We start from the raw sequence: 72,089 nt of genomic DNA, 5'->3' as shown, positions 1-72,089 counted from the left end.
GGCTCATGGGAGCCTATGACAGCAAATAGCTCTCTCTGGATGCTTAAAACAGGAAAGGGGGATTCTGTTAATCTTACCAACAATGGTCAAGATTGGCTCAGAAACTAAGTGAGACAGACAACTATAAGGTATGTGAGAAGATTCCAGGGCTAACTGGAACACCAGCTTTCTACTGGGAAGTAGGATGGATGAGGCCATTTACGAAGAGTTTGGTCTGTGATGCTGAAGAGATGGGGTTGCAAGTCAAGAGGAAGGGAAGCTCCAATGGACTTAACTACCCACATGATGACGCTACCTCTCATCTGACAGAGAGTCACTGCTGCTCAGGAGCTCCTGGTGTCACACGGCTCTCAGTGAGACCATCCACAATTAAGCCCAAGCTTACAAGGGCACTGTGACCACCATGGTTTGTATGGTTACTGCCAGTTCTTTGTTCCCATACAGACCTTGGGTATGGTCATCCCTGTATCACTAGGCCAGGCTTCTTCTGGTTTCCTCCCCTTCCTTAGAAATCCCCCCTGCTAAGACTTCAACAGGCTTCAGTCAGAAAGCTGTCATCTCTTTCCTGGGATCATTTCTCAGGAAATAATCATTCTGGGGTATGATGAAATGAAACTTATGAGGAAGATAATTTGTAACCAAGTCAGAGAATGGAGTGTGGGGCCAACGGTAATGGCAGTCTATGCTGGGATGAGGCAGTAGGAATGGGAATGAGCATGAAGAAATGAATCCAAGAGGCACTATGGAAGATCAAACAGATGCCAGTGACTACACAGGAATAGCAGTACATGGGTGAGAACAAGAGATGTCACCCATGTGTTTGGATTAGCATCCCCAATCCATGAGACCATCCCATGGCAAGCCTTGGCCCAGGCGCAACATCTTTCTAGACATGCGGAGATGTCTCCAGGGACATCTGGCCTGGAACCCAGTGTGACTGTCCAGTTCCGTTCCACTTTTGACATATGATGACTTATGTGATGATGGATCAGTTCAGTGGAGGTGTCTTGATGACTTTGCATACCTAAAGTCTGAGGAGAAGTCAGGAGTGGGAGAAGTTGAGAGACTTGAACATAAAAGTAACACAAGTCACAGATAGGACAATTTCTCTGAGGGGCAAAGTAAGATAGATAGATAGATAGATAGATAGATAGATAGATAGAAACAGAGGCCCTTGGGGAACACCTATAATTAGTACAGTTAGGAAGAGAAAAAAGAACCTGAGGTGACAAAAAATTGGGGAATCTCTCACTATAAGACAGATGGTGAGTTCCATGAACCACCTTGGGGTGTCTGGAGATGCCACCTTTGATTCTCCCATTCTCTTTCCCCTCACCCATTTCCAAGCCAAAAGTACCCATTTTACCATGGGGCATCCAACAAATGTCCAATGCTCCCCTAAATCAACTTGACTTCTCTAGCTCCTTGACAGACAGGTGGGACCAGCCTCATCTGGGGTCAGGTGGAGGATACAGGACTCTTGTCAAGGACCGTGCCCCCAGTTTGGTCCTGCTTCTTGTTAACAATATCACTAACTCAAATGTGTCTAGATGGGATCTAGACAAGCTACCCAGAGATTAATATCACAAGACTTGACATTAAGCTGGAAACTCTAAAATGTATTTGAGCTCAGGGAAGATGTTTGGCTAATGTTTGTTTTTTATTTTTCCGGGAGCTGGTACACATCAGTGAGGCCTGGATATAATGAATAAAAGTACATATGATAAATTTTAGAACAAACAAAATAAGAGCTCCGAGAATTCTAATGCAGAACTCTAATGCAGCCCTTGAATGTGTTTTTAAGACAGCGATGATTACTCCTTGGTGAACGGATTCTACTCCATTACCTGTTCTAAGAAGCTTTGAGGAGATGGCTCCCTCTTGATTGTGTCGGTGTCACAGATTATAAAATTCTCAGTACTTTACATTGCAAGGAAAAGGTAAGGGAATTAGGAGGAAGAGGAGTGGGGTCCATGGCAGGGCAGTTTGCTCTCCACCTTTTTCTATTCTCTGATTCTTCCCGGATGAGAGGGGGCTGTATTTCCCCAGCCCCTCCTGCAGTTAAAGGTGGCCACAAGACTGAATTTCAGCCGCTGGCGTGTGAGGAGCCTTTGAGACAGCAGCATGCCTCTTTCATTTTCTTGTTCCCCTACCACTGGCTTGGGAGATGATGGTGCCATTGCCAGAAGGACCTGGGTCACTGAATCACCATCCCTGTGAAACCACCAGCTGACCTGGAACATCCATCCCGAGATATTATGTGATCTGGAAATACACTTCTGTAAGTCAATGCATCTCGGGGTCTCTTTGATAGCAGTTCAGTTTATTGTAACCCAAGCAGAGCCAGCTCGGCATGTCCACCACAGGAATTCTGGAAGGGGAGAGAGGAGTGCAGAAGCCTTGCCTCTCTTGAGAGCTCACTCTTGGGACCCTGGGAGGAAAGAGGATGCTGGAACTCAGTGGTCAACATTCAGAACACCAGAATTAGGACCCCTGAACAAAGCAGGGAGGGATGGGAGGCTTGTCCCTCACCCAAGGTGAGTAGGAGGTCTTCCTGAGTAGGGTTCTTCTCAGGCCACACTTGAGTGACAGGAGAGATGTGGAGTGTGATGTATCATTCAAAATGCTGTCTGGAAACTTGGGTCTGTTTCTTCAGTGGAGAATTGAGAGGTTAATCAAACCAACCCGCCTACCACAACAGGCTTCCTGTGGGGAGCTGGGTGAGAATGGAAACTCCAGAGAGAGGCCGATAGCACCCAGAGCAGTGGGGGCCAGCACCCAAGATACCAGGAGCTCCCAGGGAAATGGTGAGACGGGTTGGGGCAGGGCTGAGGTGACTTAGTACTAGTGGGTGTGAATGTAGAGTCCCTCGGTGTGTAGGAAGTAGTGAGGCCCCAAGAGACAGGGTGTAAAGGACCTTGGTGACTGTGACAGGTTTAACTCAGAGCTCATGAGAAAGACCCAGAATCCCAGGGACCAAAACTCATGCCCTTTATTGTCTCCTCCAGGACTCTGTGACCTGGGGGAGAAACGACTATTTTTAAATACATGTGAAATCAGTATGTTAATGGAATTCCAATGATGCTCATGGGTTCACACCTGCAAAGATTAAGATCTGTGGAAAGACATTGTCAAGCTAAAGGGAAAAAGCTGGGTGTGGTGGCACACACCTGTGGTCTCAGTTACTTAGGAGGCTGAGGAGGGAGGATCACGGGAGACCAGCGTGGGCAACAGTGAGGCTCTTCTCACAACAAACAAACAAAAACCACAAGATACTTTTCTATAAAGCATACACAAGACAAATAAGGCTTGTTCCCCTGTGAATAAAACATGAATATGATTTTCCAAATTCGAGGTATGGATGTTGAGAAGAGGAGAAAGCAACTTGGTTAAAAAAAAAAAAAAGCAGCATATGGGGAAGATAAAGAAATGAAACATATTAAAATTCAAGAATCTAATAATGTATGTACAATGTGTTTGATTGTATTCCAGAATTATTCCCAAATTTTACTTTCAAATTTTATTGACATTCTAAAGTATTTAGCTTGATATAAATGAGATCTTTGTGTACGCTCAGCAGGAATGGAATTTTAACTGGTAATAAAATGCCACGCAAGCACTCCCCTGTCTTGGAGAAGATGTGAACCAGGTGGTTTGTGTACACTCCCAGCCTGGTGGGTCTTCTGAGAGCAGATGCTGCTGCAGCCAGGAGTAGGGAAGGACAGGGAGGCCGAGAGGAAGGGACAGGAAGGGATGCTGAACTGGTAGACCACTGCCCTTAGGAAGTCACAGTACAACACCAACCATCCTGAGTAAAATTAAGTTTAAAATTCTATTTGCAAAGTTAAACACTGTCGTCATACAACCCAGCAATTGTCCTCTTGGTATTTATCCCAATAAACTGGCACATTGAGAAATCTGAACTTCCACACAAAAGCCTGCACACAAGGCTTCTGTCACCTTTATTCGTAACTGCCAAACCTTGAAGCAATCAAGATGTTCTGTAGGTAAATGGATAAACGAATTGAGGCACATCCAGACAATGGAAATTATTCTATAATAAAAAGAAATGAACTATCAAACCACAAAAAGATCTTACCCACATATCTTCTGGTGGTGGAAGCAGGCTACGTACATACACAACTCTATGACGTTCTGGAAAAGGCAAAACTATACAGGCAGTGAAAAGATTGGTTGGCGATTGTTGAGGTCAGGAAGGAGGAAGGATGAACAGGTGGCGTACAAAAGATTTTTAGGGTTGTGAAACTATTCTGTGCAAAATCATGATAGATAAATGTCATTACATATTTATCAAAACCCTTAGAATGTGCCAACCCAAGAGTCAAACTCAAGGTAAGCCATGGACTGTGGTCCACAGTGATGCATCACTGTTGGTTCATCAATTGTAACAATCGTGCCACATTAAGACACACTAAGTCATTCCCATTATTTCATTTGGGCTAAGGGGAGCATGATCATGAATCTGCACTGGCTGGCAGAGGCCCAGGGGCAAGACGGTGGGAAGCCAGACCCAGATTTCTCACCTGCCAGGAAGCCAGGCAGGTTTGCATTCTGGAGCTTGGCCAGTTTAGCTGCCTGAGTTCAGAAGAGGATCCTCAGTCCCCAGGTCCAGGCAGGAGACAAGTGACAAGATGCAGAATTAGTGCAGGACATAGGAAAGAGCAATAGTGTAGCTCACAGGCTGTGGGAGTGGCAGGTCCAGGTTCAAGGCCCAGGTCACCCTTATTCATCTGTGAAACAGGCAATACTAGTACTTACTTCCCAGGAGGTTCTTGGAGGAAACAAATGAGATGTTAGTTACAAAACTCTGAGTTTAATGCCTGGCACATTGAGAAAGTTTAATAAATGTTACCAAATTATTCTTACCATAATCCCTTCCTAATTAATTTTGGAGAGGGCACTGGGGATTGAACTGAATGGTGCTTAACCCCTCAACCACATCAGCAGCCATTATTATTATTATTATTATATTATTATTTTGAGACAGGGTCTTGAAAAGTTGCTTAGGGCCCCACTAAGTTGCTGAAGCTGGTACCAAACTTGTGATCCTCCTGCCTCAGCCTCCTGAGTTGCTGGTGTTACAGGCATGTACCAACACCCTCAGCCTAATAGATTCTTTTTTCTTTTTTTTTAAACATTTTTAGATGTAAATGGACACAATACCTTTATTTATTTATTTTTATGTGATGCTGAGAATCAAACTCAGTGCTTCACATGTGCTAAGAAAGAGATCTACCACTGAGCCACAATCCCAGCCCTAATAGATTCTTGATAAGGAATAAATCAAAGGGGAGAAAATATATAAAAATACTTGATAGAGATAGGGCATAGTTTACAGGTAAGGAATGGTAGCTTTATGATCTCAGTGCTGTGTTACACTGTGCATAGTCACGACACAGCAAGGGAAAGGTATAGATGCCTAAATAACCAAGGACGGATTTCTGTTGGGTTCTATTCACAAAGGGTGCTGTTCTAAAATAAATAAATATACTCGTGGATAAAACGGTTCCCAGCAAATCCCATTTGGGTTTGGATTCTGTCATGTGGCTTTGATGGGGCAGCAATCACTTAAGTGACATGTCTGGAGTCAGAGTTCTGCAGCAGTCATCCCCACCCCCCACCCCCCACCACCCGCCAAGGAGCATCTTTCTGTGATGACATAGCTGTGTAGTTGGGTACTGCTGGTACCTCAGTGGCCGCAGGAGAGAGATGGCTGCCTTTAATACTCACAACAGGGGCCCAGCAGGCTGTCACAGCACAAGCAGGGGATTGCAGGCCTCCCTGGGTGACCAGCTGTCCTGGCCTTAGCAGATCTGGACTCCAGCAGGCTCTCCCTGGAGGCAGAGATGACCTGGGCTCTCTGGGCAGCTTAGCCTGATGTCCTTGATATCTCAAGGCTTTGCATTGTGGGAAGCAGAACTAGGGGTGCCTGAGTTTCAACTCTTCCCATAAGGAGGGCTACTTCCGAGTGCTCTGGGAAGAACCTTTTGTAAAAAACTGGTCCAAGGAGTGATAAGAGATGGGAAATCACATCAGGTCCCTGATTCAGAACTTGTCCAGGGCTATGTGCACAACGAATGTCACTGGACTATTCCTTCCAGAAGTTCAAGGGACCCCACGGAATGTGTTAGTAGCTACATATTCCTGTGGCCTGTTTTGTAAACAGGTGCTCAGTGACTGGGCCAGTAGGCATTTGTCTCTAATGTTGCTGCGCTGAAGATTTGCAGTGTTCATGGAGAAAACAGCTTCTGCCCCTAGGTCACATAGGAATGTACTATGATTCATGTTGGGCAGGTGAGACCAAGGTCCCATCCCATCCCCAGCACTTTTGTGACTTTCTAGTGAGAAAGGGAGGCAAGAAATGGAGATGACCCATTGCAAAGGTTAGGGAGAACAAGACCCAGGTCTGTTTTGACCCATTGTCTCCTCGGAATGTCCTTCCCTGGAGCCAGGCTAGGAGGAACTGTATAAGAGAGGCTCCACTTGACAGGTTGGTGGTGTTTACAAATTGCCAGGTGCCCCACACCTCTGCAGGAGAGATTCAGCAGGGATGGTCTGGTACTGGCTGGCATCCTTTTGATAGGTCAGTGCTGTGGCTGGTAATTAATTACTTTCAATATCATCTCTGGGTGTGAGCACTGGTCCCTGATTGATGGATTAAAGGGTAACAGACTTGCCTGAGATTACACAGCCTTGCTTGTGGCAGAGCCTTGAATTCAAAGCCAGACCTTTCATGCAGTCTGAACCCCCTGGCATCTGGAACTCATCTTGGCAGGACCAACCAGTGAGCACAACTCTGGCATAGGTGACCTGAGGAGGAGTCAGTACCTGGGTGAGTGGGCCACTTCCTTGCACAGAAATGGGTCTCTTGTGCCCCCACACTCCTACTAGGGTGGGGCAGTGAGCTTGGTTGGGGGATGGGAGCTTCCTGTCCTCTGCAGGCGTCCACAGGGGTAGGGACACCACTCTTCAACAAGAAAAGACCACGTGGCAGAGCTAAGGAGGGAAAGAGATCCTACTGGGAAGGAGGAAATCAAGAGAAATGAGGCAAGAGGGACATTGGCTCCAAAGCTTATTCCCTGGGAAGAAAAAGTCAACTCTGTGAATCATCTTCTTCCGTGGTCCTGAGGTTGGGATTACCTGCCACATTCCTCCATGCACTTATTTAAGCACAGAGTGCTCTGATGTCCACTTTACAGATGAGGAACTGAGCCCGAGAGAAGCAAAGGGTACACTGCCCGTGAGTGGCAAGACTGGAACACAAACCAGCTCTGACGGCATCAAGTCCTGATGTGTGTAACCAGTTGTCCCTACTGGCCCACTTTTAGGAATTTCAAAAACAGAAAAAGGGCTCTGCCTCTTTCATAAAAACTTAACATTCATGTAGATACATTTCCTTGCTACAAACAAGGAAGAACAGGGAACATTTGTGCATTTATTCCACAGATTTATTAAGCCTCTCTATGGTCCAAGCAGGTGCTTGGCACACAATGGTCAAAGAACTCAGCAGAGGTCTTTGGGTGGGGTGGGGGCAGCAGGAGTCAATGGGAGAGTGATTCACAATCGTGGGAATTTCTTGTGACCCAGACACTGTGCTCAGTGCTAAATGATTGTATCATTTAACTCTCCCGTAAGTCCTCAGGGTACATAGTCCTATCATCTCCATGTTACAGGTGGAGAAATGAAGATTGGAGAAGTAGATATTTTCCCCAGAGCCTCACAGCCAGGACCCAGTGGAGCTGGGATTTGAGCTTAGTTGCCTTCTGCTTTTATTTTTCTGCCTTCCCTTTCACTGTCATATTAACCCCCAAGGCTGCAAAGTAATATTATCAGCTCCATTAACTGACAAGGGAGCCGAGGCTGAGAAGGCACAGTGGCTTGCCTATGTCTCTCTGGGCTAGAATGGGGATCGATCCCAGGCATGCCCATGCCAAGTCTAGGGTGGGCCTGTTACTCTACAGCACCTCTCTGTAACACAAGCTTCAGCCAGGAACTGGTGGGTAGGCTCATTCCCGCACTAATGTCATCCAATTTGAGTGGCTGAAGACTTGGGCTAATATGTGGAGAACTGGGATCCGAACATTTCCTGAAGCACTCCAGGAAGCCAGGTGCAGAGCATAGCCTAGAGGAAGTAGGCAGGGCTGGGGCAGACAGGGTCGTCCTGGACCTGGGAGGCCACCCTTGGAGGCAGCTGCTGTTCACCTGTATGCCACAGCAATGCACCGTGCGACTATTACTGCTTCTCTGTGAGAAGGAAGCGGCTGCTGATTCACAGTGAAAGGAAACAGCCTCTGTTTTGAAACTTCCTGTTTGTCTGTATCTGCAAAGATATCTGTGTTATGCAAATACCTCTGCTCCCCCAAGATGTACACACACACTGCATGGCCCTGTGCAGTGGGGCTTCTGTGTAAATGGAAATAGGATCCCACTCACACCAGTGGCTGGGGCACTGGGGAACTTGGTCATAGGAACTTCTTTCATTGAAATAGCAAAGTTTGCATTTGGCTCAAACAGCTTAGCTGATGTCCCTTCCAGGTGAGTCCTTGCTTCCTGGCTACTGACCCAGGGCAGGTTTGGTTTCCACCCAGCAAATTCCAGATGTATGAGGGGGGTCTCTTCCAGGATCCAATCTACTCGAAACCTGGAACTCCATTTCCTCCTGGCTCAGTCCTTTCCCTGGCTGCTGCCCACAGCTCCCAGGCCAAAAGACAGTAGAGGCAATGACAGACATAGACCATTTCCTGTTGCTCGCTTATGACCTTTTTGTAGGGCTTTCTTTCTTTCTTTCAAATTAAGTTCAAGTCTGAGATCAAGACGGCCACTTGCTGAGCTGGTCTGAGCTACCACAGGGTGGTGACCCCTGGCACAGGACTGAGAGCCAGCTCACGCCTCTGACGGTGACTGACTGTGCTGGGAAGCTTTCTAAAAAGCTGAATACAAGCTTCGATTTTAATAGGTGAAAGTGAAAACAACATGTGACTTCTAAAAAATTCTCATCAGTTCAAAAGACTTGTTCTCTGTGATGAGTTAAGTGGCACCCTTGCAATAGCTGAATGCTTTTCTCACAATCAGAGTTGCCTGAATTAGGGGAAATTGACATAAGTTGCTTCAAGAGACAATTCTGTTAGCCAGGTTTTTTTTTTTTTTTTTTTTTTTTTACCAGAATGGAGCCTAGGACTGGGACCATACATGGGAGGTGTCAAGATGACCATATCTGATTGAGACCCTCACTACCCTTTCTGATAGAGCCTCCCTCACAACAGGGCAGGTGGCACCTGAAGGATCTTTGGGGTATTCCTAGAATCTGTTCTTGTAGAAAGGTCTGTGGGGGAGAGGGGGGAGAAATAGAGAAGATTTCCCCAAACAAGGTTCTCTCCATTCCTGTTTTTAGCAACTGAAGCTGTCTCAGTTTTAGTTTCTCTGTCCACCCATGAACTTGACCCATGGCCTCCTGGCCAGTTAGGCTCTGTGGATATAAGGCATAAGCCTTGCACTTCTGCTGTGTGAAGACCTGAAACAACCCCACAGAAAAACACAACCAAATGAACCAATGCATACCCCCCACCCCTGTGAAGATGGAGGTTCAGTCCACGTGGCCACTGACCACTTCATGTGCCCTGTTGAGTTGGTGCCATGCCAGTATGGTAGAGACTGTCACACCAACAGCTGACGTTTGTGGAGGACCTACTTTGTACCAGGCACCCACGGGGTGCTTTGCAAAGGGGGCTTCATGTAATCCTCCCAGAAGCCTCTCAGCAGGCATGGTACCCTCCTTTATCCACAGGTACAGAGAAGCTCAGGCCTGTGGCTGAGGCACACAGTGGCAGGGGGATCTGAGTGCACAGTGCACCTTCTGCTTGCTTCCAGGCCTGTGCTTGTGACCACCATTCTGTAGGAATGTAACACGTGCCTTCTGCCCAGTAGGAACTGAAAGGCCAGAAGGTGAAACACGCAGCCCCAAGTGCTGACATAAGGACACAGAGGTTGAAGAGCCCAAGGGAAGAATTAGACATGAAAGGAGACAAGCTGGGTGCAGTGGCACACTCTGTAATCCCAGTTATTTGGAAAGCTAAGGGGAGAGAATGGCAAGTTCAAGGTCAGCCTTGGCAACTTAGTGAGACCCCATTTCAAAATAAAAAATAAAAAGGGCTGGGAATGTAACTCAGTGGCAGAATGCCCCTGGACTCTACCCCTAGAACTGCAAAAAGACTGAAAAAAAAATAAAGGAGACAGAGCCAGGGAGACTTTCTGGAGGAGGCGGAAGTGGGAGGACAGGCAGGACGGATTGGAATATAACTGGAGAACCAGGAAAACAAAGTAAGTAGGAAAAGCAAGAATATGGCAGACCTTGAGGAGGTTGAACTCAGTTTTGTGGCCTGTGGTGTTTGGTAGAGGGCCTCTTTGGGGCCCTGGGATTGGGAACAGAGCTTTGGAGTATCTATTTCCTGGTTTCAGGGTTCCTGGGAAGGCCTGGTGCTCTGGGAAGTTCTCCCTGCTCCTTCTGGCCTTCCAGCTCTTTGGGGGACAGCTGGTGTTTGGTGACTGGTTGCCTGGGTGGGGACAATAGTTACTTGGACAGCTTCCAACCTCAGGGACAGGTGTCCATGCTGATTGTCAGTGCCCTTGCCGTACTGGTTGTTAACCACTTGCATGTCACCCTGGGGCCACTGACATGTACCCCAGGTCTCTACGTAGCTGAACTGACTGGGTTGAGTGGAATAGGGGGTGCTGCAGATGAGAAAGGGAGCAGCCATGCAGGGGCCACAGGCACCTGCTCCTCTCTGAGCCCCGTGGAATGGTGGGGAGGCCCTGGCAGTAGAGGGTGAGCACCAAAGAGGTTTGGACAAAATATGGTCCAGAGGTGGGGTGGCACGTTCCTCCCCTTTGCAGGGGTCTCCCTGCAAAGGCTCCTCCGAGCTTCTCAGGGTCTAACCTTGTACAACAATAGGCCTTCCCCCATGGTGGCTGTCCACAGGGAGAATTCACTATAGGGGAGAGAGATTGAGCTCCCCTCAAAACACAGCATGTGCTGGGCTGTGAATTGTAGTTCAGTGATAGAAAGCTTGTCTAGCCTGTGTGAGGGCCTGGGTTTGATCGCCAGTACCAAAAAGAAAAAACAAAAAATTTTTTAAAAAGGAAGATCAGAGAAGTCTTCTATGGTCTACTTCAAGGAGAAGGGTAGGAGGTTCAGAGGGAACTTCTGCTTCTGCTCTTTTATTATGTGCTGAGGTGCTGTATCTTGGGATAGTGGGTCCTGAACCCAAAATGGAAAATTATTAAGAAGAACCTTTAGGGGTAAGGGGAACTCTGACTAAACCCACCAGACAGGGTTCTTGCTGAAGGCAGGCCAGAGATCAGACATCACCTGGAGGATATGGGGCGGACTGAGGGTGGGGGTTCTTGTTAAACTGAGGTGTTAAGATTCTTGCTAAAATTGGATGAGGCAGACAGACAGCACCACAGCCTGAACCTCAGGCCTCACTGGAAAATAATCCAGGGACACCGAGCAGAATTTGGTCAATGAGAAAGTTTTGTCATGAGCACAGGACCTAGTATCTTGGAAGTGGTCAGCAAATTTATGTGAAATGAGACCATGAGCCTGGGAGGTGGCACATGACCATGGAGGCACGTGGGAGATGTCCCTTTGGAGCCTCCTGGAAAATGACAGGGACACTCTGAAGGGAGCGAGGGCCTTTCTTGCCATAAAATCTCTCTGATGTGTGGACTGACATCTCTCCTGCTCTCCTAGCAGGATATGGAACATCTGAGAAGCAAGAATACCTTACAAAAAGTTCTTGCAGACCCTGGAGTTGCTTCTATTTTTTTTTTTTTTTTTTTAATTGCAAACATGCTGGCCATCTCTGGGTACAGGAATGTTAAGTGCTGATAAGGAAAATAAAGATAAAAGTCTTGCCACCCTCCAGGACCAGGAATTTCCTCATTCTGGAGGTCTGGCTTCCCTGTCTTAGAGATTGCCAGTTGCCTACCTTATGCTCAATTTTCCTTTCTGCTTCACCAAAAGAACCTGATTTTTGGAGAGTCGGGGTGGCAAATACAACTCATTGAAGGACTGTTTCCCAATTCTATTAAAAACAAGGACACCAATGAGGTATAAGTGCAAGTTGGTGGCGAGGAGAGTCCTAAAAGCTTTTTAAAGGAATCTGGGAAATTGGTCTTCACCATCCCCACCCCCTTTGTACCCCTGGAACACTAATGTAATGGTTGGAGCTCTAACAATCATATTGGACCACAAGGCAACCTTGAAAAAAGAAGCCACAAACTAAAACATTGATTCTCAACCTTTAATGTTGAGGGGAAAAAAAGCAGCCCCTGATATCTAGGAACTGACCTGACCCTTTCAGTTAGGGTTTAGTCTTCTTAGAAGCTGGCCTAGCTGTTCTGTAGAACATAAACAACCTCACAGAACACCAACATCAGACAAGGTGACTGCAACTCTGATGAAGGAAGCCAAAGCAGACAACTTTATAACGTTGTCTAGACAAAACTCACAAGACACTAAGCATCCCCCTTTCTGGTTAATATGAATGACTGCTGATGTTTTATCAACTGTAGCCGTAATCCGATCTGTCCTCAGTGTAGATAAGATATAGTAAGATACACAGTCTTGGGATTGTCCTGACAGCAGCCCACCCAAGCAAACCCTTGCTTCCCTGGACCCTCCCCAAACTGATCTAAGCAAAGCCCAATCTTTCAAATCCTTCCAAACACCCTTTCATGGAAAGGGTCATGGCTTGCCGTGCTGTGCAATCTCCCTCACCCCAGTGAGTAAGAGAGCAACTGTTCAACTACAGAGTGTGAATAAGTGACCAGGGATCTGTTAACGGCAGAGCAGGTTCTGCAGGTTTGGAGTCCAAGACCCATGCCCTGCCACTGGGCCTCCGCTTCACTCTGAGGAGCAAGGCAGTCTGGGATGGTGCATTAGCTAGTGCCTGACCTTGGCCCCGGGTCACTGCATGAACCTTGTACTGCTTCATTTAAGCTGCTGCTTTGGGGGCAGATTCATGGTCCCAGCCACAGTTGCTGATGATGGGGCCCATGGTGGCCAGGTGTTTATTCGCTGGCCTAAACCAGGTTTGGAGTCATTGACCGAATCTGGAATATTTGAGATGAGACTGTGAGGAGTCAGACACCACGTCATTTCACCTCAGAGACTGAAAACCCTCCAATGATCCATGTTGGGCCCACGTGGGGCTCGAGGACCAGTGACCTCAGAGGCTCCGTTTCCTTCCATTCACAGGTTGTGGCGCCTCCTCACCCTTGCCTCTGCTGATCCTTTTGCAGGGAGGCCCTCTCACCTGGCCTCATCTGACTCTGCTGTGCAGGGCCTCCCCAGTCCCACAGGCGGTCAGTGCCTCTCCTCTGCCCTCCCAGGGTGCCCTGTGCCTCCCTCTGCCTGGCACTTTGCAGGCTGGGTGGCATTTATTTATGTATTTTGTGTTCATAGTCCCACTGGTCCTAGAAGACAGGCACCGTGGTTTATTTTATTCATCATTATGTCCCATGGCAGAGACCCTAATACTCCATACACATGAAATGGAACTGAAGACCCCACCTCACTCCAAGCCTGCTCCTCTATCTCTAACAGGTAAAGGAAGGGTCACCTCCCTTCCACATACAGGTGACTTAGGTGGGGACACCGAGGGCTCAGCGTGAGCTGTGGCTCATAGCCCCTTTGGAAACTTGGCCCCCAAGAAATATCTAGGCTTCCGGAAAACCACAGGGGCACTTATTCAATGGAAAGTGACACCTCACCTGGTCTTCTCAAACTTGAAGGACTCCCTGAAGAGCAAATGCATTCCCTCCCTCGGGGCTGGCCAGGTGGCTGTGCTGGGATCTTCTCAGAAGGACAACTTGTTGGAACCTCAGACTCCGGATCTCTGGTGGTAGGGCCCAGGCATCTGTATGAAAGCTGACCGTCACAAAACCCAGGTTTCTGGAAACCGTGTCAGAGTGGGTGAGCGTGCCCACCTAAGTGTGTTTACATCATTTGGGGTGATTTACTCAGTTTACTTAGTTTCCATCTCATAACAGCTCTACTGCCCCTAAGGGAAGCCACTGAGAACAGAGACTTTGAAAAACCACAGAAAGAGAGAAGTACCAATGACAATACCATATGGTGATGACCAGGGTGGTGAGGATGGTAATAGCAGTCTGTGTTGGAGGACTGGGGGCTGTGATCATGTAAGAGCATGCGGGGGAACATTTGTAGGAAAATAAATGAAAATGCCCACAAGAACTGGGTATAAGTGACTTATCCCTCTTCTCTAATTTAAAAATAAATATTTGTGTGACTTGTTTAATAGAAAAATGTATGTAGTCAATTTCTTAAAAATGCATTTTTATTTTATAATAAAATTAGGGGACAAAGAGGTTGTGGGTTTGGAGGGCTCAGTAGCCGCATGGGCACCCCAAAGGTGGAGAGCATTAGCTTTTCTCAAACAATGTTGGGGGGACAGGCTGGCATGTGAGGTGGCAATGCCATCAGGGTGTTTGTTGGAACAATTCTAGTACAAGAGACAAAAACCAAATTCAAACTGGAGAGAGAGACAGGAAGAAGAAGGTGTGGAGGGAGAAAAGGGATTGCCAGAAGCCAAAATTACAACAAAGTTGGTCAAATAATCGAATTGGTTTTTATTTGTGATTCATGAATTGGGGCAGCATTTCCACCAAAAATTTGGAAAACATGCTCTGATGAAATGAGCAGAGGAAGATTGGCTTCCTAGGCAGGAGAGGGTTGAAGAAGCAGAAACGGAACAAAAAGTAAATTGGTTGCGTGAGGTTACTTCAGAGTACCTTCCTTATAAGGGTTAAAGCAGAGGGGACTTCCTTATCGCGTCAGCTAAAACTGGCCTGACTGCTGATTTGGATTATTATCTCTCTTTCCTGATTTCTCAGAAGGTTAGATAAACAATGTAGTTTCAGTTTGGTGATGTGGGACATTAGCCTGAGGGACTCCATTTTGGTTTGGTCTATTGGGACTGGGGCAGGGGCTCAGGTCAAATCAGTGTCCTCCTATAAATGTTGTTTAAAAGATGAAAGAAGGATGGAAGGAAGGGAGGGAGGGAGGGAGGGAGGGAGAGGAATTTCCTTGCAATCGAAAAAGCCAGCTGGGCCCAGGAGCTTTCAAGACTGCATCTCTTCACTTCCTCAGAATCATCTCAAGCTCAGACAGGCCCTGCCCTACACTCCATCTAACTGTGCCTGCTGAAGGCCAGGCCTGGGTCATGTGACCCGGCTCTACTGGAAGGATGTGAGCCAGAAGGTCAGAAGAGCTGCTTCCCCAAAGGAAAACTGGAGTGCTGTTGTTGGTGACAGGGGATACTGGACAGAAAAAACAAAAACAAAAGTAAAAACAAAAAAACTGCTCTAATTAATCAGGTATTGGTGTTTGGCAGATTCATTCCTAGAACATTTTTCAGATTTGGTCCCAGAGTTTGGAAGAGACCTGGAGTCTTCAGCTCCCAAGAGAAAAGCCACCTGGGAAGCCTGTGGGGAGGGGGAATCCTTCCTCACCGAGGTCAACACTGTGTGCACTGTTCTCTGGAGGAAGTGGGAATTTCCACATGGTAAGTTCCTTTCCCTGCACAATGAATTACTATCTTAATGAGAAACCCGTGGGCAGATGGTTGAGAAGAGAGAGGTCTTCTCTGAATGAAGGGGGATTCACCATCTTCCTTTCAGTGGTGACGGTTTCTCAGGTGTCAAGGGAGGCTGTGGATCGATTCACATACAAACACACACTTTTTGCATAGACACCATACTGCTAGCCTCTGCAAAATATAAGCTGGAGATCATTTCTGCCATGCAAGATATGTCTCCTTTGTTACAACCACTCTCTCCACCACCCCCACACCTTGTGTGTGGGGGTGCCAGGAGTTCCCCAGTTGGAGGCCAGATAAGGGGTTTCTGTGGTAGGGCTTGGGGAGGGTGTGTGGAGCAGGAGTGGTAAGCCCACTGTACAGGTCCAAGTCCCAGCTAACCTCCGTCCCGGATCTCTCTCTTGAGCTCTCGGACACCAGACTTTCTAACCTGGGCATATAAAATGTACTCCCCCTGCCCTGGGTGCTCAGGTTTCTCTTTCTCTCCCTTGGACCACAAGTCAGGACTAGGATCTTGGCCATGGTCCTCAGAGTTCCTGGTCTCCCCACAAAGGATGGAAGAAACACTGGGTTTGCTCTTCTGGATTCTGAGTTGGAGTCAAGTAACTTCATCTGCTACTTTCTTCCTTTGAAACCTTCCCTCAAGGACCATCATCCCCCCTTCCAGTCCCTGTTAGAGGGTCCCACCTGCCCCTGATCCCCATGATGGATATCCAGCCCTTTCCTACCCAAAGGGAAACATGGGCTGTTCTTGAGCCCTGGAATTCCCCATTCTGTACCCGCTCCCGTGGCTGAGGGGCTGAGAGGTGTGATGTGAGGGCTGGGAGAGGGGAGTCCCCTGCCACCAAGTACCAAGGGCTTCTGCCAGACAACTGGACCTAAGCCCTGGTTCCATGGGGACCTCTATGAAACCTCTGCCCCTGACCCCCACAGACTTCTGACTTCCTGTAAGGCCTAAGGAAACTGAGCCATGGGGAAAGGGAATTTTACAAAAACAGGAGGAAAGGTCTGTGAAAAAAATTCAACACTAGGTGAAGAAACAAACTCCATGAGTTACTCTCAGATCATTTCTATCAATACATAATGCATATGTAATGTTATATAATACATACGTAAATACATATACATTTACATATGTATATAACATACAAATCTGCTGTTTTCTCTTACTTTTTAAAGCTTTCTCTACAAATTATTTAATAAATTAATAAAAAAGAAGGGAGAAATTTCCCCGACAGAAGAATTCTAAATGATGTCTGTGTGCACTCTACCCTCCAGGGTAGCGTCCTGTCCTCAAGGGTAGTCTGGACTTAGTGACTCACTGCTGAAGAGTAGAGTATAGAAAGGCAAAAAATGGTAACTTAGTAAGGAAGAAAGCAGGTAGGTAGCATCTTCACCAAAGGATGAAGGCTGATAGCACCAGGGACAAATCACGAAGCTCTCACGGACCCTTAATATCATCTGATAGGAGGGCCCTTCCCCTCCGTGGTATTCTTCCTCCAAGCCCATAATCCGAGTCAAATGCTAAAGAAACATTAGATAAACCTGAATTGAAGAACATTCTACAAAATACCTGGCAATTTTCAAGGTCATGAAAACCAAGGAAAGGCTGAGGAAATAATTCAGAGTAAGAAGATGGAGACGTGAAGACAAAATGTATGGTGTCCTGGAAGAGGAAGAGAACATTAGTGAAGAAATTGACCAACTCCAATTAGATATTATAGTTATGCATTAACATGGGCCAGTGTTAAATTCTTAGTTTTGACCAATGTACTATGGCAAGATGGTAACATCAGGGAAAACTGGGTGAAGGGTGTACTGAAATCCTTGGCACTGTCTTTTCAACTTTTTTATGAATCTAAAGCTGTTCCAAAATTTTTAAAAAAATAAACAACAAAACTTCCTCTAGAATTTAAAGATTGATGACATCTGGTACTGCTAAGGCTGTAGGGCAACTGGAACACATACATTACTGGTAAAAATGTAAAAATTAGTCATTTGGGGAAAGAGGTTGGTTGTTTCTCATAAAATTAAACATAGATTGCTGTATTACCCAACAATTCCACTCCTAGATAACTACTCAAATGAAATGAAATTTATGTCCACACAAAGACCTGTATATCCCAGCTGGGTTATTGTTCCCATCATATCAAGGAAACTGATCTCAGGATGGCAATGACCTAGGCATTGCTAAACCCAGTGGTGAAATCTCATTATCAATCACATGTCATTTAGCCTATTGTGAACATTCCATTCAGTTCACTCATTATCCTTGAAGCACTTTCTTTGACTTCTAGAACCCAATAGTCTCTTGTTTTTTCTTAAACTTCTGATTACTCTTCCTCAGTCTCCCCGGTTCATTCCTGTTATCTCTTTAACCCTTTAGTGGAGCACCATGGGATCCTCTATATTCACTCAGGTGATCTTACCCAGTCCCAGGGCTCTAAATTCCATTGATACATATGCTAGGAACTTCCAATATAACAGAGAATTTCTATCTCCAGCCCAAATCTCACCCCCAAACCAAGACTCATAATTCCAACAATCTAGTTGCCATTTCTTTTTGGATGTTGAACAGATATTGCAAACTCAATATGTTCAAAACCAAACTCCTGATCTACCACATATTAGTTATCATTTCATTGCTATGACAAAACACCTGAGAAAATCAGCTAAAGAGGAAAGATGTCTCACAGTCCATGGTTGCCCTTGCATCTGTGGCAAGACATAACATTATTTATGATGGAAGTTCATGGTGGAGCAAAGTTCCTCACCTCATGGTAGCAGGGAATGAGAGAGAGAGATCCCAATATTCCCTTCAAGGTCATGTCCCCAATGAACTAACTTTTTTCTATTAGACCTTATCTCCTAAAGGTTCCACCACCATCCAAAGGTGCCACAAGCTGGGAACAAAGCCTTTGAAACATGGCCTTTGGGAGACATTTAAGATCCAGACCATAATATCCCATAAACTGAGCCACCTGCAGTCTTTCCTATCTCTGTAGATGACCTTAACATCTTAGCAGGGGCTCAAACAAACAAACAAAAAAACTGAGTCATTTTTTATTATTTTTTTCTCACATCCCACTGGCTTCACCTTTAAAATAGATCCATAATCTGACCCATTCTTTATAATCTTCACTACACTGTCCTGGTCCAAGCACCACCATCTTTCAACGGGGTTGTTGGGATAGCCTCCTGGCTGCTCCCTCTGTTTCTAATCTTGACTCCCATACTCTATTCTCAACACAGCCATGAGGGATCCTGTTAAAAATTAAGTCAGTCACGTCAGTCAATTTTCTGTAGTGATTCTTCATTTTCCTCAAAGTTAAAGTCAATACCCTTGCAATGACCTTTCTAGTCCTAAATGATCCCGCCGCCTTACCCCCACATAACCTCTGGGAGTGTATCTTCTGGTCTTCTCTCCATCAGTCTTTCCAGTGTTTCCCAAATGTGTCAGGCACATTCCTGCTCCCCACCCTCCCCAGGGCTCTAACTGTTCTGTCTGGAAGGTTCTTTTGGTCAACTTTCTCACCTCCTTCAACTCTTTGTTCAAATCTCACCTTCTCAGTGAGGCCAGCCTGACCTTCGCATTTAATGGAAGCTGTTCCATTCCCAGAACTTCTTATTTCCTTACCTTATCCTGTTTTCCCCTTAGTTTCCAGAGCATGCACCACTTTGTAGTATACTAGTCAACCTGCTTATCTATTTTGTTTACTTTTTGTTGTCCATCTGCTCAAGCCATCCGCTATATCCCAAGTCCAAGAGCAGCACCTGGCTCTGTGGCTGCCCAGGAGTATTTGTTGAATGAATTAGTGAAGTTACACCAGTGGGAGCAAACTTCCCACCTGCAGCCTCTCAGCTGAGTCTGATCAGACTGATCCAAGAGACAGCTGAGAAAAGGTGGATCTGGAGGGCTCCCTCCCATCATCTCAGCATTGAGAAAATGGGGACAGGTTCTTGACTCCTCAGTTTTCAGTTGTGCCCTGTGATCCTGATAGACTGGGTCTCTGGCTTGCTCGGCTCTAGCTGCAGCCCCAGAGCCAATGCCACTTGCCAGGGTCAGATTCACAGGGAATTCCTGTGAATTCCGGGAATTCACCCATAGATGGCATTTGTCTAGAGCTGTGCTGTTCAGCATAGTAGCCACCAGCGGTTCCCAAGCACTTATAAGGTGGCCAGTCTGAACTGAGCTGCTCCGAAAGGGAGGAATTTCAAAGTCATAGAACAAAAAAGAATGCAAAGTATCTCATGAGTTTTTGATTTTGGTTGTTAAAAATTATATTATTTTGGGATGGAGTTGGAGAATATCATGCTAAATGAAATAAGCCAATCCCCCAAAATCAAAGGCCAAAAGTTTTCTCTGATAAGTGAATGCTGATACATAAAGGGGTGGGTGGGGAGGGGGTAAGGGAAGAAAGGAGGAACTTTGGATTGTGTAGAGGGAAATGAAGGGAGGAGAGGGGGAAGGAAAGATGGGAAATGAGACAAACATCATTACCCTATGTACATGTTTCTACAATGAATCAAAATGCATTCCGCTGTCATGTATAACCAAATAGAATAAACAATAACAGACAAACAAATAAAGAAACCCTTTAAACTTCAAAAAAAATGATACTATTTTGGAAATACTGGGTTGAACAAAACAGACTACCAAAATCATATCCCATGCTTTTATAATTATGTCAAACTGAACCCCATTGTTATGTGGAACTAAAAAGAATTAATACAAAATTAAGTTCTCTGGTTTCTTATTATTATTTTAAATAATAATAAATAATAAATAATAATAAATAATAATTTTCTAGTGAGAACTAGAAAATTCAAGTGACATAAGTGGCTTGTGTTATATATTCATCTAGAAATCAAATGCCAAGATGTGAAATGTGAAAATTCACATTTCCTAAATGTGAGCAGATAGCTCCTTTCTTTCAAGTAATATCGAGATACAGTTGAATTCCATGAAGACAAAGCCCCTGCAGGATTTCACTAATTGGGTTAATGGGGACTTTAAAAAGAAAAAAAAAAGTTGGCTTTGTTTTTTTTCTTATATTTTCTCATGATTCTTTGCCCCAGGGGCAAAAAGCCCTCACCTAGAACACACTGTGCCTCCTCACTGTGTGTGAACTGGATTAGGAGTGGGGATCCGGAGGAAAACAGGAAGGTCCCCACGGCCTTCCTACAGCTCCCACCCTGCTCTGGGTACCTGGAAGGTCCCACTGAGGCTCAGGGGGCAGCCGTGGGAGTGGGCCTGGGGGTGTCTGACTGTGCCTGCCCAAGGGCAAGGACAGCTGTTAAAGATGTGGCCGGAACTCAGACCTGGAGAATGGCTGCAAGTGACAGCAGGGTATTCCAGAAGGAGCCCTGCATTAGAAGGGGGTCCAGAATGTGCCACCATGCCTGAAGACATTTGACAATGAGCAGCTGCAGGAAGAGAGCTTTTCTGAACTCCCCTTATCTTCCTAAAAGCAAAGCTTCTCCCAAAGAATTTGGCTATCATAAATCCCTTCCCCAGGAGTTTCCTAGCCAGAGAAGACTGACACTTATCACTGAAGAGAAGTCAACACATGTCAGCACCCAGATAAGAAATCACCCAAACAGGACTGGGGATGCAGCTCAGAGGCAGAGCACTTCTTGCCTCGTATGCATGAGGCCCCCAGTTCCAATCCACAGCACTGCACAAGCTAAAACAAAAACTATCATATTTCCCAGCTATTCTCCCAAGGGCCTGTTTGTTTTTCCCAAGTCCTTTATTCTCTTAGAAATGCCCTCCCTTCTGTTAGGATGGCACGAAAGCCCCAGGTTCTATCTGGGACATAAATATATATATATATTTTTTGGGTGCATTCTCACATACATGCAAATGGGAATAAATCTTTTTCAATTGCTAATTTGTCATTCATCTGTTTAATTTGCAAATCCCCAGTGACTACGCCAAGTGGGTAGAAGAACAGTTCTTCCTTTCCAACAATGGCCAGGCACTGATGCTGCATGTGAGCTGCTCAGAGATCAGCACACTTTGTAGGCCACGTGGAAGGATTTCGTGTTCTCCAGACCAAACTCAAGGGGCCTGTTGATTCTAGGAACTAATTTTGGAATGGAAACAAGCTGTGGGAGTTTCCGGAAAGACCGGCTATGAGAGTCTGGGGAACGCTGTGGAGCTGCGACTTCCTGGGGTAGAGGCCCAAGGGAGAGGGGTGCTCTGACAAAGTTAGGAGACAAAGAGGAACAGGGTAGACCAAACGGCCCAGTGCCTTAACTAGACCTGCACCTGGAAGACACGATGAGAGTTTGGGTTAGAAAGACTTTCTTCTGTTTGCCAAAATTCTGTAATCTTACCATATTGTTCTTACACTATTAAAGCCAACATGTCTTGAAAAGTTGTCCCTGGATTTCAGCTCTCTGTTCTGGTCTTTCCTGGGAGTGACTGCCCCTTCCTGACTCAGGGCTGAAAATCTCAGCTGGGCGTTATAGTCAGAGTTTCTCAAGAAAATCACAATAAAATTTACCCGCCAGTTTCTGCCTCTCCCTGTGCTCACTGGAAAGAAAAAAGAATAAGAAAAGTCAAACAAAATAAAACACCCAAAAAAGGAGTCACAAGAGATCGCAGACTAGAAAGGAAATAAGAAATGAAAACGAAGCCGGTGCGGGGGTGCACGCCTTGCATTCCAGCCGCTCAGGAGGCTGAGGCAGGAGGATGGCGAGTTCAAAGCCAGCCTCGGCAACTTAAGGAGGCCCTGTCTCAAAATAAAGAGTGTAGCTCGGTGGTAGAGAGCCCCCTGGGTTCAATGTCCGGCACAAAAAACAAAACAAGATCCGACAAAACAAAATGTTACTTTTAATTTGTTTTAATAGCAACTCAGAAATGCAGGTCAACCATTGCAGACAGGAAAGCCAGTACAATTGTGCTGGATGCTCCAGGGATGGGCATTGGCCGGAGACAAGTTAGGGTGAGAACCAGGGGAAACACGCCCTGGGTTACCGAGAGGCTCGGCGAGGGATCTGCCAGAACAGCGCACAGAGTCCGGGTCTGGGAGCGGCCGGCTGAGCTGCCGGGCGGTGGGCGGGGCCGGGCGGGGCGGGGCGGTGCTCTTCCTCCTCCCAAAGCTCTTGTCCGCCCTGGAGCGAGGAGCGTGCGCGTTCATTCGCTGCAAGCTGTATTTATGGCTTTGCGGAATTTTCCGAATGAAGTAACTTTTTTTCCCCAGACCATTTTCTTCACAACTGAAATTGGATCCCCACAGCCCTTGGAGACAAACAGAACAGCATGACCTCACCCGCCTGGGAGTTGTCATTTCAGACACCATGGCAGCCTTTTGTTTCAGATCAAATGGATGTGATTTGCCTTGTGGAGGTGGCATGCTGCCCGCGCAGAGGAGGACCTGGGAAGTGAGCAGGGCGGCAGGTGCCAGGGCCACCTGCAGGGCAGGACTGGGCAGAACAGATCCTCTGCTTCCTCTCTTAACTGCAGAGCTTCGGAGATGACGCTCTGTGACACAAATCGTGATGTTGACAGTCCCCCCCGCCCCCCGCCAGGACACTGACGTCTGTGTCCTTTCTCTTTTGGCCTCTGAGGCTCAGGTGACAGCAGCCAGGTGCAGAGAACAGTGACCCGGAGATTAGATGGCCTGGATTCAGCTTGTCTTGCCTTGCCAAGCTTCGAGCCTCAGTTTTATTTTCTGTAAAGGTGGGGAAGGTAAAAACAAACCTGCTATCCTACAGAGATGGGCCAATACAGGTAAGATCACAAAAAAAAAAAAAAAAAAAAAAAAAAAAATGGAAGGAACTAGAAGGCACGGGCCTGCTGATCCTCTTCTTACCCTTAACTGTCTCTCAACACCCGACAGGGAAGGGTTCTGGAGAGTTCCTCAAATGTCCTTGGCTTCCTGCAAGGAAGGTTCAGGAAGATTGGCAGGGACTGTGTTCAACATCCCCTAACAATTATGGTATTATTTAATGGGAACTTAAAAAAGAACTGAAGCTATCCGGGAGCCCATGCCCACAGGCCCCACCAATTGCAGAACAGAAGTTGTCCTGTCTTCCTGCAAATAAATGCCTCTTAATGTACTGTGGGGGCTGTCAGAACACTAGGTAGCAGATGTCCAAAAGGGGAAGTAATCATATAATTACACTAATTATTGAGGGTCACTGTGCACCAAATCCTGCACTGAACATTTTGCATCTATTATCTCTTTTGATTCTCTGATTAGTGTTTCCCATTTACCAAATGATGAACCTGAGGCTAGGGGAGAAGGCAGTGGCAATCTGCACAAGGCCAAGCCATCATAACTGGAGAGTTGGGGCCTAAACCCAGGTCTGACTGCAAGGCCCATGTATTCAATCACCATACCATTCTGACTCCCAGACACAGGTAGAGGGTTCTGTGTGCCTTGTGCATTTGGTTTTCACATGGATCCCATAAATGGCGAGGAAGAGAGACCAGTTCCTCTGGGGTGCTGAAGGCATGGCCTCTCATCACATCCTTTGCCTCCTTTGCATCAATTCTTGTAACTGAGAAACATTCTGTAGACCCTCTGTTACAGCTTATTTTATCCAAATTGAATGCAGAAATTCAAGAAAAATCACATGTATTTTAAAAGGCTGACATTGAAATAAGCTGATTATCTCTATTTATTCCACAGCTGGGAATGACATTTGAGGATGTATAAACTGAAGGATTGAAGTAAGGTTGCTTTCTGCATCATTAGGACTCCATTAAAATCAGCAGGAGAAAAGGGGCTCAGCCATATAACCCCGAAAGCAGAATTACTTCTTTCTAAACTATGAGCATATTGGGAAGGTTCTATGGGTTCTTATAAGGCCATTGCTATGAAAAACAATGAGCAGGGTATGTACATAATAAAGCAGTTACTAAAACTTCCTCAGCAAATCAGAAATTTTGTGATAGATCCATTGAGCATAAAAAACTAGAATTCAGTCAATAAAACATATAATCTTTCTTCCAAGGCAGGGAGAAATAACATATGTTGAATCCCTCAAAGAACCAGGTACCTTCAGATGGAATGTCTTACTCAACCCAAGTGGGATGGATGGCATAAGAGGTAAGCTCGAAAGCACCAGTTAGACAGACTCTGGTTTGAAAACTGACACTACTCCATGACTTTAGAAGGCACACTTAACTTCTTAAGCTTCATTTTCTTTATGGGATAATAACAGTTTCAACCTTCCTGGTACATATACAACATTGAAAATAAGATAATTCTTATTTTTATTAATTATAACAGACTTGTGAGGTTGCTCTTATTTCTGTCTTGCACATAAAAACAGAGGTTCAGAGAACTTAAAATATTTGACCATGGTCAGTTCATATGAAGTCAAGCTGGGAGCTGTCAACACCTAGTCTATGTGTTTTCCAGTGTAACCACAGCCCCCACTGTCTGGTCTAAAATTGGAACTTACCTAAAATAACAAATAAATGAGGGTTGTTCAATAAGGCGAAATATAGAACTGATATGTGGTGAAATCCTTCCCTCCTCCCAAATCAGCGGATGTACTAAAATAAAGGAGAATCACCCATGCCTAAGTTTACAGAGTAAGAATGCAAAAGGACTTTTTAAAACTTGTATCACAATCTAAAAGAACAGCCTGTGCTGACGGATCATGCTAACTGGAGCTATCCAAAATAAGTTATAGTTTTTTTTTTTTTTGCCAGCATTGTGTGCCAGTGACCTAGAAACTATTTCAAAACTTATTTTTATTTTGTAGAAGCTGAAATTTCAGTGAAACAGACCAGACAACTCTGACACAGAGTTTTCAAATTTAGAAATCAATCCCCAAAAGACAGAGAATAATTTTTCTTGTGTTAGAAAATAACGTTCTCCTAGCCCAGTTACAGGAGGAAATAATTAACTTTCCAATGCCACATTTCTAAATATTTGCAATTCGTAGTATTAAGGTATAAGAGAATTAGATGAGCAATTATTCTTTAACCTCCAAGAAGGAATTTAAGCCTATGGTCATGCACAAACAGTAAGCATTCTGTAGAGCTAATGTTGCATGTCTTAAAAAGTTAAATACACATAAAGGGATACTGTGAAAAACAGAAAAACAACTGCAATTTGCTCAAATGTATCTACTCATAAAGTAATACATGCATACTTTAATTCATAATGATTCCAGTAAATAATTTATCTTTAAAAAGAATCTCAGGAGGTATACTTTGTGTATTTCAAGTCAGAACTTCCCTTGGTTAGGGCTTATTTTTAAATTGATCCTTAAACTGATTCAGACATAAAAATCTCCCCAACCCAGGTTAACAATAATAAATCTTTATAGGAAAAAAAAATAAAGGAACAGGAACCTAGTGAACATTCAAGATGAGGGATTTCTAAGATTTTATCCTAAGTGTGTGCTTTTTTATCTTCATTCATATATCTCTGCCTTTTCAGGGAGGCTTGCAAAGATGTGGAAAGGACACATGGAACGCATAATGGAGGGTTCAACTAGCAACTGCAGGACATCTCTGGCTTACTGGAGGACCATAAAATGAATAGTTTTAAGCATCATCAAATAAGGCATTTTATAATCCTAGAGCTTAAGTTTACACATGTTCCTGTAGCCTCTGATCTCCTAACTCAAAAGTATACAGCCCACAATGAGCTTGAGGAAATAGTTGCTTTTATAAGAAAAGTACTGCAAATAACCATTATGCCTACTAATGAAACTCTGGAGTCATCTGCTTAGCATCCTCAAATCATTTCCACAGTGGAAGATGCTTTAAAGGGAGAATGGCATGGTGACTCTTCTGTTGAGAAACACATGGAAACTGGTTTACAGAAATCTACATCCTGGGCTTACAAATTTTTCATCTTGACAAAAAATATCACCAAGACTATTATAGTACAAGAAGACAAAGACAAGAAAGTCTATCTTGGCTAGCCATTGGGGAGGCTAAGGCAGGAGGATCACAAGGTTCAGGGTTGACCCGGTCTATACAGAAAAACTTCGCCTCCAAAAAAAAAAAGTCTATCTAACACCAGTCACTTGGTTTTGTCAGCATTTTCACTGCTGCCACCAAAAGACCTGACAAGAACAATTTCAGAGGAGGAAAAGTTTATTTGGAGCTCACAGTTTCACAGGTCTCAGTCCACAGACAACTGGCTCCATTGCTCTGGGTCCTAGGTGAGCAGAACACCATGGTGCAAGAGTGTGGTGGAGGAAAGCAGCTTCCTGGATATGATACCAGGAAGGGGAGAGAGACCACTCTGCTCAGCAGGGACAAAATATAAACCTCCTTTGAGGAGACACACCTTCAGTGACCCACTGCCTCCAGCAGCACCCTACTGCCTACGGTTACCACCTAGTTAATCAATTCTAGTGGATTAATGCACTGAATAGATTAAGGTTCCCACAACCAATCAATTCACCTCTGAAATTTCTTGCATTGTTTCACACGTGAGCTTTTGGGGACACCTCATATCTAAACCATAACACTTTTATTTTAAAATAATATTTAGAAAGCATGACTAGATTCCTTCAGGATAAATTCTTCTAAACACCATATTTGAAAAGTTCCAAATGCTATAAAATGATGTGCTGCCATTCTTGATCACTAGAGTTTATGTTAGCAATCAGTTGCAACTGAAACTATGCTCTATTACATGTGAAAAGCTTAATAAATGCTGTATATCAGTAGTATAGGTCTCAATATCTATTATGAGACCAGTGGTCTGGAAAAAAATTTTGGAACCATATATTGGGGCAGGGGACCATGGAGATGTGGAAGGGACCCATGGAAAAGATAAGAGCAATGGATGACATCTGGATTCTGATAACATTTCTAGTCCTTTCTTAACTTTGGGATTATAGTCATTCAGTCCCTCTTAGCAGAACCCAATGTACCTTCTAATGTCTCTCTAAAATTTTGTGATTACAGTACCTCTTAATGTCCATTTTTCAGTCTTCATTCAAATGATTCATCAAGACGCTAGAATAGAATAACCTAGGACATTTGATTTCCATGGTTTAGAATAATACCTGCTTATTCAGCTTAACTTAAATCCCTTTTTGGAACAAAGAAAGACACATAAATAAGGTAAACTGATATCTGTAGGAATGCCAGAAACCATAATTGCATTTTTGAGTAGGAGGTAACAGAGTACTGTTTCCAATTGCAAAAGGTCAATATACTTTCCTCTGTTAGGTTCCAGGAAAAAATAGGCAGTTTTGTGGTAGTCCTATCAATTCTACTATAAAAACAAAACAAAACAAAAAAATACCTCCCAACTATCCATAGCCCATCATGCACACAGAATAGCACACATAAAATGATAAATCACGACAATAACCTCTATTGCAATGGCTTCTGAGGGAACCCAAGCTTGGCATTAAGCTTTTCAAGCATCCAGTGTGAAAGGCATTCTACCTGGTCAATTACACAATTGTTGGAGAACATCATGTGAAAGCAAAACAACTGCTCAGCAGAAAGGCTTGTGGTTCTGGTTTAGAAGCCGAAGTTCCTCCTCGGGGTCTCCATAAAGGTCTGTGTCAATGGCATTCAGTCACTTTCCTTAGAATGGATGCAATGGTTAGGTCCACAGGTGAGGAGACAATTTTCAGTTCAAGATGATGACATCACAGCACAATGGTGAAGAGACCCCAGTCCAGCTGCTGAATTCAAATCCCAGCTCTGCCCCTTACTAGCTGGGGGACCTTGGATATGTTCTTTGAAACTGCCCCTAGTCCCTTGGCTTCCCTGTTGCAAGAGGACAGTAGCTTTTGTGAACATTTGTGTTAATAAGCCCTGTATAGTGATACCACCACTTATCAGTGAAGAGCTCAGTAAAGGACTGCCATAATGTGGACTGAGTATCTAGCTCTACACTGACCTGACTGGAACCCAAGGTAGATTTTAGACAAGTGTGACCCAAAAGAATTTTCTGTAAAAATGAGAGTGTTCTCTATCTGTGTCATTCAATACAATTGGCAGTGGTGACTTACTGACCACTAGAAATGTGGCTTGTGTGAATAAAATTTGACTTTGTAATTTAAGTCAATCTGAGAAGCAAGTAGTTCCTGCACTCAACAGCACAGATATGGAAAATTTCTATCACTGCAGTTTGGTCAATGCTAATCTATAACATCTGCCAAGGAGTATCTCTAAATATTGTCACCAGCTAAGTTTTGGGTGAATAGTAAGTAATGAGGAACTTGAGATTATAGTTTTATTTTGCGGTGCTGGGGACCGAACCCAGGGCCTTGTGCATGCAAGGCAAGCACTCTACCGACTGAGCTATCTCCCCAGCCCCAAGATTGTAGTTCTTAATATCTAACATGAGTGTGGCCAACTCTCTGTTCCCAGGGAAGTGTCAACCCCTATAGAGCAGCTCAGTTGTGCTGTGGAGTCCAAGGATGACCAACTGAATGATATGCATACTTATGTTCTTTGAGGGAAGCCAAAGGGTGTCCATGGCAAGGTCAAGCTCTTCTCTGGAAAATTGTTTTGAATCCACTTCAGAGTGTAATGGAATGGCTTCTGCCTGAACAATTTAAAAGGATATTTTAACCAGATGCTGGCTTCATCTCCCCAAACCCCAACCAGTGTTCTATTAACTTTGGGGAAAGCCACTTACTGGTATAGTCTCCAAGTTTGAACCATGTGGAGAGAGCACATATGCTTAAGATGAATAAATAAGATAAGCTGCAGCATGAATCCCAGATACAAGGGAGTAGCAACTGCTGAAATCAGTAAAATTATTTCACACAAATCAGGTAATATAAAGACCAAATACAACGAAAGTAATTTCTAATAAAATGTGTTTTCAATATGTAAATGCTCAGGCAAATTACATTAGAAGGAACGAGTCAATATGTTTAATAGAATCATGTCGGTCACTTAATTATCATCGATAGCACTGCTGGCAATATCAAGACTTTTGAAACAGAATTCTTGGTCAAGTCTTGAACAAAATAAAGTGGAATCTTCCCTTAATTATCTGGTGGCTGTATTCTTGGAAAATTCATGGTACATTAAAAACTATCTTTGTTTTAAAATGTGAAAAGAGTTGGGGTTTAGTCTCAGATAACTGTAATAGTTCTTACTTTTGTTTTCTTAACATATGAATGTTCCAAAGAATACTAAAGAATCATGCAGGTTATAGAACAATTCTTTGTTGTGTCAAACTGGCCACTAATTGTCAACAGTGGCCCAAATCATTTCTAAAATCACTGGTCCAAGCCAATCATATGAATTCTACCTCCCCTGTATCCACCATTGACTAACTGTCATTCCAGGCCTAAAGTCAACGCATGCCTCCCACCAGTTGGTTTCAGATTAGGGTATATGATGTAATGTCAGTCAATGAAGCAGGGTTTGCTAGGGGCTTTGTAGCAATGTGTCCTAGGAGGAAATCACAGGAAAGATGGTTTCTTTTTGCCACACATGCCTACCATCTCAGCCTCTTGGGAGTTCGAGGCAAGAGGATCTCAAGTTTGAGGCCAGGCTTGGCCATCTAGCAAAATAAAAAGACGAAAAGAACTGGGTAGGTTATAGCTCAGAGATAGAGCACTCTTGGGTTCAATCCCCAGTACTAAAAGGAAAAAAATAGATAATTTCTTCTTCTCTATTAGGATACCTGAAAATTCTATGCTCATCTCAGAACTGGGGAATGTAGCAAAACAGAAGAGTACATCCCAAAGCCCAGGGGAGCTAAGCTAAAGACTTTTGGTCTATGTCAGCCCTACTGACTGCAAGATACAATGCAAGCAATGCAAGCAATTGTGTTTTCAATATGTAAATGCTCAGGCAAATTACTTGTAACATGAACCAATATACTTCCTATGGTAGAAGATGCTTCCAATTTGAATTTTGAGGTTTTGTAACTGAAAGCACTTTGATGCATATGTAAACAATTTCACATATAAAAGGCTGAGGTCAGGTTTAAAAAACCACCACCACCACCAAAAACAACACCAAAAGGTAAATAATGCTCTCGGACTTCTGTACAAGGTGGTAAACCTATGCAGGCGCTGCTGGGGGGAACCTGCACGATTCTTAGGTAAGGAGCTGGCTGTACAGGAAGGACCAGCCTGTGTAGTTTGTCCGTCATGCTGAGGCACACTGTTGGGTGAAGACCAGCACAGGCGATGCGTGCAACTTACTGGGGGGAACATGTGAGAATAAAGAGCTATTTGATCTGAAATAAAACATAAAGTGACAGGCAAAGTAATGCTATCAGTACTGTGTATAAAAAGCTCTATATGATGCACTGTGGACAGGAAGGGATGTAAAAATAGACGAAGGCTCTGCTTTTCACTAAGCTTATGATTACAGCAACAAATTTAAAAAAATACATGTTTACAGAAGAACAGGCCAAAAAATGCAAAATAAATGTGGTCTCCCTGAGTGTGGCAGTGGTGGGATCTGCGGTAGAGAAGGCGGCAGCCCAGGGTAGACTATGCAATGTTTTCTGAATATGCCAGGGTTTGAGCTTGAATGTGAAAGGCTGTACCACTGGGAGCATGTGTAAAATGGTGCGTCACAGGAGGAAAAGAATGCAGGAACAGGAGTGGAAAATTTAGTAATACCCTGTGGGGATGGCAGCAGGTGAGGCCCTAGATAAACACGATACTGCTGCCAGTTTCGTGACAGACAGTGGGGTGGGAGGAAAGAGCCAATTTCTAATTGGGGATAGAGCCTCAGTCTGGAGTCCTAGCTCCACCGTGGCCTGGATGTGTGACCTTGGGCTGGATGAATCACTTCACCTTCCCCGGGTCAGCTTTCTCATCTTATAAAATGGGGACACGTCGGGCCCTAACGGGTATAAGGATGAAATGAGATGAGCCACGGTGAGTGACTTGTCTAATTGGGAGGTGCTTAACCATGGTAGTTATTGTCATTCTTAAATCCACAAGGAATTCACCCAAATTAGTTTTGGAGCATCTGTAAGGCATGCATAAAAGTCTAGCTATCTATTATGTTAGGTTTGAAAAAAGTTTTGTTTTTCAAATAGCCAATTGCAATCCATTACAAAGTCCTGAATTAAAAGAAAAATCATGATATACTGAGAAAGTAGACTGTGATTAAGGATTTATAAATATTTTATTGGTGGTTTTACTTAATACTGAATGCAGAGAATACAAAGAAATCAGCACTTAAAAGGAAACATTAATCTTTAAAAAAGTATAATATATTTACATATATTGACCAGTTTTGTATGTTTAGAATTACAAAGGTAAAACTTTCATTCTGAATATACTTTGAATTTGAGTTTTTTTTTTTTTTTTTTGCTGTAGTTACACCAAGTATGATTAATTTTGTTTGTATCTGACCTAAAAGCAAGACTCTGCAAGCTGATCCTGAAACAAAACAGTACATCAGGAATTTTATAACATCTTTTTAGGGGAGGAACAAGCCACACAAAAGAAAAAAGTTTCAATACCAGATATATAAATACAAAGGAGGAAATATCAAGGAGCAAAAAGAATCACAAGTACCAATTCTACTCTAACTGTGATTTCTAATTCTAGCAACAATTCAACTAGCAGTAACTTAGATGCTGTTGTTCTAGAAAATAAAACCGTTAATTCTTTCACTGCAATTTTCAGACTTCACTCAATGAACAATTATTAAGCATTCAGATTCTTTTGTAATAACCTAAGAAATGATTTATACATATAGAAACATTAACAAAAGAGGCCTTCAAACACACTGCTGAAAGCGGCAATATAGGGGGGCCAGATTTCAATGTACATAATGTTACCAGTCATAAAGAGCTTATGACAGTACAGTATGGCTCTGGGCTGTTGACTGAGTACTCCACCTGTTCCTTCCGTCCAAGAATCACTGATGTGGATGGGACTGCAATGACAAGTCTGACAGGCCTCTAAACAGGACAGCACGTTAAATAATTATGATACCACTGTGACGCACAGCTAGCTTATAGAACTGACGTTTCCACTGTAATAGCACTACAAAATTCTAGTGACATTAAATATTAGAATTATTTCTCCCTGCTAACTATTCAGCAGAAAAAGAGTTTTCTGACTGCACTTTTGATGAACAGGACACCTCTAAAATATATACAAGGGGAAAGTAGAAAGTGAGCAAAGTGAACTCCTGAAGCTGATTTTTCACAGACACTAACAAGCAAAGCAGTTTACAATAAATCAAAATTGCTCTAAAGCAAAGATTAAATCAATCGGTTTTGAAGAAAATATAGCTCATTTCAAAAGTTTTGTTTGGTTTGTGACTAGACTTCAAAATGTTAAAATAAACCAAATAGATTCTAACAATATTAATTTGCCATACAAGATTTTTAAAATGTACTCTAAGTTCAAAGGTTTTGTCCTCTCCCCAGAAAAAGTAAATAAAAAGAAAAAAGGAGCTCTTGCAAAAATAAACAAAACTAAACCCACCACCCAAAACATTCATAAAGGGAACGTTTTTTTCTTTTTGGATACTTCAATTGGTCTAAGATCAGGGTAAGGTTTCTATCCTAAGGATACTCTCTTCCTTTAGCTTCTATTCTCTAGTCATTTGCATGTTTTTATCAAACAAGGTTATCAGCAGATTTTCTTAAGAAGTCAGGTTAAGTCAGAGGTAGCATTAGGATGCACTATAGTTGACTACAGTATGAAGTTCAAATGAACACATTATTCTTCTAAAAGGATTACAATAAGTAAAAGTGCATAAAGAAAAATGCTCAGCCCTCACTGCCTTGCACTAAGAAAAATTTTGAGAAACTGGGAATCAATGTTGGGAGCCCAGAAATAGGCATTTGCCTCATCTCTATGAGCTCCTTTAATGCACCAGTTCAGGCTGGTTTTCCACGAAGGGCAGCACTCCACTCACATAGTAGGCAATGCCAAGAGACAGCAAAGCAATGACAAAGATCAGGAGCAGGACCCTCCAGAAGCCCAGATCCTCTACGAATTCCTGCCAAGTGGTTCGAAAGCTGGACAGGACTCCTTCACCTTGCTGTAGGTTGGGATTGAGGAGGGAATGGCTTTCCATGGCACTGTTAAAGGAAGACAAAGAAAGACACACTTCACCCGTTTCAAAAATGTAAAACAGTAAGTCATGTTATTTATGAAAGGCCAAACTTATAATATAATAGTTATAAGAAGAAACTGACTTACGTATATGCTCTCACCCACTTCCATGCTCATTCATATATCCATAGGTATTGTGACAGTCTACCCTGAACTATAAATTGATGAACTGCAATGACTGCTTCTTGGTTTAGTAGCTAGCAGAATCAAATTAAAAATTCTAATAAAGATGTCCCAAGCAGAAGTCTTGACATAGGTCAAATGAGTTGTTTTCATCAAGATATAAACCAAAACACACTTAAAATTTAGGAGATTAAAAATGAAAACTCCTAATTTGAAATTTTAAGTGAATGAAAATAAGCACTTACATATATATGTGAATGTAAAAGTTTAAGGAGAATTTTAATTATTTTACTTCAATAATCTGATCAATGAAGGAATTCCTTCTTAAAGTATAATTTTGTAATAATGGAAGCTTATTCCTTAGTCTGATGTACATGTGGACTGGTCCATTCATTAGGAATTCTTAATAGTTTCTTCCTATTGGTTTTGGTCCTGTCTTATAAAACAATATAGAATAAGGGAGTGCAAATGCTATCAAAACACTGATTCTGATATTTAAAACACTGTCACTGAGAAATATGACCACCGCAAAGAGAACACAGAATCTCTACTTTTGGCATCTCAAGGAAGCACCATTATGAACTGAAAGCTTTATGGGATTGGCACCCATAGTTCTATCACAGTGCAGGCCCTAGAACAGGGTATCATTTAGATAAACCCATAAAGAATCATATGCATCGACTCTCTATTGGTTATAAAAGCTCATTACTATCCTTCCTATACCCCTTCTTTTAATATTCCTCCAACCATCTAGGCACAGAACAATGAAAACAGTAAAGCAATGTCTTAAGAGTCTTGTTTACCATGAACTGTGAGTAAGCACAACCAAAACTGGCAGTGTTTTTAATCCTACAACTTTATTTTACTTCTTGGCACCATTAACTAAAGGTCCTTCAATCTTTATTGGTAATAGGGCATCTCTAGTCACAGCCTGCTGCCTTCCTCATGGGCCAGTCTATTCAACATCCAAATTCTTTTTATATTACAAATGCTTAGTCTCAGCCAGGCACAGTGATACTCACTTATAATCTCAGCAACCTGGGAGGCTGAAACAGGAGAATTGCAAATTCAAGGCCAACCTTGCTGAAAACTAATTGAAACCCTATCTCAAAATAAAAAATAAAAAAGGGTTGGGGATGTAGTTCAGTGGTAAAGTACCCCTGGGTACAGTACCCAAAATAAATTAAAAAAATTAATTAAAAAATAAATAAAAGGGCTGGGGATGTGGTTCAGTGGGATAGCACCCATGAGTTCAATCCCCAGTACTGCCAAAAAAAGAAAAAAGGTTCTACTCTGAATAAGAGAAGACATTTTCAGTGGGAATGTACAATAATATGGGAATTTAAGAAAACTCAAGAAAGTTTCAAAGATTAGAACGTTAAGAAGACCTGAACAAGTGTTAACCATAAAAAGATAAAGTGCAGGACAGGTTTAGTTTGACCTATATGAAGTTTATTGAATAGACTGACATGCTGTCACACTCAAAGACATAAGGTATCAAATGAGAATTCAGTGAGCACTCTCTAGGAGCTCAGGAAGCTTGGCCGATCAGAATTTTTGTTTTTTGGTATCAGGGATTTTGAACCCAGGGGCACTTAACTACTGAGTCACAATCCCAGTCCTTTTTATTTTTTATTTTGAGACAGGGTTTCACTAAGTTGCTTAGGGCCTCACTAAGTTGCTGAGGTCGGCTTTGAACTTGTGATCCTCCTGCCTCAGCCTCCCAAGTCGCTGGGATTACAGGCATGTGCAACCATGATTGACCCAATCAGAATTTTTTTTCATAGAGAGATTATTCAATGAAATGCTTTCCATCGTTCAGGGGATACCTGACTCTAGTATAATTGTGTGTGTGTGTGTGTGTGTGTGTGTGTGTGTGTGTTTAATCTTTCTTTTTAAACATATGTTATCTACACTGTCTTTGTCATTCCGTACCTCTATAATAAAAAGGAACTAAATTAAACTTAGGATACTAGTAGGAGTGGGAAATGTTTTTCAGCAGCTTCAACTATAGGCCCTTACACAGAAGTTATGTTATATATCTGGAAACCCTAAGGAAAACACTGTATTAAACCATTTAAAACCTTGCTTCATTTTCTTTTCTAGAAAACGTCAGCACACAGCAGAGTTATAATGCCATATGCTAGCTAATCCCTTTAAACTTTTTACCCCTACCTTTTTTGGGATATGATTTACATGCCATAAAATTCATCTTTTAAAACTATACATTTCAGTGGCTTTCAGTATATTCACAAAGTTATAAACCATCTCCACTATCTAATTCTAAAACATTTTCTTCACCTCTCTAAGAAACTCCGTACCCATCAGTTACTCTGAATTGTTCCTGCAGCTCCTTGTAACCACAATCTACTTCCTATCTTTGTGTATTTGCCTGTTCTGGACATTTCATATAGGAAGAATTATATAATATGTGGCCTTTTGTATCTGGCTTCTCTGCAGTACTGACCCATGTTGGAGCACATATCAGATTTCATTCCTTTTTCGGTGGAATAATACTCCATTCAATGAACAGGTGACAGTTTGTTTATTCTTTCATCAGTTGATAGACTTGTGGGTGGTTTCCATCTTTTGGCTATTATGAATAAAGCTGCTATAAATATCTATACAGAAGTTTTTGTGTGGACATATGATTTCAATTGTCTTTGGTATGCACCTATAAGTGGAATTGCTGCGTCATATGGTAACTATATGTGTAACACCTTAAGGAACTGCGGGCTGTTTTCTAAAGGGACTGCACTAGTTTATGTTCCTTCCAGCAAAGTAAAAGTCCAATTTCTCCCTATCCTTCATAACATTTGTTACTGACTTTTGATTATAGTCATCCTATTAGCTGTGAAGTGGTATTTCACTGTGGTTTTGATGTACATTTTCCTAATGACATTGTCTTTAAACTTAAGCCTCAATCACTGCATTTATTCCATGACACTAAGAGGTCTAAATAAGGTAGGAAATCTAGGTAATAAAAGTATTAATGATTTAATTCTTGAAGAAGTGGCTTTAGGCAAAGGTGTAAATAATACAAAGTCTCATGCTAGAGTTACATGAAAAGTTTATGAAAAAAGTAGGAGTAAATATTTGATACTGAGCCACCTACGCAACTAATCACTTCTTAGTTATGTAATCAAAATAGAGGCAAAATAAAGATAAAAGTGTATTTCTGATTAAAACAAAAGGGGGGGGGGTCCTGGAAAATGGCTATTAACAAAATAAAGGTCTCAAAAATACACCAATTAAAAACACATTCTTGGATATTTGTCATAGTAAAGAAGTTTAAAATAATGTAATATTATTTTAGAAAGATGAAGATAAATTTCAAATTATTTTGAAGGAACATGATCTTTAACAAAGAATAGTTAACATTGTTAGAGTGCTTGACACTGACTGTTGACCCAGAGCATACAGGAGAGAAAAGGGCTTGCAAATGCATCTTTGACTTTGTTTATCTAAAATTTGTCATCTTTTGACGGTAACATGAGGAGCATGAACCCTTTTAGAGGTAAAACTGTTGAATTGCTTTAGGATAAAAATGTGAGTAAAAGTATATAAACAAAGAAGACCTAAGCTTGAAAGTGGCATTTAATGGTGCCAGTAGTATACCAGCCAGCACTGGAGGAGGAGGAAGGCAATCATGGGTGCAAAGGAATCAGATGAAGGAAGGCTGATTATGAAAAATTTAATTTAGAACCTACAGATACACAAGTGGTATCTGAGTGGTTGGTGCCACACTAAAGTCAAGTCCTGGTCAATCAGATACAAGGTGAATAGCTGATGTGGGCTTTTTTGTTCCATCTATATTCTACAGAAAAATTTGGGAACAAGTGATAGTAAGCTTATTATCCTTCTCACCTCTCTGTATAATGTAGTGGCCAAAACTCCATGGTGGTTCACCAAACTGTGTGCCACTAAAAACTAGGCCAGGTCTACTGACTTCCCTTGATGAGCCAGTAGGCTGCAGAAAGGATCGTTTGCCAACTTTTCAAAACTCCCTGAACCATGTTTTCCACTGCCTCTTGATGAAAAGTGATGAGATATTTAGGACCTCATCAGCCACTGCATCTTAGCTTCAGTTACTTAGAGAAACCCAAATTTCATTAGTTCCAACTCCCATGAAAGTCACTTTCAATGACTGAATTGTGTATGGGTTCAGTCTTATCTTACTTTCCCTGTTTTTATTTCTCAGCACTCCACTTTCCTATCCTTGAAACTATCTGTTTGATCTTTCTAATATTGTCCAAGTTCTCAGTCTTATCTTTCTCTTCCTTTTTTGAAATTTGATTCTTTTGGTGATCTGTACTTAGAATTCTTAAATTCCTGTTTCCTTCCCTCAGATTCAGATTTTAACTAGCTCTTCTCCCTTGCACTGCAATACAGCAGGTGGCTGGCTGAACATTATGTGCATGGGGGCACATAGTACTTTCTGTTAATACTTTCTCAATTGTAATCTGAATTCATAAAGACTATATAGAGTTCAAAGATAGAATCAAAACCCTGCAATTGAAAGCAAAGAAACCAAGTTCACAAAGTTCCAACAAAAGATCCAGGTACTTAGTGACTGGCCCCTTAAAAAATTATATCTCAAGTACCTTTCACTCTCAGCCGTCTGCATGGTCTCCAGTTTCGAGTGAGTTCCTCTGTTAAATCCTTTTACCTCCTGTTCTTCCAAAGATTCCAGCAATCGGATGACATCTTTATTCACTCCCCTGCGCTTTGCCAGAACTAAAGGAGTAGCACCTTGATGATTGCTAAAAAAAATTCATAAAAATAAAGAGGCTTACAGCAGTTATATTATCCTGTTAGTACTCATTTGTATAGATCTCAGTGAAGAAAGGATGGAATCAATTAACTCAAAATTAAAATTAATCTTGGAGCACAGCCAAAGTGCAAGTCAGAAGCTGATGTTTGAATCAACCTACTTTCTTCATTCCAGGGAAAAGGAAAAGGAAAATACACAAGTAAAAAGACTGGGTAAAAGACAGTAAATAAAAAGAGAACATCTTCTCAGAGATTACTTGGACAGTTTAGTTCTAGATTCACTCTTATTTGACAGAGTTTATGGGAAGAGCATATATTTTTAAAATCTTTAAAAAAATTTTTTTTAAAGTTACTTTTGTACACTCAGCTATTTAACAGTAGTAACAGGACAGAACCCTAATCACACTGAATCCTACAGTTAATTCCCACTACATTGTGACCTCAGTAACAGAATCATTTACTGTCTTGTTCAGATTCAGGAGCATTGCAACACCAATAAACCAGGGCAGCAAGTAACTGTCATTTAAACCTCAAACTCAGTTTTAAAGGTGGCCTGACATCTTTCCCATTCAAGAAACAGGGTATTTCTAAATCAAGTTAAAAACCCATGACTTCCTCAAACTTCCTCCATCTAAAGACCCTGAACCCCAGAGAGATTATGAAGTTGGTATGTTATGTGACAGAAGGCAAATGAACTTTGGAGTCAGGAACTAAGTTCACATTCCAGCTCTGTCCCTTATAGCCAAGTGATCTCATCTCAACTCCATGTATAAGATGAACAGAACAAACTACCGTAAAAGCTACTGGTTCTGAGGACGAGATGAGCTGCAATGTACACAAACACAGTCCAGCTCACAGTAGATTATCAACAAATATTAGCTCTTTCCTTCTTACCCCGTCTTACACTATGCAATGAGTTAGTAGAAACTAGCCACTCTTTTCACAGGAAATATTGTACTGCTTCAGTGTAAATCTAGAAGTTAGTCTCTTGTTCTCTCACTTGCCTAACGAGACCTCAGTCTTCAATGCTTTTCTGAACTTGTCATTACAACTGATCAATAGGAAACAAAATGAAGACTCTGAGATTAGACCACTTGTTCAAAGACTAATGATAAAAAATGACTAGACTTCAAAACCACAAAGAACTTACCATATATCAATTTTGAGTCCATTGGAAACTAAGAATTGGATGGTATCCACATGGCCACAGAGATGAAGAGCTGTGTTTCCTTGATAATCTGTGGCCAGCAGATCAGCACCAAATTTATGCAACAGCTGGCAGATGTCTACATTCCCTCGGGCTGCTGCAAGGTGAAGGCCTGTCCTGCCTCTGCTGTCACGGATATTTGGGTCAAAGCCACTTTCCAGAAGCCGCTTAGAATAGTTAAAGTCTCCATCAATACAGGCTTGTAGCAAGGGCACATTAGTTTGAGAAGAATCATTTACAAAAACGTAGGACATTGTTCTAATGTGGATGGAATATGCCTGTAATGAAATATGAGGTGAGTGAGATCTGATGAAGCCAAACTGAATCAAGACAATGAAGTCGATCATGAAAGTACTATTTCTTATCCTTCTTGGATTCTCGTCTATAATAAAATTACTTTACTGACCAGAAACAACAATAACAAAGTTACCGATTATATTTTATTTTCCATTAAATGATTTTATTTTCCTCACATTTGCTAGATCAAAATTGCAATTAAATTACTATGAAGCTGTTTTACTTTTCACCATGTAAGTAATTCTCTTTCATATATTTGCTTTTCCTTGTATTTGTGATACTCTATATGGTAAACAAAATTACCTGAATGAAAGAAAAATTAACTTAATTGACAATAAGGACCTTTAGAATGTTGTGTTTATAGCACAAAATTTCAAGTTTTCATAGAAGAGAAAAGTTAATAAAAATAACAAACTGAATTTAAAAATTGGAAAAGTCATGAAATCAATACAAATTAACCTTCATTTGACATTATCAACCCCACTGTGCTATATTGTGTGATCATCTCAATACAGGATTTTGCCAAACTCCAACTGTCTGAAGATAGATGAGGAAAAGTAGGCCTTCCTGGGAATGCAGAGGTGGGACAACAGCAGTAATTCCAACTGTGCCCACTGTAACATCTCTCTCTCTCTCTCTTTTTCCCCTTGGTTCACTGAAGAAAAAGTTCAAGCCTCTCAAAGGAAATTTTACTAGGAAACCAAAAACAAATCAAAACAGGAAAATACAAAAGCTGAGAAGAATGCGTTCACAGAGATTTCGCTCTTACTCTAAGGTTATAAAAGCTTAGGCTCAAAGGGGTTCAGTTTGCATTTCTTCAGGTGAAGTCTTTCTTCCTGGAACACTAACAGAATGAGTGCTAGACCAATCTCATCTCGTGTCTAAGCTCCAGAGCATTCAGGAAAGCAGAAGGCGTGGCTGTGGATACCAGTGGGACTGTTGGCCCACCTTCCTTTCAGTCTGTTTCTGCAGCAGAGCCCCCATCCCTCCAGGCCTGGGCTGCCTTTACACTGGAGCTCTGCTGTTGCCATGGGTTCTCTGGGGGAAGGAGAGGCAGTACACTGACTGAGGCCCTGCTCTGAGCCGGGCATCAACTAAGGGCTTTTAATGAGCTTTACCTACTTCCTAACCACTTACCTTCCACGGTAAGGCTTATTATCCTTGAATTTCAGTGAGAGTCACTGTAGGATTTTAAGCCAAGGAAATGGCACACCTATGATGCCAGAAGATGACATGGAGGGTTAGACTGGAGAGGGAAAGACTGACGGCAGGGAGCTCAATGAACAGGTCAATGCGGCAATTTAGGCAAGAAATGATAAGAGTCTGACCTAAGACAGCAGCGGGAGGAGGGAACATTCTGGAAAGCAGGATGACTCAGTGGATGTGAGTGCGTGGATATGATGGGAGAGCAGCTGGTCAGGATGATTCCATATAAGGGGAAAATCTGCTTATGATCAAGAATTACAGAGGTCAGGATGAAATAAACTTCAGATTATAATACTAAATAACGTTTTTTTTTTTTTTTTTAGTTTTTTTGCGGTACTGGGGATCGAACTCAGGGCCTTGTGCTTGCGAGGCAAGCACTCTACGAGCTGAGCTATCTCCCCAGCCCTAAATAACGGTTTTTAAGAAAATTAACTCCATGAGAAGAATTTACTCAATAAAATAATCAGGAACTCGTTTTGGAGGGTAATCTCCTCATTTCCCCCTACAGTACTTACTGGTTTGTATAATAAAAGCTTATCATAAACCTTTTTAAAAACAAAACACCATATATTCAGAGCTTTTTGAGAGATAATATACTTTGTCTAAATTCTGTAAGAATAGATACTGAAAAAAGATCTCCTTGGTATTTTGACTCAAATACGGTAAGAATTCTTGTGTTTGTCAGAACAGGATTCTTCTAAGTGTGGGCTCAGTAAGAATATAAGCCTTTCTTGTCTATTCAATTTTAGGTGCGAGTAAGTGTAGAGAATTTTGTCACCTTCTTTGTCCTTGAGAATCTTGCAAACCTCACCCCCATGTTTACCCCAATGACAGATGAACAGTGTTGTTCATCTTGATCACAGAGCCAAATCTCCTTTAATACAATGCCACAGGTCACTAAGGTTTTCACACAGTGTGAGGGAGCCCACAGCAGAAAGTACTTACGTCAGTTGAAAGATTAGATCTTTCCTCCAGTGGTCACTCAGCAGTTTCTCTGAATTCTTAAGCAGGTTCAATAAAAATATTCAGTAATATGCCAGCAAGGATCTACAATAAAAAGAAAATTAAGTTATAGCAAAGGTGTGACATGATAAAGAATGTCCTGTTCTATTCCACACAGACAGACCGAAGGACCCCAGAAAACCTGCGGTGGGACAGCAACTTTTCAGACTAGTGAAGTAACTGACCAGCAATAAAGCAGTGAAAAGCAAGGAAGGCTTAACGTGGAGCTGCAATGTCGTCCACAAACACGAAAGCATGAAAGAAGAAACATCAAACTATGTGCCATCAACAGAGAACAAACTAGGCCCCAAAAATGCACCCACAGTCACTGTCTAGAATTCAGAATGCTTATTTTTTAAACATTATAAATGGAGGCTGGCTCCCAGATCACACCACAAAAACATCATTTTACTTCTTTAAACTCTTCTTAAGGTGCTGGGAATCAAACCCACGCCTTGCATATGGTAGGCAAGTGCTCTACCACTGAGCCACATCTCTGTCCCTTACAAAAGCACTTGTAGAAATAAAACACTATTCATAATGAGAATGGGAAGGAACAGTGAAAATAGCCAAAAGGATACATTTACATTTAAACCAAGAGGATACATAAGGGCTGGGGTTGTGGCTCAGTGGTAGAGTGCTTGCCTGGCATGCGTGAGGCACTGGGTTTGATCCTCAGCACCACAAAATAATGAATAAATAAAATAAAGGTATTATGTCCATCTGTAACTAAAAAAAATTTTTGAAAAAACCAAGAGGATACATGAGGAAAAATATTTTTGAATGGGTACAGTGGCACATGCCTGTAGTCTCAGAGATTTAGGAGGCTGAGGCAGGAGAATCCCAAGTTTAAGGCCAGCCTGGGCAATTTAGTGAGACCCTGACTCAAAATAAAAATAAAACAAGAACTGAGGATGCAACTCAGTGGTAGAATGCCACTGATTTCAATTCCCATACTGAAAAAAAATTTTTTCTAATCTATCTTGAATGTATACACTTACATCTCTTCCTGAGAATGTCCTTCCTCTTCTTTTCAGTGTGAAAATCTGACCCAAATCTAGCTGCAATCTTCTCCATACCACCTGACTTTGTTCCTGAACCGTGGTGTCACCCTATCTTAATGCTTCCATTGGGACCTGCTTTGGTTGCCCACTGTCCACTGAGATCTAGACTATGAAAGTACCCTGACTGCTCACTTGACATTCTTCTGGACAGATCATAGAAGCAGGGATATAAGTAGGCAATATGAACTACAAAAAAAGCAATATTAATGCATTAAATATCTACCATGTGCTGAAATGTGCTATGCTAACTGGTGTGATATAAAGTCCAAATCCCAAATTTGTTGTCAAGTTGAAACTTATATTAACCTTTTTTTGGTCAGTCATACCTTAAATAAATTCATATAGGGAAATAATGGCATTTTATGATGCTCCATTTACAGTATGTATTCAGGTTGTATCATAGGGCTATTAGTGCTAAGCTGGAGCTGGTGATAATGCCTGATAAACTGCATGTGAGCACCATCTCCACAACAGTGTCAATAAATATGAAGACGTAATACAAAAAACATCTATCCTTGTTTCCTAGTTTTCTGTGATCTCTTAACATCAATTCAGACATACTTAGTATTACTGAACCATTAATCTTCTGAACAAACATCCTGAATTCATCCAACACCTAGAACTTTCCCTCTCTCATTCTAACCATTGGAGTGAAGTCTTCACAACTAATGCCTTTCTTTAATATAGGACTTGGCTTCAGCATTCAAAGTTAAAATAGTGCCAGGGGATTATTCTGAAGGTAAAAGAGTCGACATTATGTAAAAAAGAAGTTTTGCTTTTCATTTGGAGATGGAGTGCCAGATAGATAATTATGCCTCAAATAACTACTTAGTACTCCCTTAAATTGACAAAAAGGTGATGGTTCTGCCACTTTCATCTGATGTGCCAAGGTCTTTGGTAACAAAACACATGTGATCCAATAACAGATTCACTTATGTACTTCCATACTTATGTTATACAAGTATATTAGACCAAATTACTAGAAAACAGCCAAGAAAACTGCCACAGTTGCAATGAATCTTAACCACTAGACATCTATTAACGGCTTCCCTAAGAAGTCATAAAGTGAATAAAAATCAGAAAAGCAGAACATGTTAACTAATGTCCAAGGGCCAAGAATGACTAAAGATTTTTTAATTAAACTTTTTATATTGAGATAGCTGTAGATTCACATGTGAGAAATAAGAGTTCCTGTGTACCTTTACCCAAGTGATAACTTCTTGCATATCTGCAGTACAGCATCACATCCAGGATATTGACACTGACATAAGCAAGATTCAGAACATTTCTACCACCACAAGATCTTTCAATTTATACTTGTATCTTCTTCCCTTCCACCCCCACCTCTCCTCTACCCTTGGAAACCACTACTCTGTCTTCCTTTTCTGTAACTGTCATTTCAAGAATGCTGTATAAATGGAACCACACAGTACCATACATGGAACCTTTAGAACTGCTTTTTTCACTCAGCACAATTCTCTGGAGATTCATCCAGATTATGTGTATCAACAGTTTGTCCCTATCTTAATACTGAGTAGTATTCTATGGTAAAGATGTACAAACATTTGTCAACCATTGTTGGTTGGCCATTACACTAAGCTTCTACAAACATTTGTGTACAGGCTTTTACGTGAACCTAATCTTTATTTTTCTGGGATAAATTGTTAGGAGTACAATTGCTGGGCCATATGAAGGCCTAAAGATTTTAATTGACAGACTACTGGGCTGGAAGATGCCTATCTTCCCCAATGCAAAAAAACAATGTAAGGCCATCTTTGGAGTCATCTTTCTGGGCTTTAGGTTATTTATGGTAACTTCTTTGTACCACTTAAGCATTTGGAAAAACATAGATGGATCCCTAGAACTCACCAATGGGGGTGTTTAAGAACCATTCCACAATAAGAGTTAGAGGCACTAATGAGTGTGAACAGTGATAAGTACCTTTAAAAATTCACCGAGGACTGAGTCAGTTCCCCTGTGAATGAATGTAAAAGTTAAGTGTAATGAAAGCTGCTTTCAGAGGTGGGGAAAGGAGGGAAAGACATATAATATAGTCGGACTCTCCTAAGAGAGACTACCCTGAGGGGTGTACAACAGAGAGGATGTTTTCCTGCTGGCTAGAGGCTGTCGAGAGCTTGGTCACTCCACCTGGAACGTGTGCGGAGCTGAAATTCCTGGGTTTGAATCCCAGCTCAGCTACTAACCAGCTCTAGTACTTCAGCACTCAATATGCAAGTCATTCTCCTCACAAGGCTGAGCACAACACTCTGCTAGACTGAAGAAAGCTTGCACAGAACATCAATCTGGTATCAGGGCAGTTTCTAGCAATGAGAAGACATCTAGTGTGGAAGACAGAACCCCAGGAAAGAGTGAACTGGATCCTGGCAGGAGAAAAACACCAGGTCTGGTGCATGAAGAGTCCATGGTGGAAGTGGCTATGCCCCAGAAAGTATGCTGGTTCTTCACCAGAGCTCTGCATCCTAAGGGACAGGGCCCAGAAGGGATATTGTCTGTGGACTGGATCAGAGGTAGACATGCTGGGATTGTTCAAACAGAACTGGGGGTCAGGTCTTGAGGGCTGGTGCAACCTGACACTTTCAACTCATTCTCTCGGTACTTCCTGATGGACTTCATCAAGTCAGACATCCTTTTGGATGAGGTGATCACCTAGAAAAGTGCCCTTAATGTCAAATGGCTCTTGTCTGAATCTAAATAAACCAATAAGGAAGTCTGGGTGGGAGCGTGTCACTGACTTGATGGAAAGTTCTATCTAATATTCTTTTAATTTAATATCTAAAACTCTAGACTCACAATCTTAGGTCAATAATCAAAACTTTAAGATCATATTCTTGATGGTTAAGATCTAATTGAGAAAAGATATTCTATTTAAATATATACTGTACATATAACCTAAAGTGGCCTTCTATATCTAATATCTACCACCGTACATAAATATTGATTTGTCATGAAAAATCACTGGGTAAGGCAAGAGTAAGTGCTACATTTCTTGATTCCAATGGACTGACTACGTCATCCCTGTATAGCAAATTTTTTTAAGGGTCTCGCTAATCTGTTTAGGGCTTTGATAATCTGCTGAGGCTCGTTTTGAACTTGTCATCATCTTGTCTCAGCTTCCCAAGTCACTGGGATTACAGGTGTGCACCACTGTGCCCAGCTCCTAAATAGCAATTTTAATCAAAGATCAAAGCATCAGACACTGTCAAAATGCAAGGAAAAAAGTGGCACAGCTTGAGAGAGCTTATCAGGTCTTACTGCCTACATTTTCTAATGTCAAAGAAAAGTACCAAAATTGAGAAAATGAATCATATATAGTAAATGGAGTACCGAAATCTATATTCTCTATATCTGAGTTGGTTATTTTTATCCTTTTAAAAGGATACTGTTGTTTCAAAACATAGAATAACCTCAAAGAACCTTGAAGCCAGAATTTCAGATGAAGTCATTAAATCCTAACCACTAGTACTTTAGAATGACTGTTCTTGAAACCTAAAGCTCTGGGGTGTGGACACAGCTCAGTGATAGTGATAGAGTGCTTGTGTGCCTGAGGCCCTGGGTTGAATCCCCAGCACTACAAAACAAACAAACAACAGCAAACAAATAACACCTGCTAAAAAGCAAACAACAAAAAACCAACCAAACAAACAAACAAAAACCCTAAGCTTTGCACATATTTACAGATGTTGGGCAAGAAAATAAAAAAGTTATGTTTAAAGGAAATCTGGCTATATTTCTTCAGTCTGTTTATTTCAGTAGCTGTACTTCTCTAACAGAGTGATCTTAATTTCCAACACCTACAGAGGTTAATGAGTCTATGGTCACACCTCTGTGAGTGACAGAGTGGGGCTTCATCTTTGTTCAATGCTATTCCCAGTATGCCATGTGGTCTCACTACTCTTATCAAGATAATCAGGAGAAAACAGTTCATACAAAACTTGTTGCTTGCTCACAAATGTCCCACAATTCCTTCCAGACCATATTTCTAGAAGGCAAGAAATAGTTGTGTCTTACCTGTGTATCTTGGCAGAACGCACAACACCTAGCACTTGTTTCTTGAAATTTAGAGATCGGAGAATCTGACAATTCTTTCCTAAATATATATTCAATTAAGTTCACTGTCAGAGGATTTAAAGTAACATTTTTTTCTTACAATTTGTTCTACATTTCACCGTAAAATTTTTTTAGAAAATATATGAATGGAGAGAAGATAAAAATTACCCATAATCCTACCAACTAGAAATAACTCCTACTATTTTGGTGCTATGGTCCTCTAGTGTTTTTTTTTTTTTTCCCCCTCCTATATGTATTTATTTAATTCTTATTATATAAACCAATGTTTAATTGTTTCATGTACCATATTGTGAATATCCTTCCATGTTACCAGTGTGCCATTTTTAATGGTTAAAGAGTGTTCTACTGTATGTATGTACCATAAATTTCTTATTGAATTTCTTAGCATATTAAAGAGTAATTTGTCAGCCAAGTACAGTGCACACCTGTAATCTCGGTGACTTGGGAGGCTGAGTCAGGAGGATTACAAGTTTAAGGCTGGCCTCAGCAACTTACTGAGACCTTGTCTCAAAATAAAAAATATAAGAGTTGGGGATATAGCTCAGGGGTAGAGTGCCTGGGGTTTAATTTCTGGTACCATAAAAAAAAAAAAAAAAAAAAAAGGAAATAAAAAATAATAAGAAGAGAGAGAAAAAAAAGAAAAAAGAAATCTGTACTATTTTCCCTATTATATAGATTCAAATTCAGACATTTAAAGTCAATCAAAATGTATAGTCTAACAATTTTAAAATAATCTTTTTGGCTAATATCTGAATATCCTAATGAGGTTTTAGATCATGCATTTGAAACATGTGAAGAGATGAGGCTGGCTATCATGAATGGCTATGAAGCCACCTTGTCTGTTTAAGGGTTAATGGTTTCACTTGTGACAGCAATATTGATGTAATGCTTTATTTGCTCACTCGGAAACTTCCAAGATTCTGAATTATAGTTCATCTTAAACGAAAGCTGGATTTAAAATCTTTATCTTTTTTTTTTGGCATTCTACATTAGAAAGGACTGGGGAGTAAATTCCTATTGATTGTATGATCAGGATTGTAATTTTTTGAGTTATCTGTCCTAATAAAGACAAACTGCAAATATTTACTTTGGGTTCTTAAAACAGAAAAGAGTCATTCTCTTTCTGAAAGTGTAGTAACAAGTAAATTAAAAAGAGGAATTGAGAATATTATCCTTTCAGGATATCCCAGTACTATGAAGAACATTAGAGGGAAGATTTTTTAAGTAGAATCTTCTGAATTTTACTTTCAAAATAAAAAAATAAAAATTCAGCAAGAGCAATTTTGAGATAGAGCTGAATCCACCATTAACAGATACACTTTTTACTTTATACCTAAATTTGTGGAGAGTTCACATTTTGTGGTATATTTAACATTTTAATTTAAATGTTACAATCAATAGTGTGATTTCTTCAATGTTAAGCTATCAATTACTTCATAAAATTTTATTAACCTAACAAAGGAGAAAGTTAATTTGAAATGTGTGAATACTTTTCAAAAGTCCAGTTCATTATGTTTAAGGTCAGATACTAATTAAAACTAGGTTAAACAGGTTTACTTAATAGATGCTATTAGGGAACCAAGCTTAATGAAAGAAAAAGAATACATTTGTATGTCTGCTACTTCTAAGCAAACAATTGTTTCAAACATTTGAGATACACAGTTTTTGACACATTAAATTATTATACTGCAGGTACTGTTTTTCCTCTAATAATTTATTTAAGCCTTTTAAAAACCTCATAAGATTAAGTACTAAAATTATCCTTGTTGCATAAGTAAAAACACCAAGTTGTTTGTTTTACAAGATTTTTATTTACATAATGAAATACCTCAGCAAATCTTTTACCAAAGATAACATAAGGGTTTATACTAGTTTAGCATATATATTCCAAATTAACTCCCTATAATTATTTCATTCAAACTGAACTTTTTAAACCATAGTAAAATACTACCTGGAAATGTTTCTTCCTTTACAAGAAACAGTCTAGCACACATATTCTGAAGTAACCTTTTGTAATCATCTCATACAAAGTAAGTTTTTTTAAAGTGTGAGAAAACAACAATAAAATATTTGGAAATCTCATTTTGCAGTAAGTGACTCATTATTCTCAAGTATTTCTTAATGTTTGAGGTAACAAGAAAAGTCTTACCTAAATTCTTCTTTTTCCATAAGAAAAATCAAAAAACACCAACCAACGATTTCTGATATATTTCTGTATACATATTTATGTTACTTTTTTGTTTAAAGTATTAAAGTCTAGTTAGAATTCAACTGTTAGAAAACATTAGCTTAAAATAAAAATTAATGGTTCACAAAAGTAATACTGGTATTTTATTTTATTCTAATACTTCTCAGTATTTTCTAGAACCTTTATTAAATAACTTAGCCACATTTAAAATTCTTAGCAATGGACTTTCTCTCTAGGAAGTTTTCAGTTTATTTATTTTGAATGCTGGGGAATGAACCCAAGGTGCTCTACCATGAGCTACATCCCTAGAACAAAAGAACCAGAATAGCCAAAGCAATCCTGGGCAGGAAGAGTGATGCAGGAGGTATCACAATCCCAGACCTTAAACTCTACTATAGGGCAATAGTAACAAAAACGGCACCAAAATAGACAGGTAGATCAATGGTACAGGATAGAAGACATGGAGACATACCCACATAAGTACAGTAACCTCATACTAGACAAGGGTGCCAAAAACTTACAATGGAGAAAGGATAGCCTCTTCAACAAATGGTGCTGGGAAAACTGGAAGTCCATATGCAGTAAAATGAAATTAAACCCCTAGCTCTCACCCTGTACAAAACTCAACTCAAAATAGATAAAGGATCTAGGAATTAGACCTGAGACTCTTCACCAAATAGTAGAAAAAGTAGGCCCAAATCTCCATTTGTAGTTATTTATTTTTTGAGACAGAATTTTTCTAAGTTGTTGAGGTTGGTCTTGGACTTTCGATCCTCCTGCTTCACACTCCCAAGTTGCTGGGATTACAAGTGTGTGCTACCGCACCTGGTGAAATTTCTAGTTTATAACCTATAATTCTATAATAAAAATTAAAATAAGCATTGGAAAATCAATCAGAAGTCTTTCCTGTACATGTATTACTTCTGTAATAAAGTCCATTGATTTTTTTTTTAAAATTTTTTCTAGATACAGTAGCACTTTAGTCAAATGGCCTAATGGTGCCACCTTGTGGCCTACCTGCTTTTGAGTGCAGCATTAGAATCTGGTAAGGTAAAAGGCAAAAGGAGCACTTTTGGGCAACCGCTATCAGGTTCCCTCTCATGAGCGCTTTGTCTTTTTTTCTTCTCACTTGAATAAATTATACTCTTTTACACTCCGAAAAAAAAAAAAAAAAAAAAAAAAAAAAAAAGGACCACCTTTGAAGGTTTTCTTCATTTCATTTCAGTTACAAATTATCATAATCCTCAGTGATGATAAACTTGTGAAAATTCAGAATTGGGATGAAGTTAAATGTTTCTCTTTAGAAAACATTTACCAAGAAAATTAACAGCATAAATGATTTCAACTGTTCTGAAATCTAAATCTCATTAAAGTCACCTTAGCAGACTAATTATATAAGGTGCTTATTAATGACATTTTTATTCAATTATTCAGTGTTTAATACAGGAACTACAATTTTTACAAAATATTTCTTATTTTCTAAATATATCACAAAATTTAAACCAGTTGAAAGGCATAAGACTGTTTTCTTAGAAGAAACTTAACTATTTCCAGGGGATATTTTAGAGCTGGAAGGGTCATCCAGGGTCATCCAAACCAATCTCTTTATTTTACAAATACGGATACTGAGAACCACAGAGTTCTTTCCCATACTTTAAAAAGAACTTTCCATGCTACTATACCCATTACCCATCACCCCCAAGGTTCTAATCCTATACATGATTCATGGTAGAAATATAAAGTATATCACCTTCAATATAATAGTTTATTTTTCAAAATTATATTATAAGTTGTCCCTTTCCACAATCTAAATTTGTGCTAGGTGAACTGCATCCTTCATGCAAAGTATCCATTCTATTGACAAGAGGTGGACGAGGGCCATCCCCGCTGGATCTCTGAGGTGTGAACTCGTGCATAAAGCTACACACATCACTCTTACCTATTCCATTTAGGGCCTAGCTAGACCCTTAAAATTCAGGAACTCCTTATATGCCCTTATTGAACCTACATTCTACTCCAACCTCTAGTGGCCCTTGTAAATGAGTAGGATATACAAATAAAAACAACTAGAGAGTAGACTAAGAAACCAAGTTAGCCAAACGACTTTTTATAAAATGACCTTTTTTTTTTTTTTTTTTTTTGCAGTGCCAGGGATTGAACCCAGGGCCTTGCGCTTGCAAGGCTTAAAATGACCTTTTAAAATGGCACGTACAGGAGCAAAAGCTATTTGATGGAGATAAGCTAGCCTTTTCAACAAATGGTGCTAGAGCCAGTAGACATATGTTCCTGATTGCTGTCACAGAGCTAAAGCATTGGCATTTCTTCAGAAAAGTGTCTGTTGTTTGTAAGGCACCTCTTTCAACTACACTTGAGTTTGTGCTAATGAGATGTCTCAGAGTGGGTGGTCAGATAATATCAGGATGGATGCTGGTCCTGAGAAAGTAAGTAAGAGTGCAAAGCCCCATGAGATTTGGAGACCTCTGGACTGGTGAACACATTGTATGCTTGGAAGGTCTTGTGCCCAGAGGGAGCATGCCAACCAACCTTACCCTATGTATCTCCTGATTTGTACCCTTTATAACATTAAAAAATACACAAAATCACCAAAAATTGACAGAATGATTCACTATATAGGGAGACATTTCCTCTTTCTGCCCGCTGGATATGATAAGCTTTAAAGGTAAGACCTTTGGCAGGAGGGAATAAAAGATTGATAATTAAGAGAGTTGAGGAGTGCATGACAACTTAAGGGGAGCCTTTGGTTCTTTTTCTGCTTCTGGCTGGGAGTAACCTATTGGGGAAGCATCCTTTGAGGCCCAGAGAAGAGGAAGTAGGAGGTCTATGCTTCTACATGGCCCTAGGCTCAAGAAAGAAAAACAGACTAGCTTCTCCTAGGATTCCTAGCCCAGATTAGGAGAATTATAGGCAGAAAGTTGTACTTTTTGGCTAAAGTTTTTCTCAAGCTGCCACTTAAGAATCTGAATGGTGGGGCAAGAAGTGGGAAACACCAATATTCTAAGGCAGAACTGACTCAGCAGTCCCAGTAGCTTCAGTAGAATAATAATTTTGAATGGAAGAGCCAATGAATGATAGCAGTTTTCTTTCTGATTAAGACTTGGTGTCTCTACTAAAATGACAGATCTATGAGTTGGTTTAGTTTACATTTAGTACTCAGAGTTCTGGGAAGTCTTTCAGAAATGGGAACAGATCATGATAAATCCCCATACAAGTTTCCCATGGAACTATTTTTACTGACTGCTCAGAGACCCATCGGACCATTGTGCCAATGTGGGAAGAAAAGAGTAGTCAGTGACTAAGGATCTCAAATTTGTATAGCTACATGGTTCTTCTAGACTTGCTGTATTCCATGCACGTCTGTTCAATAAACGGTTTTTGTACACTGGCAATTAAAATTGCTTTCTAGTTTTGGCAAATACAAGCCTCATTTTCCTTCTAGTTTTCCCACTCAATTTCTCAGAACTACTTAATATTTTGTCATTTACTCTTTGACAAATACTGAAGAGACTGGAAATAATACATTAAAAATAAAAGTTCTATGGGCTGGGGTTGTGGCTCAGTGGCAGAGTGCTTGCCTAGCATGTGTGAGGCACTGGATTCTCAGCACTACAAAAGAACAAATAAAAGGTATTGTGTCCATCTACAACTAAAAATAAATAAATAAATATTCTATATGACCCGAGGTTAGGGGCATGATAAACTATAAAACTTGAGAATTTTTTTAAAGAAACTTTAAATGATTGCTACTCGGAATTTTTGTTCTGGTACTAAAGAGAAATGCATTAAGAAAAGAATTATGATAGGCAAATTGTTCTCTAAAATGCTATCAAAAGATGACTTCACAGTATTCAAACAATAAACAAAAACAAGTTTCTTATTTCTTTTAAATAAATAGAACAAATTCTACTCTCAAAATTCACAAGTTTTGGATTTGGGGAAATTATCTGTAGTTTGAAATGTTTAGTATCTTAAATTGCTGAGAAGTATAAGAACAAACACAGCTGGGCCTGGTGAAGCATGCCTGTAATCCCAGTGACTCAGGAGGAGGACTGCAAGTTCGAGACTAGTCTCAGCAACTTAGCAAGGCCCTAAGCAACTCAGCAAGACTGCCTCTCAAACAATAAAAAGGGTCAGGGATGTAGCTTAGTGGTTAAGCACCCCTGGGTTTGTGACTGAGAAAACAAAAACAAAACAAAAAAGCAGACAGACATAAGAACAAATTAAACACAAACTTTAAAGTTAAAAATTTACCACTATTTTTACGTCTCCTTCAGCAGTACTAACACAAATGCATCTAAAATATTATCTATCATCTAATACCATGTCCTTCCATACTGCTTCTATCTTCTCTAGCCCAAATTTTAGTTTTCAACTAGTTTATTTAATGATTTTAGGCATGTAATTTAGTCACTTAAAAAAAATAAACTCAAAAGAGTTCCTCAAACTTCTTAATGTCAAATACTTTTATCTCTCCTTTACCTCAGTTGCCCTTACTTGGACTTTGAACACTTGGAACACAGTCTACCACCCAGTCTTTGACCCACAACTACCTCAGGATCTTCCAGCTTCTCCACTCCTTTACACTATGAATTTCTCATTTATGTTTCTCAATCTCTCTTTTCGTACCCTCTGGCCACTCCAAACAGGAGGAAATCTGCCTGCACACTGTCCCTAACTCTCTTCAGTCAGCTTCTAAGGCAGATCACTGAAATTATTCAATATGAAGCCCTTCAGATTGGCTTTTTCACTTACGAACATGCATTTAAAAGCTAATGTGTGACTACAATCCCAGCTACTTAGAAAGCTGAAGCAGGTTGACTGAATCTGAGGCCTGCCTGAGCAACACAGCAAGATACTGCCCCCTGCCATCAGCCAAAAAAAGGGGAAAAAAAAAGAATATGAATTTAAGTTTCTTCTGTTTCTTTCATAGCTTGACAGTTCATTCTTCTGTAGTGCTGAATATTACACTACTTGGATGTACTACAGTTTATTCATTCAACTACTGAAGGGCATCTTGGTTGCTTCCAACTGTTGGCAATTTTGAAAAAAGCTACTATAAACATCGTGGGCAGGTTTTTGTACGGACCTGTTTTTAACTCCTTTGCAAACAAAGATGGTTTTATCTCTTCCTTTCCAATCTGTATAACTTTTATTTCCTTATCTCATCTTATTGCTTCATCTATGATTTCCAATATGGTGTTGAAAAGCAATGGTGAGAGGGAACATCTTTGCCTTATTTTTGATCTTAACGGAAATGCTTCAAGTTTCTATTAGGTATGATGTTAGCTGTAGGTTTTTGTAGATACTCTTTATCAAATTGAGGAAGTTCCCTTCATTCCAAGTTTACTGATAAATTTTTTTTTAAATCATGAAATGTTGGATTTTTTAAATTGCTTTGACATCTACTTGATCATGTGATTTCTTTTTAATTGATGTAATGAATTACATTGATTTTCACATGCTGAACACATCCTGGATAGTTCATCCTGAACACAAATGGATAGACTCCATTTGGTGGTGGTACATAATTTTTATATTTTTTGAATTTAATTTGCTAATATTTTCTTGAAGATTTTTGTATACACATTCAGGGGTGCTGCTGGCCTATAGGTTTCTTTTCCTGCAATGTCTTTGTCTGATTTTGGTTTTAGGATAATACTGTACTCACATAATGAATTAAGTATTCCCTCAGTTTCTATAATCTGAAAGAGATAGTAGAGAATTGGTATAACTTCTTCCTTAAATGTCTGGTAGAATTCATCATCCTGGTGCTTTTTTGGAAGGTTAGTTTTTACTCAATTTCTTTGCAAGATACAGATCTATTCAGATAGTCTGTTTTTTCTTGTGTGAATTTTGATGGTTATATCTTTTAAGGAACTTGCTCATTTCATCTAAGTTATCTAATTTGTGGGTACAGAGATGTTCATAATTTCTTTTATTTTTCCATTTAATGTCCATGGGATCAGTAGTGATGCTCTTTCATTCCCAATACCAGTAATTTATGTTCTTCCTTTGTTTATTGATCTTTTTAAAAATACCAGGTTTTGGTTTCACTGGTAAGTAACTTCCTGTTTTTAATTTCATTGATTTTGTTCTAATTCTTATTTATCTTCTTCTTCTTACTCTGGATTTGATTTTTCTTCTGGCTTCCTAAGGTAGAAATTTAGATGACTGATTTTTACATCTTTGTTCTTTTCTAATACATGCATTCAATGCTATAAATTTCCCTCTACACACTGCTTTTGCTGTATCCCACAGATTTTGATGTTAGTTTTCTTTTTCATTTAACTAGAAACATTAATTTCTCTATAGAGATTTCTTCTTTGATCCATGTTTCTTAATCTCCAAGTATCTGAGTATTTTCCAGCTGTTATTGATTTTTAATTTAATTGCTTTGTGCTCAAAATAGACACTATATTATTTCTATTCTTTCAAATTTGTTAAGGTGTGTTTTATGGCCATGAATGTGGCCTATCTTGGTGAATGTTTCATGTGCTTGAGAAGAATGTGCATTCTGCTGTTTTGGAAGCAGTAGTCTAAGATGTCAATTATATGAAGTTGATTAATGGTATTGCTGAGTTCAAATATGTCCTTAATAACTTGCTGTCTTCTGGACTTGTCCATTTCTGAGAGAAGTGTGTTAAAGTCTCTGACAAGAATAATTGATTCATCTATTTATCCTTGCAGTCATATCAGTTTTTGCCTCATACAGTCTGATGCTATTTCTGTACACATACACACCTTAAGGATGTTACATTTTCTTGAAGAATTGTTTCCTTTTATCCTTATTCAATGACTTTCTTTAATCCTGATAATTTTCTTTACTCTGATATTATTATTACAGCTACTCTTGCTTTTTAAAAAATTAGTGTTAGAACAATCCACCCATTTACTTTTAAACTACATGTGTCATTAGTTTTAAAGTGTCTTTATTATAGACAAGATGTTGCTGGATCTTGTTTTATTTTTGATTGACACCATAATGTTCATGTATATTAATGAGGGATAATGTACAATGTGGTTTTGACTCATGTGTATATTGGAAGGTATCTTGATTTTTTGATCCAATTTTTAATTGGTACATTTATACCACTGATATATAAAGTGACTATTGATATAGTTGGGTTAATAAGTCAACATATTCATTACTATTTTCTACTCATTGCCTTTGTTCTTTTTTTATAATTTATTTATTTTGATTCATTGTAAACAAATGGGGTACAGCTTGTTTCTCTGGTTGTACATGAAGTAGAGTCATACATTTGTGTGATCATACATGTACACAGTATAATGTTTGTCTCATTCTGTTATTTTTTCTTTCCCCCCACCCCTCCCACCCTTTATTCCTCTATACAATCCATCCTTCCTCCATTCTTGCCTCCCTCCCACCCCCCATTATGTATCATCATCCACTTATCAGAGATCATTTGTCCTTTGGTTTTTTGGGATTGGCTTATCTCACTTAGCATGATATTCTCCAATTTCATCCATTTGCCTGCAAATGCCATAATTTTATTCTTCTTTATGGCTGAGTAATATTCCATTGTGTGTGTGTGTGTGTGTGTGTGTGTGTGTGTGTGTGTATACACGCATATATATATCTCACAGTTTCTTTATCCATTCATCTATTGAAGGGCATCTAGGTTGATTCCACAATATAGCTACTGTGAATTGAGCAGCTACGAACATTGATGTGGCTGCATCACTGTAGTATGCTGACTTTAAGTCCTTTGAGTATAGGCCAAGGAGCAAGCAATCATGAAATTCATTTGGAAAAATAAAAGACCCAGAATAGCTAAAGTAATCCTTAGCAGGAAGAGTGAAGCAGGGAGTATCACAATACCAGAACTTCAACTATTCTACAGAGCAATAGTAACAAAAACGGCATGGTATTGGCACCAAAAAAGACAGGTGGATCAACGCCTTTGTTCTATTTCTATTTTTATCTTCCATTTTTTCTGCCTTTTGTGGTTTTGAGAATTTTGTATTTTTGATTTCCTCTCTTAGCATAGTGGGTATTAAAAATAAAATCATTTTTGAGCATATTTTTGTGCAAATTTTTCCAGCTACTGAAAAATCTCACTATATATATAAACTGGAAGCAATATAATGGTATTGTAATTTCACGTCACCTGTATCCTTCAAAACTTAAAATATTCTATCCCTTCCCTTCTTTGAAGATCTCTCTCTTTCACTAATTTTTTTTTTTTTTTGGTACCAGGGGTTAAACTAAAGGGTACTTAATCACTGAGCCACAGCCCCAGTCATTTTTATTTTTTATTTTGAGACAGGGTCTCACTAGGTTGCTTACAGCTTCACTAAGTTGCTGAAGCTGACTTTGAACCTGTGATTCTCCTACCTCAGCCTCCCAAGCCACTGGGATTACAGACGTGAGTCACCACACCCAGCAACATTAATTCTTTATTTTCTGAGAAACTGAAATTTTATTGATAATGAGTTAGCTTTTGTGTCAAAGAAAAATTCTCAATGTGTCATCTCTTAATTTCTTCAGGGTTATGTAAATCAATTTCAGTAGTGTCAATTTCATACTTTACTTGAAAACTCTGAGCTTAGAATTATTTTGTAATAAAAGATCTGATATGCACTAATATTTGCAAAATTTATTTTTAAATAACTTATTGTTTTTATTTCTGCCATAATTGGCTTTTAAAATACAATTTTTATTTGGCTATTACTAGTACCAGGAATGAAATGGATGTACATTATGTTGATTTCACATTGGTAACCTTGTTGAACTCTTACTAGTTCTAGTAAGACATCCATAGTTTCTCTTGAATTTTCTAAGAAATAGTCATATCATTAACAGAAGTACATGTGTGAGTTTTAAAATATGTCCACAAATTCTATGATACACATTTCTTCAATAGGTAGAACTTTATTTTGCTCCCTGTCTGTATGAACTGGATTTACTAACACACACCTAACCAACAGAATATGGTGAAAGTGGCTTCCATGACTAGGTCACAAAAGGCACTGCAGTTTCCTCCTTGATGTCTTGTGTATCACTTGCTTTGAACAGGGCAAGATACCATGCTATAGGACACTCAAGTGATAATTCAAAGGAGGTCATGTTGTGAGGAACTGAGCCCTCTTTTTTTTTTTTTTTTTAGGAACTGAGTTCTCTTGCCATTGGCAAGCAAGGAACTGAAGGTTCATTGTGTACTGGTTTTGAAAATTAATTATACATTATTACTATTATTGCTATTACTATTATTAGCAATAGAATAGCTATTTCCATCAGTCATCGATAAAATAATCCAAGTCTAGCTGCTAAGTAGCTGAAGTTATAAACAAAAATGGTTTACTGGGGGAATGACTACAATGCTTTCAAATAATTTATAAAAAATTCACAGCTATTTTCTCCCAAAGATTTGTCCATACTTCCAATCTCTAATTCCTGTCCTATTAGCTCCTGAAGCCACACCAACCAGGTTTTTCTTTTTCTCTTACTAATCTCTTGAAAGTGCTCTTGCAAGGTCACCGATGACCTTCAAAGGCAAGCATCATCTTCCAGTCTGCATTTTATCTGACTTGACAAATCAGCAGGGGGCAATGCAGTTGGTCACTTCCTCCTCATATACTCTCTTAATTTAGCTTTCAGCACTCCACACTCACCCCCTTTTCTGCCTACCTTCAAAAGCTTCTCCTTGGTCTCCTTTGAACTTCTTAGTCCTGCCCATTTATGAACACTGTCCCACAGCTCAATCCTCATTTCCTTAGACTAAATCTCAATTTCACAGCCTCAAATGAAATCTTTCTACTGATTTCCAAATTTCTACTCCCATTCAAACCTTTCCTTTGAATTCTAGTCTCTCATAACCCATCTGAACAGGTATCTCAAACCTAACTAAAATTAAACTGATTCCTGCTTCACCCACCTGCAGATCTCTCTCCACCCTCATGTTTTCTATCTCAGTAAATGGCAACTGCATCCTTCCAACAGCTCAGGCCAAAGGCCATGTCACGCTTCATTCCTTGATTCTCATTCCAGGCAATCCATCAGCAATCCTGTCAGCCTGGAGTCTGACTGCTTCTTCCTATATAGTTCCCCCTTATCCTTGGTTGCTTTCCATGGCTTCAGTTACCCAGGGTCAACTGTGCTCTGAAATATCAAATGAAAAATTGCAGGGATCCAAGATGGCGAACTAGAGGGAGGCTGCATTCCTTGTTGATCCATGGTCGGGATTCAAGCAGAGGAAATACTGTTTCTCTTCAAGACAAGCGTCCGCTGCCCACCTATCCCTTGCTGTTTACCTCCCATTCATCTGCTGCAATTGCCTGCTGTCTGCCAGCATATTGCCTGCCTTTTGAGCACAGATGGCTGACTGACCACTGCCTGTCATCACCCACCTTTCACCTACCCACTGCACACCACCCAACTTCCACCTGCTGATCGCCTGTCATTAGCCTGTAGACCTCCTGTAGATTACCAGCAGATCTCCTGCTGCCTGCTGCTGCCTGGAAGTTCACTGTCACAGTACCAGCAGGTTTAGTTACATGTGGCTGTGGCCATCTTGAGACACTGGACAGGGCTTGCAGGTTTGCTACTGCCATCTTGGGGTATGACCACCTCAGTCTAGGAACACAAGCCAGGCATGGAGACATGTTGGGGTACCTAAAGGTCTGGTTGCACCTGAGGTCTTTCTGCTGGGTGTGCCAGTGGCCGCCATCTGGCTGCCTCTTTGCAGGGTCACTTCTTTGTGTAAGCGCATCTCTGGTGGTCTCTCTGCAAGTTAAAAGGGCATTGAGATCTTAGGACTATAGCAGGGCAGGGCGTGGGGAAGCTGAATCCCAGGTCCATAAGATTGCAGCTGGGTTTGCAAAGGTCAGTCTGGGTCTGGAAAGCCTGTGGAAAGTCAGAGACTAGGGGTAGTTCTACGGGAGGAGCACAGGTTGGAGAAACTGGGGGAAACTGAGCTCTCTTCAGCTCAGTGAGTCCTGAAGTGCAGAAGGACAGAAGGGGCTGGTTACAATGGGTGGGAAGACTAGAAGAGGGTGTGAGGGCATCTTGGCTCACCCACCCAACCAGTCCAGCACCCACTGGACTGGAGCTAACATCAAACTTCAGACAACCCCACTTATTGGTGGAGAAGGGAAGCTGAGAACATTTTTGAAAGCAAACAGCAGCAATCATCCAATTTGTCATTGAAACTTTCCTGTTTTTCCCCCTCTCTCTCATGCCTCTACCATCTTTGAATCCAAATATTTTCCACGCATCAATTTATTGAGGAAAGGATGTCTGAATAGTATATTAGTTTTTTTTATGTATTCTTGTATTTTTACTTTTAAAAAAATGGAATATATTTTTCCTCTTACCTATCTATCTCCATGGATTCTCTTTCTCACTTATTTCATACTAACAGTCAACCTCTATTAATTCCTCCCTCACTCTTACTATAAATTTTTACCTTGTCTTCTCTCCTCCCTTATAAACATCCCATCTTACACTACTTCTGTTCCTTTGTTGTCTGTCATTTAAAACAGTAAACCCTTTTAGCAAACTTATTCTTTATACAGTAGACAATAGTTGAACACATCATTTCTGCTTATTGCAACAAAACTGTAGATGTCTTAATTGGAGCTACTTAGTTTAAGCCGGTATACTGTTTGCATTCAGTACTGTTAATATTGGTCTCCCCCTTAAAGGTGAGGTACTGGAAGCCTTTGGGGGCACTGTAAGACTACAGGGTAGAATCTGTACTGCCTTAGCTCCATACTGCTAGATGGGAAGACGCACAAACAACATGAAAAAACAAGGGAACAAAGGGCCTAAAACAAACCAAGATGTTCCAACGATAGAATCCATAGACAACACAGTAGAAGAAGTGTCAGAGAAGGAGTTTAGAAAATATATACGTAGATTGATCTTCGAAATAAAGTACTGGAGAGAAAATACCGGAAGTGAAAGATCACTTCAATAAAGAGGCAGAGATTACAAAAAGGAATCAAGTAGAATTCCTTGAAATGAAGGAAACAATAAACCAAATTAAAATTCAATGGAAAGTATCACCAACAGACTAGACTACTTAGGCGAAGCAACCTCAGACAATAAAAACAAAATAAATACTCTTGAAGATAAAGTCGAATGCACAGAAAAGATGGTTAGAAACCATGGAAAGAACTTCCAAGTAATATGGGATAACATGAAAAGACCAAATTCAGATTTATCAGAATAGACAAAGGCGTGGTTAGACAAACCAGAAGAATGCAGTCTTTTCAATGACATAATATCAGAAAATTTCCCAAATCTAAAGAATGAAATAGAAAATCAACTACAAGAGGCTTACAGGACCCCAACTTACAAAATTACAACAGACCCACACCAAGGCACATTATAATGAGAATGATTAACAGAATAAGATTAGCATTTTAAAGGCTAAGAGAGAAAAAAATCAAATTATATATGGGGGAAACCAATTCAGATTTCAGCCAATTTCTCAACCCAGATCCCTAACGCCAATGGATCCTGGAATAACATATATCAAGCTCTGAAAGAAAATGGATGCCAACCAAGAATTTTATATCCAGCAAGATTAAGCTTCAGATTTGAAAATAAAATAAAAACCTTCCATGATAAACAAAAGTTAAAAGAATTGACAATGCGAAAGCCTGCACTACAGAACATTTTCAGCAAAATAGTCCATGAGGAGGAAATAAAGAAAAAAATCAATGAAAACCAGCAAAAGGAGGAACCACACTAAAGGAAAAGTCAATCAAAGGAGAATTGAGTCAAGTTAAAAACCAAAAATAAACCAAAATTATTGGAATACAAATCATATCGCAATAATTACCCTGAATGTTAATGACCTAAACTCATCAGTCAAAGGACATAGACTGGGAGATTGGATTTTTTTTTTTAAAAAAAGCAACAGTATGCTGTCTTCAGAAGACTCATCTCATAGGAAAAGACATCCACAGGCTGAAGGTGAAAGGTTGGGAAAAACATATCACTCACATGGACTGCATAAACAAGCAGGGGTTTCTATCCTCATATCAGACAAAGTGGACTTCAAACCAAAGTTAGTTAGAAGGGATAAAGAAGGACATTTCATACTGCTTAAGGTAATCATACATCAATAAGACATAAAAATTGGTTCTTTGAAGAAATAAACTTGATAAACTCTTAGCTACATTAACAAAGAGAAAGAAGAGAAAATTCAAATTACTAAAATTTGTGATGAAAAAGGAAATATCATGATGGACACTGCTGAAAAACAGAATAATTAGAAACTATTTCAAAAATTTATACTCAGATAAAATACAAAATCTTGAAGACTTTGACAAATTTCTAGAGATATATGATCTACCCAAATTGACTCAGGAGGACATACATAATTTAAATGGATCAATTTCAAGCAATGAAACAGAAGATGCCATAAAAAGCCTACTAAGCAAGAAAAGCCCGGGACCAGATGGATTCTCAGTTGAGTTCTACAAGACCTTCAAAGAAGAATTAACACCAATACTCCTCAAATTATTCCATGAAATAGAAAAGGAGGGAACCCTTCCAAAGTCATTCTATGAGGCTAGTATCACCCTGATACCAAAACCAGACAAAGACACATTAAGGAAAGAAAACTTCAGACCAATATCCCTGATGAACATAGATGCAAAAATTCTCAACAAAATTCTGGCAAGTCACATACAAAAACAAATTAAAAAGATAGTGCACCACGATCGATCAAGTGAAGTTCGTCCTAGGCATGCAAGGTTGGTTCAACATATGGCAATCAATAAATGTAATTCTTCACATCAATAGACTTAAAGACAAGAACCATATGATCATCTCAATAGATGCAGAAAAAAGCATTTGACGAAATACAGCACCCCTTCATGTTCAAAACACTAGAAAAACTAGGGATAGCAGGAACGTACCTCAACGTTGTAAAGCTATCTATGCCAAGCCCAGGACCAACCTCATTCTAAATGGAGAAAAATTGAAAGCATTCCCTCTAAAAACTGGAACAAGGCAGGGATGCCCTCTTCACCACTTCTGTTCAACATCGTCCTTGAAACTCTAGCCAGAGGAATTAGACAGACCAAAAAAATTAAAGGGATACGAGTAGGAAAAGAACTCAAACTATCACTATTTGCCAATGATATGATTCATATTTAGAAGATCAAAGAAATTCCATCAGAAAACTTCTAGAATTAATGAATGAATTTAGTAAAGCAGCAGGATATAAAATCAATACCCATAAATCAAATGCATTTCTATACATAAGTGATTAATCCATGGCAAGAGAAATTAGGAGAACGACTCCATTCACAATAGTCTCCAAATAAAATAAAATAAAATACTTTGGAATCAATCTAACTAAAGAAGTGAAAGACCTCTACAACAAAAACTACAGAAAACTAAAGAAAGAAATTGAAGAAGACCTTAGAAGATGGAAAGATCTCCCATGCTTTTGGATAGGCACAATTAATATTATCAAAATGGCCATACTACTAAAAGTGTTATACAGATTTAATGCAATTCCTATTAAAATTCCAATGATATTCTTCATAGAACTAGAAAAAGCAATCATGAAATTCATTTGGAAAAATAAGAGATCCAGAATAGCCAAAGCAATCCTTAGCAAGAAGAATAGAGCAGGAGGCATCAGATACCAGACCTTAAACTATACTACAAAGCAATAGTGATAAAAACGGCATGGTACTGGCACCAAAATAGACACATAGACCAATGGTACAATCCAGAAGACACAGAGACAAACCAACATAAATACAGTTATCTCACGAGAGACAAAGGTGCCAAAAACATACATTGGAGGAAAGATAGCTCATTCAACAAACAGTGCTGGGAAAACTGGAAATCCATATGTAACAAAATGAAATTAAACCTCTGTCTTTCACCCTGCACAAAAATCAACTCAAAGTGGATCAAAGACTTAGGCACTAAAACAGAGAACCTGCGCCTAATAGAAGAAAGAGAAGGCCCAAATCATCATGTTGGCTTAGGATCTGACTTCCTTAACAAGACTCCTAAAGTGCAAGAAGTAAAATTAAGAATCAATAAATGGGATGCATTCAAACTAAAAAGCTTCTTCTCAGCAAAGGAAACAATCAATAATGTGAAGAGAGAGCCTACAGAAGGGGGGGGGGAATCTTTACCACATGCACCTTTGATAGGTCACTAATCTCCAGGATATATAAAGAACTCAAAAAACACCAAAAAAGCAAATAACTCAATCAATAAATGGGCTAAGGAACTGAACAAACACTTCATGGAAGAAATACAACTAATCAACACATGAAAAAGTGTTAATCATCTCTAACAATTAGAGAAATGCACATCAAAGCTACTCTTAAGATTTCATCTTAGTGCAGTCCGAATGGCAATTATCAAGAATACAAGGAATAAGTGTTGGCGAGGATGTGGGGGGGAAAAGATACACTCATACATTGCTGGTGGGACTGCAAATTGGTGCAACCACTATGGAAAGCAGTATGGAGATTCCTCAGAAAACCTGAAATGGACCCACCATTTAACCCAGATATCCCACTCCTCGGTTTATACCCAAAGGACTTAAAATCAGCACACTAGTGACACAGCCATATCAATGTTTATAGCAGCTCAATCTACAATAGCAAAACTATGGAACCAACCTAGATGTCCTTCAACAGATGAAAGGATAAAGAAAATGTGGTCTACACAATGGAATATTATTGAGCCTTAAAGACAAATGCAATTATGGCATTTGCTGGTAAATGGATGGAGCTTGAAGATATCATGCTAAATGAAATAAGCCAATCTCCCAAAACCAAAGGTCAAATGTTTTGTCTAATAAGCAGATACTGATCCATAGTGTGGGTGGGGTAGGGAAGAATGAAGGAACTCTGGATTGTGCAGAGGGAAGTAAGGAAAGGGATGGAGTGGTGGGGATGGGAAGGATGGTAGAATGAGACAGATATTATCATCCTATATACACGTATGATTACACTACTGGTGTGACTCAGGACCAGAGGAATGAGAACTTAAGCTCCATTTGTGTGCAATGTATCAAAATGCATTCTACTGTCATGTATAACCAATTAGAACAAATAAAAATAATAAAAATATTGCAGAAATAATTCCTAAGTTTTAAATTGTGCACCATTCTGTGTAGTAATGAAATCTCAAGCTATCTAACTGTCCGGAATGGAACATAAAACATCCTTTTCTTCAGCTACCCTCTCTGTATATACTCCCAGTCCTTTGTTAACTTAGTAGCCTTCTCAGTTATCAGATGGAGCTTTGCAGCATCAGTGCTGCAGTGCTTGTATTCAAGTAACCCTCATGTATTAATCTACATCATGATGCCTATGCCATTCACCTTGCTTCGTGTCGTCACACAGGCACCATGTCATCTCATACTGTCACAAGAAGGGGGAGTACAGTATAATAAATTTTGAGAGACCACATTCACAAAATTTTTATTATAATGTTATAATTCTTATTTTATTATTATTTTTAATCTCTTATATGCCTAATTTATAAAGTAAATTTTATCACAGGCATGTATATGTAGGAAAACACAGCAGACTGTATACGGGTTTTGGTACCATCCAAGGTTTCAGGCATCCACTAGAAGTCTTGGAATGTATTCCTCACAAATAAGGAGTAACTATGGTACCTCTATTACTACCACTCGGTCTAGGTCAACATCATCACTTACTTGGATTACAGTACCACCTCCTGACTGCCTCTCTGCTTCCATCCTAGCTCTTAGAGGTGATAATGAACACAGCAGCCAGAGTGATTCTTCAAAAACACTGTCAGATCCCCTCATTCCTCTGTTCAAATCCCTCTTACCACCTCCCTTCTCATTGCAAATCAAAGTCTTTACCAGGATCCATTAGGTCTCTAGCCTCATCCTGCTCACTCCTTCTCCCATCCCACAATCGGTCTATTCAAACCCAGTGGGCTCCTTGCTGGTCTTCCAACAAAACTGGCAGATTCTGGGCTTTTGTACTTGGCTTGGTATGCTCTTCCCCTGATGGATCATGGGTGTCCCACACTCCTTCAGTTCTGTTCAAGAGTGTTCTCCGTGGTACTGATCCTTATTTTTAAACACATCTGCTCCTTCCATGGCACTTTCTATCCCCCTTAACTTCTTTTTCTTCTTAGCAACTGTTACCACCTAATTGGATATATTTTAATTCTTAATTTACTTATCAACCTGCCTTATTCCAGTAATGTTAGCTCTACGTGCAAAAGGACTTTGCTTTTGTCACTCTTACAACCTTTAGAACAGCATCTAGCCATGAAAGGTAACCTGTATATATTTGCTGTATGAATGCTGAATATACAAACTCAAATCCTGATAAGGCTAACAGACTTGGGATACTATAATATCCAACCTCTTTTCATATAGGAAATACAATTTCCATTTTAACAATGAAAGGAACTGTGACAATCCTTTATCTTCCATATTAAGTAACTCAAATTGCTCAAAATAACACATTGATAATCTCTTTATTTCAGTCTCTTTCCAATATGCTTCCTACAGCTATAAAATATTAACTTAGTTATATCTTTAATTTCTTTCTGATACTACTAACATAATACTGCAAAAGCAAAGTGAAATCACCAAAACTGATATGGAAACAAAAGTAACGAAGCATGTTAATAACCAAACAGGCCCATCTCTATTTCAAATCAAACTGTACTGAAGTGGTGAGGACCACAGTTCAAGATTAACTTCATTATCACTATAATCCTTAATGAGCAAACATTTTTCTCACTAAGCTCCTTTTAAATTACAGGACAGGACTCTTGATTATAGCCATGAATCAGTTTGGGCTACAAATCAAATTAATAAATAAAAATTACAGGAAACTACTATGTTTGGACAGATAACAGATGCAGGTATAAGAGAATACGGGAGGTGAGGCTCAAATTCTGTTCATCTTTTGTCAGCTAACCTTCCACCAGTTAATTTTGTGCTTCAGCTTCCTTATCTGCAAGTTGGAAATGTTATCTTATAAGTGTGCTGCAAGGATTAAATAAAAGTAGTAGTATTTAAAGCGCTTGGCACAACGGTGACACAAAATAAGCACTGAAGACACCTACTACTGTAATAAAATGAAAATCATCCCCACACCACTGATAGTACAGTTCTTTAAACCAATAAGCTCCAGGCAACCACTGTTTCCTAAGGAGTGAAAAGTGTTACAATCCAGTGGTATATGTTTACCTTATGTTTGGCAGCCAATTCTGAACACAGTGGAAAGTTCTAAAGAATAAATGCCTTTTCCTCAAGGCAGCTGGACAATCTGGAGAGAAAACGATCTGCTTCTTAGCACGGCAGGTTAGTTAGGAGTGGAGGTGTGTGATCACCCGAGGCCTAAGTGGAAGGTGTGCCCATCCTGTCTTATCACGGGCACCCCAAGGCCATATGCCATTCTGGACAGTCCACTCACATCGCCACAGTTTCCATTTACCCCTGAACCGTGGCCTCCTCATCACTTTCTCTGCTGATGCAGCGAAAGCACTGCGTGTGTCCTGGGGCCCGGGCAGGCTTCCGCCCGACTCCCGCTGAACCCCGCGGGAGCGCGCCCCACGGCTCCTGTCTCCCGGTCGCAGCCGCGGTGCACAGGACACCCTCCCCGGACAAGCACAGCCACGCTCCGCAAAGCAAGCATGGGCCCCCGTGGACCTGTCCCCGGCCTTCACCTACAGCACGGCCAGCGAGGAAGCCACCTCGGACCCGCGACGGCCCCCTCGGCCTGGCTCCCCGCGGCCCCCGGGCAAGGTGCGGGGAGCCTGGCGCCCTCGCTCCTCCCAGCCCACGGCCAGGCCCCGGGCCCGGCTCTGCGGGCCCGATCCAGGGCTGGCAGTGGGGTATCAGGGACTCCCGCCCAGGTGCTGCCACAGGCCCCTGGCCCAGGTACCTGCGAGACAAGCAGCGGCGATAGCAGCAGCACCTCCCCGCAGGTTGCAGAGGGAGGAGGGGCCCAGCCACTGAGGCGACGGAGTAACCGCCGGGCCAGAGCGGCCCAGCTCCACGGAGGCCGGCGCGCCCCCTGCAGGTGGAAGGTCCGCACAGCGGTTCGACCTGCTGCGAATTAAGGGAAGCTCATCTAACAGGTTTATCCAATTGGAGCATAGGAGTATTTTTCACTTTTCACCTTTTCTAAGTGTACGTTCCACCCCCTTCACTAACTGGAAGTTTCAAAGGCAAGGACGGTTTTATTAAGTGTTGTAAGCATCAATAAATAGTTGCTGGCTACTAGGCAGATGTTGTAGAGAACCCAAATAGCAATAGCCAAATAGTTCTTATTCTGAAATAGGACCTGGATTTGTTTTTCAAAAATAGATTGAATGTGTACATCCCACTTTGTAGTAGTCCTTGACTTACTGCAACATGTGTACAGCCAAAACTAAAAATGTGGTGAGAAGTTCATGTACCGAAACATTCTTTCATTCAAAACTTTCTTCTTCTTTTTTAGTTGACTAACTTGAGCCCTACAGCCGAGACTTCCGCTCAATAGTAACCTCATCTGAATTCTAGCATCACTCACTCAACCAAGCCACCCTCTAAGATGTCTCAGGTCCATCCATTTAAGGACCATCTAGTCAGTCTAATGGTTCTTGGAAAAGTCATGTAAAGGTGCAGGATTACTATCAAATTTAAGGAACTCATTATCAAATTTTTTTCATATGAGAATTGTAAGATCTCCAATAGAGTACAGGAGGGAAAATAGGGGGAGAAAGGAAGGAAAGGAAAAGGGAGGGATGGGGATTGAAATCAAATTCCTTGCATGTAGTATTTTGTCAAAATGAGCCCAATACTATGTATATTATAATGTGCTAATAAAATTAAAAAAAAAAGAATTATAAGATCTCAGTGCAGTTTATAAGACCTCACTCTTTCTCATGTGGTGTCTAATTATAAATATTACTCTTTGAATTGATGAAACATTAATCAATGTCATTGATTTCCTCCTGGTGGTCATGTATGGAGTTTATAGCTTCACTGATGTCTATAAATTGTGTCAAATCAGCAAGTAATTTAAGCCTTTCTACAATATATTCATACAATTACCTCATCTTCATTAATTGGTATGTCAAATAATCTAAAAGTCTATTCATTACTTATATTCAAATTTATCTCTTCCTCTTCATGAATTATTGCTTTGATTCAATTTGAAAAAAAAATTTAGAGACTCTGAAGATAGCTTTTTATCCTCTGATGAGATTAAAGAAATGAACTGCAAGCAACACATATTCTATGGCTTCTTTAATGTCACTGCACCTGGGGACTTTGACATAATGGGTGTTAGGAGTATTGACAGAAGCTATTCTTATACTCCAGTAATAACTTAATGCCACATGGAAGTGACCATGAACCACAAGAATATATTCCACTGAACACAAATGCAAGTATTCCAACTACTTTTCTGCTTAGCCAGAACCCCAGATTGCCTGTAGCCACCTAGTGCTGCTCATTCAGGGGAGAAGAATGACTTAGGATGTCTAAATGGAAAGAGATGGCAGTCTTAGTTGTAGCTAAAATATTTTAATTTTGCAAATTTTACAAAAATATATGGCTATGTGAACATACTTCCAGAGTCCATCCCAGGATTCTAGGAGGGCTGCATACAAGTGAGGACTGTGTATTAGTTTCCTATTTTTTTTTCAGCAAGAATTATTTTAATTTTCTATTAAATATTCTTCCAAAAGCATTATATTTACTCCATATCTAAGATATAAGAAATAACATTAGAATTAGAAAAACCAGGAAGATAAATGCAGATAATTAACCAAACTTGAAAAAGGAAAATTATGATTAAAAAGCTGAGAGCTTTATAAACTTAAAAATATGAGATAATAATTTGAAAACTGTGCATCTAAAATTAAACTTTTTTCAATTATTTTTAGCAACAGTATTTTATGACTCTAATACCCTGATTTTTCAAGAAAGAAATCCATTTACAAATATTTTTAGTTTAAAAATAGGCCTGTGTTCAGATATAAATTCCTCCCCCTCTGCAAGCTCTGATTATATCACTTTATTTGGGAAGTAAAAAAAAATTTCTGATGGCATGAAATGCAAAAGTTTACAAGTTTTGTTCTGTTTTTAAATCCCAATACAGAATTTTAATTATTAGTAAGAAACTGATACAGGTCATTAAGTGCACAACACTAATTACTGGTCAGTTACCGCTATTCTGTTTCTTCCCTAGTTCTCCCAAGAAAAACTTACACTGAATTTTTAGCAGAATAATCCTGAAATATACTTTTAAGCAAAATGAGAGCTTTTGTTTACGTAGTTTTTAGATTTTACTGTTCCTAATTTTGTTCTGAAACTAATTTACCCCAAATCATAATTACCATATTAACTTTGTCATGCACAGTTGTATGCAATTCCAAAAAGCAGTAGGACCCCATCAGCCTCTGTTTACCAAGCACTTAGGTCACACCCATTTAACAAATCTGTCTCATGCTATTTGCCAATGTGTAGTTTCAGTCTAAGTTCTGACAATGAAATATGTGGATATATATCTATATATCTCATCTCCATTTTCCAAAGTTGCCAAAGGGAATTCTTCACAGCTTAGCTTTGCCTGCTTGAAGCTGAAGATTTTGTAATTTCATCGCCAGGCCCATGTTGCCAGTAACTTTCAGTTTGCCTTGAAAGAAGGCCTGAGTTGGGAAACAGTGATCCTTTGCCATTCTTCACATCTACTACCCAGGTGGCTTCTTCTTTTTTTTTTTTTTTGCGGTACTGGGGATTGAACCCAGGGCCTTGCGCTTGCAAGGTAAGTACTCTACCAACTGAGCTGTATCCCCAGCGCCCCCCCCCCCCCCCCCCGGGTGGCTTCTTTACCACCAGGACCATCCTTCACCTTGAAGGCAAAAATACCACCAATTTTCTTCACAAACTGTTCCCCATCCTCTTCAAGCTTCTTCTCAATCTCCTTAAAGATGAGATCTGCCTTAAATCCATCACCCGCAGCTCTGGCGGGAGCAGCCTCTATCTGATGTGTTCTAAGAGAACTGGCGGCTTCCGCAAAACCCATCTTGTAGAGTGTGACCTCTTATTTTTGATGTAATGAATTACCACCACTTAATGGCTTAAAACTAGGTTATTTATCTTACAGGTCAGGAAAGCAGAAGACCATGATCAGTTTCTCCAGACCAACATCCAAGTTCAGTGCTGTGTTCCTCCTGGAGGCTCTCAGGAGAACCTGTTTCCTTACCTCCTCCGGTTTCAGAGGCCACCTCCATTCACTGACTCTGGGCCCCTTCCTCCATCTTCAAAGCCAGTAGTGTAGCATCCTATATTCTCTCTGGATTTTGCTTCCGTTCTTGTGCCTTCTCTAACTTCAATCTCTTGCTTCTCTAACTTTGACTTATCTTATACTTACATTGTGCACACGTGGATAATCCTGAACAATCTCCCCATCTCAGGATCTTTACTTATCACCTCGACAAAGCCTCTTTTACCATGCAA

General features: G+C 40.4%; 1 protein-coding gene and 1 pseudogene across 3 annotated transcripts; both read right to left on the bottom strand.

Moving 5' to 3' along the window:
* Positions 1–31,676: 31,676 nt before the first annotated feature.
* On the bottom strand, positions 31,677–68,602 carry Ankrd46 (ankyrin repeat domain 46). 3 transcript variants are annotated; one of them, XM_047520929.1, is made up of 5 exons: positions 68,524–68,602; positions 42,208–42,309; positions 39,703–40,037; positions 38,384–38,542; positions 31,677–33,622 (listed from the first exon to the last, which is right to left on the bottom strand). In XM_047520929.1, the coding sequence occupies exons 3-5, from the start codon at positions 40,011–40,013 to the stop codon at positions 33,406–33,408; spliced, it is 687 nt and encodes a 228-aa protein (XP_047376885.1). In that variant the 5' UTR covers positions 40,014–40,037; positions 42,208–42,309; positions 68,524–68,602; the 3' UTR covers positions 31,677–33,405. The 3 variants fall into 3 exon arrangements, with proteins under 3 accessions (XP_047376885.1, XP_047376897.1, XP_047376889.1); XM_047520941.1 differs by lacking the exon at positions 68,524–68,602 and adding an exon at positions 67,827–67,905; XM_047520933.1 differs by lacking the exon at positions 68,524–68,602 and adding an exon at positions 47,358–47,415.
* Positions 68,603–71,055: 2,453 nt separating this feature from the next.
* On the bottom strand, positions 71,056–71,664 carry LOC124970672 (sterol carrier protein 2-like; annotated as a pseudogene).
* Between the last annotated feature and the right edge of the window lie 425 nt (positions 71,665–72,089).

This window comes from Sciurus carolinensis, chromosome 1 (assembly GCF_902686445.1).
Source record: "Sciurus carolinensis chromosome 1, mSciCar1.2, whole genome shotgun sequence".
NCBI lineage: Eukaryota > Metazoa > Chordata > Mammalia > Rodentia > Sciuridae > Sciurus > Sciurus carolinensis.
The sequence above is the reverse complement of the archived record's forward strand: the minus strand, read 5'-3'. Positions and strand labels throughout refer to the sequence as shown.

What these genes read in the sequence shown, in the direction of transcription:
- Ankrd46 (XM_047520929.1), bottom strand. Translation starts at nt 40,013, where the DNA reads ATGTCCTACGTTTTTGTAAATGATTCTTCTCAAACTAATGTGCCCTTG. An exon ending in GGACTCAAAATTGATATATG is followed by an intron (nt 38,543 to 39,702) that starts GTAAGTTCTTTG and finishes AATTTTTTTTAG; the next exon opens with CAATCATCAAGGTGCTACTC. An exon ending in CAGACGGCTGAGAGTGAAAG is followed by an intron (nt 33,623 to 38,383) that starts GTACTTGAGATA and finishes TTCCTTTAACAG; the next exon opens with TGCCATGGAAAGCCATTCCC.